General features: G+C 44.6%; 1 protein-coding gene across 1 annotated transcript; it reads left to right on the forward strand.

Moving 5' to 3' along the window:
- Nucleotides 1-18,902: 18,902 nt before the first annotated feature.
- On the forward strand, nt 18,903-33,773 carry LOC121005782 (gastrula zinc finger protein XlCGF26.1-like). Its single transcript, XM_040438547.1, has 4 exons — nt 18,903-18,911; nt 19,104-19,206; nt 31,767-33,311; nt 33,748-33,773. The coding sequence occupies exons 1-4, from the start codon at nt 18,903-18,905 to the stop codon at nt 33,771-33,773; spliced, it is 1,683 nt and encodes a 560-aa protein (XP_040294481.1).
- Nucleotides 33,774-72,089: the final 38,316 nt, after the last annotated feature.

Consider the following 72,089-nt stretch of genomic DNA (forward strand, 5'->3'; position numbering starts at 1 on the left):
AACCAAAAGTAAACAGAGTAGTGAGAACTCCTCCCAGCTCTAGTAGTGACATCATCACAGGGGTGGAGAAACAGAGCTGTGAGAACGTCCCAAAGCTCTGGTAGTGACAGTACCCCCCCCCTCTACGGGTGGACTCCGGACACCCAGGACCCACCTTCTCAGGATGAGCCCTAAGAAATGCCCTGATGAGGCGAGTGGCTTTAATGTCCGACACCGGAACCCACATCCTCTCCTCAGGACCATAACCCTTCCAATGAACGAGGTACTGAAGAGAACCGCGGACCATGCGAGAGTCCACAATTCTGGAAACCTCAAACTCCAGATTGCCATCAACCAAAATCGGAGGAGGAGGCAAAGAGGAGGGTACCGTGGGCTGGACATATGGTTTTAAGAGAGATCTGTGAAATACATTATGTATCTTCCAAACCCGTGGAAGATCAAGACGGAAGGCAACAGGATTGATGACTGACAAGATTTTATAAGGCCCAATAAACTTGGGACCCAATTTCCAGGAGGGAACCTTCAACTTAATGTTTCTAGTAGACAACCACACCAGATCACCCACATTCAGGTCCGGACCAGGCACACGTCTCTTATCAGCCACACGCTTATACCTCTCACTCATCTTTTTAAGATTACCCTGAATCTTTTGCCAAATGGTAGACAAAGACGAGGAAAATCTCTCCTCCTCAGGTAAACCAGAAAGAGCCCCTCCCGAGAATGTCCCAAACTGTGGATGGAACCCATATGCACCAAAGAATGGTGACTTATCAGAAGATTCCTGACGACGGTTGTTCAGAGCAAACTCAGCAAGAGGGAGAAATGAACACCAATCCTCCTGGTTCTCTGAAACAAAACAGCGCAAATATGTCTCCAGATTCTGATTGAGGCGCTCAGTCTGACCATTCGACTGCGGATGAAAAGCAGAAGAGAAGGACAGCCGAACCCCCAGGCGAGAACAGAAAGCCTTCCAGAACCTGGACACAAACTGCGTGCCTCTATCGGAAACAATATCAGAGGGAATGCCGTGCAATTTAACAATATGGTCGACAAAAGCTTGCGCCAACGTTTTAGCATTAGGTAAACCAGGGAAAGGTACGAAATGAGCCATCTTGCTAAAACGGTCCACCACCACCAGGATCACCGACTTCCCCGAGGAACGAGGAAGATCCGTGATAAAGTCCATGGACAGGTGTGTCCAAGGACGGGAAGGAATGGGTAACGGGAGAAGGGAACCTGAAGGCCGTGAACGAGGGACCTTAGCGCGAGCGCACGTCTCACAAGCAGCCACAAAACCCTCCACCGACTTACGAAGAGCCGGCCACCAAAATCTCCGAGCAATGAGATCCACCGTGGCTCTACTCCCGGGGTGACCAGCAAGAACCGTATCATAATGCTCCTTAAAGAGTTTGTGACGTAGCTCAGGAGGCACGAACAACTTCCCAGAAGGACAACGGGCAGGTGTCTCAGTCTGGGCAGCCTGGACCTCGACCTCCAAATCAGAATATAGAGCAGAAACAACTACCCCCTCCGCCAAAATGGGACCCGGGTCCTCGGAGTTTCCTCCTCCCGGAAAACAGCGAGAGAGAGCATCAGCCTTCACATTTTTTATCCCAGGTCGGAATGTAACAACAAAATTGAATCTGGAGAAGAACAGAGACCATCTGGCCTGTCTCGGATTCATACGCCTGGCCGACTCCAAGTATGCCAGATTCTTATGGTCGGTAAAAACGGTGATAGGGTGCCTGGCCCCCTCCAACCAATGGCGCCATTCCTCGAAAGCCAACTTGATGGCCAACAACTCCCTATCGCCCACATCATAGTTTCTCTCTGCCGGGGAGAGTTTTTTAGAGAAAAAGGCACAGGGTCGCCACTTGGCAGGGGAAGGGCCCTGGGACAAAACCGCACCCACACCCACCTCGGAAGCATCCACCTCAACAATAAAAGGTAAGGAAACATCGGGATGCACCAAGACGGGAGCAGACGCAAAATTCTCTTTAATCTTAGAAAAGGCTGCAAGCGCCTCCTCCGACCAAGAGGAAAAATCCGCCCCCTTTTTTGTCATGTCAGTGAGGGGTTTGACAACAGAGGAATAATTCAAAATGAACTTTCTGTAATAGTTCGCAAAACCCAGAAAGCGCATCAATGCCTTCTGATTCTCAGGAAGCTCCCACTCAAGTACAGCACGGACCTTCTCGGGATCCATGCGAAAACCAGAAGCAGAGAGGAGAAAACCCAGAAATTGAATCTCCGATACCATAAAAAGACATTTCTCCAGCTTGGCGTACAATTTATTTTCCCGCAGAATCTGCAGAACCTGAAAAAGATGATCCTGATGGGTCTGAACATCAGGGGAAAAAATCAAAATATCATCAAGATACACCAATACAAATTTCCCCATTAAATGATAGAAAATACTATTAACAAAATGCTGAAAGACGGCCGGAGCATTCATCAGGCCGAAAGGCATAACGAGATTCTCGAAATGCCCGTCAGGGGTATTAAAGGCCGTTTTCCATTCATCCCCCTCTCTGACCCTGACCAGGTTGTACGCGCCTCTCAAATCCAATTTGGAAAACACCTTGGCCCCAACAATTTGATTGAAGAGGTCCGGGATCAGAGGAAGGGGATAGGGATCGCGAATCGTGATACGGTTCAGCTCCCTAAAATCTAGGCAAGGTCTCAGAGAGCCATCTTTCTTTTTAACAAAAAAAAAACCCGCGGCCACAGGTGACTTTGAGGGACGAATATGCCCCTTTTCGAGACTCTCGGAGATGTAAGTTCGCATAGCGATTCTTTCCGGTTGTGAGAGATTGTAGAGGCGTGCTTTTGGCAGCTTGGCGCCGGGAATGAGGTTAATGGGACAGTCAAACTCCCGGTGAGGAGGTAGCTCCTGAACACCGCTCTCGGAAAACACGTCCGAGAAATCAGAGAGAAATGATGGCACCGTTTTAGTAGACACCTCTGCAAAAGTCGCTGTGAGACAATTCTCTCTACAAAAGTCACTCCACTCATTTATTTGCCTTCCTTGCCAATCAATAGTTGGGTTATGTCTAGTGAGCCAGGGTAACCCCAAAACTAGAGGAGACGGCAATCCGTTAAGGACAAAACAAGATATATCCTCCACATGAGTGTCACCTACAGCTAGCCGGATATTGTGAACAATGCCTTTCAGAGATCTCTGTGAGAGTGGAGCAGAGTCAATAGCAAAAACAGGTATATCTTTATCTAATGTGCAAACCTGAAAACCATGCATGGCTACAAATTGAGTGTCAATAAGATTGACGGCCGCTCCACTATCGACAAAAATCTCACAAGAAATGACTTTGCTCTCTAGCGCCACCCTGGCAGACAGGAGAAAACGGGAACTGCAGGTCAGAGGAAAAGCATCAAATCCTACATCAACTTTGCCCAAAGTAGCAGATGAAGCAGAACTTGATGATTTACCTTTTGAGATTTTTCTCTTATTATCGCTCTTAGTACGGTTCAAGAATCTCCTAGATGGACAAACATTTGCCAAATGACCTATGCCCCCACAACAAAAACAGACCATACTCTGAGGACTAAATCCTCTTTTATCAGGGGCAAGTCGAGCTAGCTGCATGGGCTCCTCCTCAGAGGGGAGCGAGACAGGATGAGGCCCCTGCACACTGAATGAGTCCGCACCACTTCCCCTAGACTGACAATGGCTGGACAGAGAGGTCTCGTTTCTTTCTCTTAGACGCCTGTCAAGGCGTACCGCCAATGACATGGCAGACTCTAAGGACGTTGGTCTCTCATGGAAAGCAAACGCATCTTTTAATCTCTCCGAGAGACCATGACAGAACTGACTCCGGAGTGCAGCATCATTCCAACCCGAATCAGCTGCCCATCTCCGAAATTCAGAACAATAAAGCTCCGCAGACCGTTTGTTCTGGCATAAAACACGTAGGTTAGATTCGGCCAGAGCAACACGATCCGGGTCATCATAAATCTGCCCCAGGGCCACAAAAAATCCCTCCACGGATCGAAGGGAGGGATCCCCTGATGGCAGCGAAAAAGCCCAAGTCTGAGCATTACCCCTGAGCAGGGAGATGACAATCCTCACCCTCTGCTCTTGATTACCAGAAGAGTGAGGACACAAGCAAAAATGGAGTTTGCATGCCTCTCTGAAACGAACAAAATTCTCACTGCCCCCAGAGAACGTCTCCGGAAGTGAGACCTTTGGCTCGCAACAGACTCCATGAGCCGGAGCAGGGCCCAATGCTTGAAGCTGAGTCATAGATTGACGGAGATCCGCTACTTCCAAACAAAGACCCTGCATGCGGTCAACCAGGCCAGAAAGCAGATCCATGTCAAAAAAGGACGGTTTTGGTGGATTATAATGTCACGGCTGTATGTGGGCAACAATAGTAATACACAGTACAGAGCTACTGACTGGACCCAGAACTAGGGAGGATAACGGGTGACCCCTGTCCGACCCTCAAAGCTCTCCCTATTCTGCTAAAGCACATGCCCGGATCCAAATGGCGGAAAGAGGCATGCCCACGTGCCTAAGACTAATGACCACTGTAACCCCTACAATAGTGGAAGGGGCACGGCCACCAGTGCCCTACTCAGTATATGGAGGGAACCGTGGCCACCTCAGATCCAGTCAGAAAATAAACAGGAACACAACAATGTCTGCACACTTAGCTGACGGTGTTGCAGCCGCAGAGAAGACGGATCCAAGGACAGGCTGGCAATATCCGGAGTGCTAGCTGCAGCAGAACACAGGTCCAGTGAACTGATAGCTACAAGTGAAGAAACTAAAGCCAGAGCTACAACTGAAGTGAGAACTATAATCCACATCCTATCATAGGAGGAGGGGTGATATAAAGAGAGGAAAATCAAACACATGAAGGACAGCTGTGGTGAAAGAAACCAAAAGTAAACAGAGTAGTGAGAACTCCTCCCAGCTCTAGTAGTGACATCATCACAGGGGTGGAGAAACAGAGCTGTGAGAACGTCCCAAAGCTCTGGTAGTGACACCTACCCTTACTGACATAGTGAAAATAATTAACCACACTGCGCTCTCCACTCCGCTGGTCTTCTCCCTCATCCGGAGGTGAGATGTAGACATGGCAGAACATTCCTCAGACAACCATTAATAACCTCACTGATAGCGGCCGAGGTGTGTAAGTGCGGGGATTTCTCCGCCTGGAGCTCCTACTCCATACTGAATACATCCAGAGGTTTTGAATGTTTAGGTGGAGATTTACTGGTGTAAAGTAGAACTGGCTTTGTTGCCCATAGCAACCAATCAGAATTCACCTTTCTTTTTTCACAGCTCCTTTGGAAAATGAAATGTGGAATCTGATTGGTTGCTATGGGCAACAAAGCCAGTTCTACTTTACACCAGTTTGATACACCCCTGTATGTTTAATAGCCTCAAGACGATCTGTATTTGGGGTAAATCTTGAGATCCTAGCTGATAGGACGAGGGTAGTCTGAGCTCTGGATCAGTGATGTCATCTACCAGATTACAGCTTTATGCTAACATCACCGCTGCTACCTGTAATTGTCTATATCGTCATATGAAGGGGGACATGCTTTGTCCTGAAATCTGGAGGAGCTGCCTTCACTAGATATTCAGCATCTACACTTTATTATCTCCTCCGACGTCTCCTCCTCTTCTCCATTAATTGTATTTTACATGGGATTTTGTAGGATTTTACATAGTTTCATCTTCTTTCCATTCAGGTTCCTACAATATAGGATCTGCTCAGTGGAGATCTTCAATATAAGATCCTTCTCCTGACTGACCCGTCAAGGATGGATAGAGACAGAGACAAGATGGCGGAGAGTATAATAAATCTCACCCTAGAGATCCTCTTCCGGCTTACTGGAGAGGTGAGAGATTCTGATGATGTCACATTACATCATCTTATCTATGTTACTAACAGATGGACATGACTGGAGAGGTGAGGGACTCTGGAGATGTATGGAGTGATATTTATTACTGTGTCTCTCCATAACCAGGACTACACAGTAGTGAAGAAGGCCTCTAGTGGGCGCTGTCAGGACCCTGTGTCTGAAGGATGGAGAAGAACCCTGAGCCCAATCCTGGGGCCTCCACCTCACCCCCTGATACATGAGGAAATCAATAGAGAGAAGATCCTAGAACTCACCAAGAAGATGATTGAGCTGCTGACTGGAGAGGTGACACTGCTGGGAATGCTGGGACATTATACAGGAATGCTATGAAGGGATCTGGGTGATGACTGTATCATTGTGTTGTCAGGTTACCATAAGATGTCAGGATGTCACCGTCTATTTCTCCATGGAGGAGTGGGAGTATTTAGAAGGGCACAAGGATCTGTACAAGGTCGTCATGGTGGAGGATCACTGGCCCCTCACATCACCAGGTAATAGACATGACTAAATACACACGTCCTCTCATTATCTGTATGTAAGGAATGAATTCAGTCACTGGATGTGTTTCCTACAGTTAAGGAAGAGAGAAGAACACCGGAGAGATGTCCCAGTCCTCTTCTTCCTCAGGATGGTTCAGAAGAACATCACAATGTCCCACAGGATGATCAGGTAGATGGAGATAAGGTCTCATGAAATGTCCCCTACGATCTGTAGCAGGCTGTGAAGATCTTGTGTTCAGTCTTGTTTTATCCACCAGTATTATATGTTTTGTCCTTATATAATGAGAAAGGTGGAGATGGCATGTTGAATCAAATAATGAAACTGATATGGATCCCCTGTGTCTTGAACAGATTTAACTATGGTGATGGTCAATTCATTAGAAGAGTTCAATAGGGGCCTGGATGCATTTCTGGAGTGTAATAATATTACAGATTATAGTTATTAGATATCCAGAGAGATCAGGGATCCAAGAAGGCTCCCCCCCCCCCCTAAAATGAGCAAAATTGGCTTCTACCTGACAGAATAAATTTTGCCTCCCTTTTGATGAACTTGCAGGATAACAGGCTGAACTGGATGGATAGATGTCTTTTCAGCCTTATAAACTATGGGGGAGATTTATCAAACTGGTGTAAAGTAGAAATAGCTTAGTTGCCTATAGGAACCTGAAGAGCTGTGAAAAATGAAAGCTGGAATCTGGTTGCTATGGGCAACTAAGCCAGTTCTACATTACACCAGTTTGGTAAATCCCCCACTATGTTACTATACAGGTATCTAGACACTGCTGCAGGGGAACCACCAGTCTGCTACCACTTTAAGTAGTTTCTGTATAAGTGACTGCTGATTCATTGGGGGGTCAAGAGACGGTGGAGCAGCAAGAGATCAGGCACAACCATAGTCAGGGGCTAGCCAAGGTAAAATATGTGCAATGTTAGCCCAGCGGTCCATGCCAGCACTGCTGCCCCTACTCACGGGCGCCAGACTCCCTCCTTCCCTCCTTCTGCCAAGCACCATATGAAAAAAGGGTAGATAAATCTAAAATGTCCAGAGCGTTCTTAAAATTTGTAGCAATTAGAAGGTCCCTAGAAAATTAGAGTGAGTTAAAGGGGTATTCCCATCTCATTGATCCTATTTTAATTTGTTATAGAAGTGTCTATGAGCATTTTAGTAATTATGTTCCTTTAGCAAATCCCTACCTATCTTGGAAAAAATCTTTCAATCCTACCCCAGTGTTGTCTTCTGGTATCCACTAGATACGGCCACCACTTGTGTGCCGCATCAGTGGAAGAACACATTTTATTCCCCCGGCCGGGCCGCACATCGCTGTCTTGAACGTGCACGCCGCCGCACACGCGCACTGGTGACTTCTTCTTGGCTGAGTATAGTGCAGAGACGCGCATGCTCTGTATGCAGCGCAGCTCTGTACTATGCTCGGTCAGGAAGAACTCACCATTGCGCATGCGCGGCGGCGTGCGCGTTCGCGGCTCTGTACTATACTGGCCAGGAAGAAGTCACCATGGCGCATGCGCGGCGGCGTGCACATTCAAGACAGTGATGCCCTGCCGGGACAAGCCTTCAATAAAGCTCACTAAGTCCGCCCAGCCTCTCAAGCCGGAAACCAGGAAGTGAACAGCGCAGCTCGCAGCAGGTGAGTATGAAATTGCTAGATGGGACAACTCCTTTAATTACATGAGTAAGGATGTAGAGAGAATAAGTTACATTAAAAGAAGATAATTTTTTTTTTATAATGCAATAAAGTATATTCATAAAATTAAACAATGCTGTGTTAAATAATTACTATATTCAAGTGCCTCATTTACCCCAAACGGGGCTAGAGTGTTGAAACAGAAGATCCAAAACATCTTCTTCCTACAGAGCTGTGAATATGAGTGAGGTATCCAGTCAATGGGTGTGAGTCTCAGGAGGCTAGTGTTGCCCGCATGGACATTGGAGAAGTCCTAATTACTAGAGCTGCAATTCTTGTGGTGTTTCAGTTTGATGGTTTCTCCTGTGTTACTAATTGTTACCTCATCAATTTCGTGGGGAATGGTGTCACAGCATTCGCAGCGTCTGGAACCACATTGAAATGAGCTCTTTTTATCTAGATGATCTTCCCTTCTCCCACGACAATGGCCGGACGAGGGGGTAACTCTCTTAGAGCCATCAAGAATTTTTGTACATGATGGTGCTAGAAGGTTTTTAAGGGTATGTGCTCCGCGAAAGGTGATGCTGGGCTGGTTTGGAACGTCTCCGCCTATAATTGGGTCATTGCGTAAAATAGACCAATGTTTCTGTTAGACTCGTTCTGAGTTATATCTAGTGATAAAACTAAAACCATATAATCCTGTATCTTTTACGGGGGCTTGGGGTTTTAGGCAGTCTATTTGACTTTCCTTCATAATTTTATCTACTGAACCTGAAAGACCAGATGGATAACTCCTTCTTTTTTTTTTTTGGGAATCTTTTCTGCATAACCTTTTAACTGTTCTTTTCAAGTATTGTCCTCTGAGCAGTTCCTCCTTACTCGCTTCATCTGACCGTAGGGAATGTTCCGTTTCCATTTATGGAAATGACAAGTATTTAAATCGAAATAACTATTCGCATCAATGTTCTTAAAATGTGTGCTCGTAATGATACGATTTTCTTGTTAGTTGATAGGTTGAGATCTAAAAACACAGCTGACGTAGAATCAATGTGAGCTGTACACGTCAGATTCCATTTATGTGAATTTAGTTTCTTAATAAGTACTTCAAGGGATTTTCTATTTCCTTGCCAGATGAAAATGATCTCATCTATGTATCGTTTATAAAACTTAATGTTTGGGTTTTCAAGGAGACCTTCATCTCTTCCAAAGGCTCCCATAAACAGATTGGCATAAGATGGGGCAAATTTAGTCCCCATAGCTGTTCCACATTTTTGCAAATAGAATTCGCCCCTATATTGAAAGTAATTGTGATTAACACCTTCCTGACTGCTCACTGGCTATATAAGTCCTATCAGCACATTCCCCATGCAGATAGCACATATATGAACGGGTCAGGCAGCCCTTTAATCTCAGCGTTGATCATCGCTAGGATTAAAGCTCCTGCTTCTTCAATCTAGCAGGAGCAGGTCGGGTGCTGGCTGACAGACACAGCGGGGACCCTGAGGAGAAGACTGGAGCGATTAATTACCGCTTCTGCCTTCTCCTGTGCCGGCAGGAGAGCGCTGCACGAGTGCAGGGGGAGAGCAGGAAGCGGCAAGCCTCTTCCTCTGTTAGTCACGTGACCGCCGTGGGTGTCTGGGACAGGGGCAGGAGCAGAGCTGCAGGGTCTGAAGAGACCCTGATCAGCTCTGCCTGTGTGTAATGCCCCCAGAGGGGGCTGTTTTCACCTGTAACTGGAGCTCCTCTGTGTCCTCCAGAGGTCTATTAATTACCTCCTGGGGGACATATTATATAATATGTAACAAAAATAGCCTCAAGATGATCTGTATTTGGGGTAAATCTTGAGATCCCAGCTGATAAGAGGATGGTAGTCTGAGCTCTGGATCTATGACATCATCTACCAAATTACAGCTTTAAACGGACATCACCGATGCTTCCTGTAATTGTGTATCACGTCATGTGAAGGGGGACATGCTTTGTCCTCAAACCTGGAGGAGCTGCCTTGACTAGATATTCAGCATCTACACTTTATTATCTCCTCTGATGTCTCCTCCTCTTCTCCATTAATTGTATCTTACATGGGATTTTGTAGGATTTTACATAGTCTCCTCTTATTTCTATTCAGGTTCCTACAATACAGGATCCGCTCAGTGGATATCTTCTATATAAGATCCTTCTCCTGACTGATCCGTCAAGGATGGATAGAGACAAGATGGCAGAGAGTATAATAAATCTCACCCTAGAGATCCTCTTCCGGCTTACTGGAGAGGTGAGAGATTCTGATGATGTCACATTACATCATCTTATCTATGTTACTAACAGATGGACATGACTGGAGAGGTGAGAGACTCTGGAAATGTATGGAATGGTATTTATTACTGTGTCTCTCCATTACCAGGACTACACAGTAGTGAAGAAGACCTCTAGTGGTCGCTGTCAGGACCCTGTTTCTGAAGGATGGGGAAGAACCCTGAGCCCAATCACAGGGTCTCCACCTCACCCCCTGATACATGAGGAGATCAATAGAGAGAAGATCCTAGAACTCACCAAGAAGATGATTGAGCTGCTGACTGGAGAGGTGACACTGCTGGGAATGCTGGGACATTATACAGCAGGGCTGGCCAACCTGTGGCTCTCCAGCTGTTGTAAAACTACAACTACCACTATTCCCTGCTGCAGGCTGATAGCTGTAAGCAGTCTTTGCATGCTGGGAGTTGTAGTTTTGCAACAGCTGGAGAGCCGCAGGTTGGCCAGCCCTGTTATACAGGAACGCTATGAAGGGATCTGGGTGATGACTGTATCATTGTGTTGTCAGGTTCCTATAAGGTATCAGGATGTCGGCGTCTATTTCTCCATGGAGGAGTGGGAGTATTTAGAAGGACACAAAAATCTGTACAAGGACGTCATGATGAATGATCACCGGCCCCTCACATCACCAGGTAATAGACATGACTAAATACACACGTCCTCTCATTATCTGTATGTAAGGAATGAACTCAGTCACTGGATGTGTTTCCTACAGTTAAGGAAAAGAGAAGAACACCGGAGAGATGTCCCAGTCCTCTTCTTCCACAGGATGGTTCAGAGGAACATCACAGTGTCCTACAGGATGATCAGGTAGATGGAGATAAGGTCTCATGAAATGTCCCCTATGATCTGTAGAAGGCTGTGAAGATCTTGTGTTCAGTATTGTTTTACCCACCAGTATTATGTTTTGTCGTTGTATAATGAGAAAGGTGGAGAATGGAGAATTATGCAACGGGCCCACTTGCCACGCCTGTGGTATCCCTTGCCCCTTGGGAGGTTTCTACGAAATATGTCCCCTAATCGTGACGCCAGTTGCAGTTAAGCAACGAGGACTTGAAGTCCCATTTGTGGATGGTAGTGTTAGTACCCAGGCTAGGATTGCCAGAGTGGTGCAGGGATGGCCTATGGTCTTTGTAATGTTATATACAGGTGTTACTGTGCTCCTACCTGGATATCTTTGGATCCCAGACGTGATGTGGTCAGAAGCAGTGCAAAAAGGGGTAGGTGAACTTGGATGATAAATAGGTAGAATAAATGGAGTCCAGACTTGTAGTAACGTTGAACAGTTGGTTTTACTTGGCATAAATGGTGATCCAAACAGTTTCCAAACGGTATCTTGGTCATCAGCAGGTATTGGCATAATCTGGCAGGCAATTACTTCTCTGCAACTATCTCAGCTCTGCTATGCTAGTTGGTGTAAATAGAAACTCTCCCTCTTCTGCTGGAACTTAGTTTAGCTGTCTGTGGTCTGTCTCTTACTGTAATCCTAGGAACTTCTTGTCCTGGCTTTGGAGTACCTCAAGCTCACTTATGGGTGTGCACAACCTCCATTGATAAGACTGGTGTAGGACTAACAGAACCTGTCCAGACAGGACCAGGCCTGCTGCCTTCCCCTAGCAGGAGTTAAGTCAGACGAACTCCTCACACAACCTCTCCCATGATGGGGTAGGGTAGACTGACTTGCTCACTAACTAAACTCCTCCTTCTCTAGAGAGGTGTCACGGAACCATGAACCAGACGTACAACAAGAGATAAGTGAAAATAAGAAGGCTTTATTGAAAATAAAGCTGTAAAGCAAAAGTCCAAACGGATGGTGAAACCGAGCAGAGTCTTTGCGAAGCCAGAGGTCAGGAACCAGAAGGGTAGTCAGACGAAGCCAGGATCAGGAACCAGCAGCAGCAGTCTTAGAAGCATGTGAACACAAGAGGACCAAGCAAGGAACTGAAGCCACAGACCTCCTATATATATGAGCTAGGCATCTAGCTCCTCCCAGTGGGAAGGAGGAGCCGCAGGGTGGAAGGCTACAAGAAACCCAGAAACCAAGATGGCCGCCAGCACATGTCAAACGAAGGAGAACAGCAAGAAGGTAAGACCATGACAGTACCTCCCCCTCAAGGGCCCCTCCTCCGCGGAGCACAAAACGGTTTCTGAGGGAAGCGTGCGTGGAAGGCTCGGAGCAAGGCAGGAGCATGGACATCTGCGGAGGGAACCCAGGAACGCTCCTCTGGACAATAACCACGCCAATGGACCAAAAACTGCAACCGACCGCGGACCAGGCGTGAGTCCAGGATATTGCTCACCTTATATTCCTCACGATTGCCCACTTGGACCGGACAAGGCCGAGGAACCGAGGAAGTGAAACGATTACACACCAGTGGCTTCAACAGGGAGACATGAAACACGTTGGAGATCCGCATGCCAGGAGGAAGCGCAAGGGCATAGGCTACCGGGTTTACCCTGCGAAGCACTCGGAAGGGACCAACAAAGCGAGGCGCCAGCTTGGGAGTGGGCACTCGAAGGTTGAGGTTGCGGGTGGACAACCATACACGGTCTCCGACCTGGTAGGAAGGAGCAGGCGCTCGTCTGCGATCAGCCTGGAGTCTCTGGCGCTGCGCAGAGACCTCAAGGGACTTCTGGATCTGTACCCAAGAAGCACGTAGGACGGAAAGGTGATCCTCCACAGCCGGAATATCCTGGGGAGAGAATACCTCCGGTAACACGGGAGGTTGGAACCCATAATTGGCCATGAAGGGAGACGTCCCAGAGGAAGAGTTCACCGCCGTGTTCCTGGCAAACTCAGCCCAAGGCAGGAGGTCAACCCAATTGTCTTGGTGATCGGAGACATAGCAACGAAGGAATTGCTCCAAGGCCTGATTGGATCGTTCTGCGGCCCCATTGGACTGAGGGTGGTAGGCCGAGGAGAAGGAGAGATGAATCCCCAACTGGGAGCAAAAGGCGCGCCAGAACCTGGACACAAACTGACTCCCCCGATCCGACACAATCTCCTTGGGCAAACCGTGCAACCGGAAGACCTCCCTGGCAAAAATCGTGGCTAACTCTTGTGCAGAGGGTAACTTCTTGAGAGGAACACAGTGGCACATTTTGGAAAACCGATCCACAATCATGAGAATGACCGTATGGCCTCGGGATGCAGGGAGGTCCACAATGAAATCCATCCCCAGGTGTGACCATGGGCGCTCCCCGGTGGCTATGAGTTGCAGAAGGCCCAACGGAAGGTGCCGAGGGGACTTACTCTGGGCACAAACGGAGCATGCCGCTACATATGCGGCGATGTCGGAACGTAGGGAAGGCCACCAGAACAGACGTGAAACAGCCCAGGACAGCTGATTCTTTCCAGGATGCCCCGCGGTCTTGGAGTTATGGTAGGTTCGCAACAACCGAGTGCGCAACTCCTCAGGCACAAAACATCTGCCGTTGGGTCTCCCAGAGGGAGCACCAGATTGAGCCGCCAAAATCTGCTCACCCAGGGGAGAGGTCAGGCTGGTGCGAATGGCGGCCAGGATCTGATTCGGAGGTATGACCGAAGTCGGAATCGACTCCTCCCTGGACAGCTCGGAGTACTGCCGTGATAAGGCATCCGCCCTGATGTTCTTGGAACCGGGTAGGTAGGAGACCACGTAATTAAAACGTGACAAGAACAGAGCCCATCTGGCCTGACGTGGAGTCAATCTCTTGGCCTCAGAAAGGTAGGTCAGATTCTTGTGGTCCGTCAGGATGAGAACCGGAACCACCGAACCCTCGAGCAAGTGCCTCCATTCTTTAAGGGCCTGCACGATGGCCAATAACTCCCTGTCACCAATCTGATAGTTGCACTCCGCGGAAGACAGTTTCCGGGAGTAAAACCCACAAGGAAGCAGAGAACCCTCTGGTGTTCTACGCTGAGACAGAAGGGCGCCTACTCCCGTCTCAGACGCGTCCACCTCGAGGACAAAGGGCAACCCAGGGTTGGGATGCGACAGAATCGGAGCCGACACAAAGGCGGACTCTAGGGCCTCAAAAGCTCGGATGGCCTCGAGCGGCCAGACCTGGGAATTACTGCCCTTCCTGGTCAGATCCGTGAGAGGCTTGGCCAGCATGGAAAAGTCCCTGATGAACTTCCGATAATAATTGGCGAAGCCCAAAAAGCGCTGCAGGGAACGAAGACCACTGGGCTGGGGCCACTGTAAGACAGCCGAAACCTTCTCAGGATCCATGGAGAACCCCTCAGCGGAAATGATGTAACCTAAGAAGGTTACCTGGGATCGGTGAAATTCGCATTTCTCAAGCTTACCGAACAGCTTGTTCTCTCGTAACCGTTGCAACACTCGTCTGACATCCAGAATGTGGGCCTTCATGGATTCAGAATATACCAAGATGTCATCCAAATAGACCACCACACACTGCTGCAACAGGTCACGGAAAACATCGTTGATGAATTCCTGAAAGACTGCGGGCGCATTGCACAACCCAAAGGGCATAACCAAGGATTCGTAATGACCGGTCCTGGTGTTAAACGCGGTCTTCCACTCATCGCCCGCCTTGATCCTTACCAGGTTATATGCCGCCCTCAGGTCGAGTTTGGTAAAGACCGTGGCCCCTTTAAGGCGATCGAACAGCTCGGAAATCAAGGGTATCGGGTAAGCGTTCTTGATCGTGATGCGATTGAGACCCCTGTAATCGATGCAAGGCCTCAACTCACCGCCCTTCTTTTTCACAAAGAAAAATCCAGCCCCTGCCGGGGACGAAGATTTGCGAATGTGTCCGCGTGAAAGCGCCTCCCTCACGTACTCCTCCATGGCCTCATTCTCCGCTACCGACAGTGGATAGACTTTGCCACGAGGAGGAACGGCACCAGATTGTAACTCTATGGCACAATCGTATGGGCGGTGCGGAGGTAGGGCAACCGCGCGCACCTTATCGAATACATCCCGGTACTCCTCGTATTCAGGAGGCAACAGAGAGTCCGAGGAAGTACACAGCAACTTGACAGACCCATGGATGCAACTAGCCCCACACTGCGGTGACCACGAGAGGATCTCGACCGATCTCCAATCGAAAGTCGGATTATGCTTCAGGAGCCAGGGGTACCCCAAGACCACCGAGTAGTGTGGAGACGAAATAACCTGGAGGCAGACCGACTCTCTGTGAACGGCACCAATGGCTATCCCCACTGGAAGGGTCTCATGAGTCACGTGTGGCGGCAGAAGGGGTCTGCCGTCTATCGCCTCAAGAGCCAGTGGGGAACCTCGAGCCTGCAGAGGAATGGAATTGGCGGCAGCGAACACACTATCAATGAACAAACCACCAGCACCAGAGTCCACCAACGCCTGGGTCGTCACCGAGCCCCCGACCCAGGAGAGGACAACAGTGATCAGTGGTTTGTCAACACGGGAAACCGGGGACGAGGAGACTCCACCCAAGATCTGCCCCCGACAGGATCTCAGGTACGAGCGTTCTCCCGGACGGTTCGGACATGCCAACCGAAAATGCCCACCGAGACCACAGTACATGCATCGGCCCTCGCGTCTCCGGAGTGCCCTCTCCCCCTCGGACAGGCGAGCAAACCCCAGCTGCATGGGTTCACCCCCAGACAAGTCATCCCCAGGAGGCGTGGGAGGAGAGGGAGGCACGGGTGGGACAGCAAATGTAGGCACCAATCTGTTAGAAGACCTCCGCAGGTTCTCCTTAAAGGAAGGTCTCTCCCTGAGTCTGGTGTCAATCAAAATCAGGAAAGAAATAAGAGACTCGAGCTCCACTGGTAGGTCCTTAGCTGCAACCTCATCCTTCAAGGCATCCGAGAGACCATGAGAGAAAGCAGCGACCAGAGCCTCATTATTCCAGCCCACCTCTGCTGCCAGGGTACGAAACTCAATGGCGTATTCAGCTACGGATCGTGAACCCTGTCTGATGGACATAAGGAGCTTCGCAGCAGAGGCAGCACGAGCCGGCACATCGAATACCTTCCGAAGAGAAGCAACAAAACCGGAAAACTCGGCAACCACCGGATTGTTGTTCTCCCATAAAGGGCTGGCCCAGGCCAAGGCCTTGTCCGAGAGCAGCGAGATCAAGAAGCCCACCTTTGATCTCTCAGTGGGAAAGGCATGTGGCAGCAACTCGAAATAAATGCCCACCTGGTTAAGGAAACCTCGGCACTGAGTTGGCTCTCCCCCAAAGCGCTGTGGAAGAGGGGCAGAACCGGTCATACCCCGAAACACTGCAGGCGCAACAACAGGTGTCGGGGTAGACTCTGGCGCAACAACCGGAGCGGCAGTAGGAGCGAGCCCAGGAGCGACAACCGACCCATCGGCAACGGGAGCAAAATGAGCCGTGCGTTCAAGCAGGGTTTGCAACGCCACAGCGAACCGACCCAACAGGTGATCCTGCTGATCAAGTCTGGCAACCAGCGTGGGTAGCGAGGATGGCCCTGTACCGTCAGAATTCATGGCTTGGTCCTAATGTCACGGAACCATGAACCAGACGTACAACAAGAGATAAGTGAAAATAAGAAGGCTTTATTGAAAATAAAGCTGTAAAGCAAAAGTCCAAACGGATGGTGAAACCGAGCAGAGTCTTTGCGAAGCCAGAGGTCAGGAACCAGAAGGGTAGTCAGACGAAGCCAGGATCAGGAACCAGCAGCAGCAGCAGTCTTAGAAGCATGTGAACACAAGAGGACCAAGCAAGGAACTGAAGCCACAGACCTCCTATATATATGAGCTAGGCATCTAGCTCCTCCCAGTGGGAAGGAGGAGCCGCAGGGTGGAAGGCTACAAGAAACCCAGAAACCAAGATGGCCGCCAGCACATGTCAAACGAAGGAGAACAGCAAGAAGGTAAGACCATGACAAGAGGGCTGGAATGGAACTAGGAGGTTCCTCTACAGGGAAAGTAACCTTGCCAATGTTGCATCTGCTGGTAGACCAGGCAATAACATGAAGATAAGATAAATATGCACATTATGAGAAGATGACATGAAGCACATTAGGTGATATAAATTAACACATAGGAGAAAGTAGCAAGGCGCCAAAAGGCATGGTAATGGCACTCCGGGACATTACAATTATAGCTGACCATAAACATTTTATGTTGTCTGAATCTTCATAATTTTCTGGCTGTGGAGACTGCTAGTTGGAATAAAGAACCAACATGTTGGATCAAATAATGAAACAAAGTGGATGTAAATCCCCTGTGTCTTGAACAGATTTAACTTGGGGCCATTCCTAAGGGGTCATGTAAGTAAACCCCCCCCCCCCCCCTCGGTCTTCACTCTTCAACCTCCATGGGGATGGTGAACTCATTAGAAGAGTTCAATAGGGGCCTGGGTGCATTTCTGGAGTGTAATAACATTACAGGTTATAGTTATTAGATTTCCAGACAGTTCGTTGATCCAGTGATCTGGGAAGGTTTTTTTTCCCCCCTAAAATGAGGAAAATTGGCTTCTACCTTACAGAATTTATTTTGCCTCCCTCTGAATGAACTTGCAGGATAACAATTTGAACTGGATGGACAGATGTCTTTTCAGCCTTATAAACTATTGATTAGATTTGTTAAACTGGTGTACAGTAGAACTGACTTAGTTGCCCATACCAATTAGATTCCACCTTTCATTTTCCAAAGTAGCTGTGAAAAATGAAAGCTGGATAACCCAGCTGTCCGTGCCGGTGCTGCTGCCCCTACCTGCGGGCACAGGCGCCGGGCTCTCTCCTGCTGCCATGCGCCGTGCTGACAAGCGCGGGCAGCAGGTAGCTTAACTGTTCTATCTGCGCTCCATGCCAGAGCTTACTTCTGGCTTTGTTTGTTAGGTGCATGCATGGGCGTTTCTCTCCTTCCTTGTGAGGCAGCACGTACACTCCCTCTATCTCCCCAGCCTATTACTGGGTTGCAGGAAGTATTTTAAGGCACTTCCTGCCCCAGGAAGGCGCCTGAGCAATCTTGGTCACTAGCGTGTCTAGTTCCTTGTTTGAAGGTGTTTTGAAGTTCTGCTTTTCTGTGCACCAGACCTTGATTCATCTGACTTTTCTTGTTTGCCTCATGCCTCTGACCTTGGACTTCGATTACGGATTGCTTGATCGCTGCCTGCCCTGACTACAGACTTCCTTACTACGTCATTCCCCTCGGTGCTTCGCACTGGTATCTCTGACGCCCAGGTCAGCTGCTACTGACTCGGGGACTGTTCTGAAGTTGTACATGGTGAATACTCTAACAGCCCAAGCCTATCCTCACCTTCAGAGGCTCTAGTGAAGACCACTTGTCAATTAGTCATGCCCCTCCAGGGTATAGTTGCTCAGTGGCACAGTGGGTCCACACCCACTGTCATAACATGCAATCCGATAAACTGTCCAAAGTCAAGGCAGGCAGCTCAGGGTCAGAATGAGATCAGGCAAGACTCAGACCCAGCAGGAAAGGGTCAAATCCAGACGTCGGTACACAGGACAACAGATCAGACAAACAAGCTAATGGCACAACTTTGCAGGAAACTATTGTACTAGAACCTATTGCTCAGGTACCTTCCCATTGGTGCGAGAGATTAGGGTGAGAGATGGCACTGGAGCCCTGAACCAATGAAGAGGGTGAGCAGGGCAGCAGGTGTTCCCACCAGCAGGAGAGGGGCAGCTGTAAGCATGGACTGCCGCCATAACAGATAGCTGCTGTCATTTCATCGCTGGTTGTCTACAAAATTAATGATTTTTTTTCTGGTCACGTAAAACATTCCACACGACTTTTCCATCCGTCTGATGACTTTTACAATATTTCTTTCACAGCTTGTAAATCCGGGTGAAGATCTGAACAGTATTAAGGCTACAGAGACATATGTGAGGGATGATGAGCAGAGTAGAGAGGACATTCCTACAGATAACCACCCAGGTGAGTAGTGACCACTAAATAAAGCAGAGAAGACTCACAGATTCTACTCAGTCACTGGATACTGATTCCTCATTCCACTGTCAGGTACTTGGGGCAGTTTTTGGGAGCACATACTGTATGACAGGTTCCCTTTACTAGCACACAGTTCTTACTACTACATGGGGTCCTGCAGTGTTGATCAGAACTTTGGGTTTATCACCTATTCTTCTAACTTCTATGAACCTTCCTCCGGCAGTACTTAGAGGCTTCACTTACACTTCTGAATTTTTGGGAATAGGGAAGAGCCTTATGGCAGAGCCATCACCGGGGCAGGTAAAACAAGGGGAATAAAGATCCACCTCTGATTATTAGCAGCTGCCTGTCTGTCAGTAAAGATCTCACATGTCCTGGTGTAATCACAGAAAACAATCCCCAGTGGTCTGTGACACTTGCTGTGCTGTTCTGCTCCCTCCATCCCCTTGCTAAAGACTGCCACGCCATTTGACATGCAGTGCTGGGTTGACGTGACAACATATAGAATTATTGTATGTACAGAGCAGTTTATAGCTGAGCTTTTCTATATTTGCCGTACACCATGTGCTACTGAAATCCTAGACATAAATTCGAAACCCAGTGATGTCCTCGGTTTCTCACCCAAACAGCCACATATAGACTACATCTAGTAGACCAAATAATAATTCTTGTATATTGCATTGCATGAAAACTTAAAGGGCTTGTGACACTGCACAGGCTCGGACTGGAGCACATGGGATCAGGTAAATCCCCCAGTGGTCCCCTGACAAAGATTGGACCCCAGTTCCCCAACACAGCTTCTCAACCAGCCTATGTCCATAAAAAATGGGGTTGATTATTAAACAGACTTCCCAGTTTATTATTATGGATACATCAGGTGCTAAGATGACTTCTACGTACAAATGCAGGCCGGCCAGCATCCTCTTTCTCCAGACACCCACCTTCTCATTGGTGGAAGTTGCTGCATGGACCCCTATAATCATATTGAATGTCCTACTGCTATTTGCCGCTATGTGAGCAAGTAGTATTTGCATGTGGCTGTACAGTGGGCCCCTAGAATTAATTTTACTGGTGGGCCCTAATCACCCCAGTCCGACATTGACACTGCATAGCGCTAGCTGATAGCTGGAGGTCCAACCACTGGGACCCTACTTAAAAGAACGTGGGTCGTACTTGTGCACTGCCTCTCCATTCATGAGAATGCTGGAGATGGCGCTCAGCTGTCTCTGAAGCTCCCATAGAGAATTAGTGGAGTTGAGGTGCCACTCCATCAGAATGGTGGAATAGGGCCCCATTCTCGTGATTGGCGGAGGTCTCAGCAATCGGACACCCAGAAGTATTTGCTGCGAGAAAATCAAGTTTTTCAAGTATTGTGAGACTGTATAAGGCGCCAAGTACAGAAGCTTTCCGGATGAAATAGGGAGGTTAAGCTCTATCAAGAGAGAAATGGCATCACATTGGGTAAATGTCCTTGCCTTGTGTGCTAGAATGTGACTAGTCTTGAGCGAATCTAAGTCCACGAATTTGATCCGAATTTCAGGAAAATTTAGATTTGCTGCGAAGCCAAATTTTCTCATGCTTCGGTAGTGAATCGATTTTTTTTTTCTGGAATAGTATAAAAAAATAAAATAAAATCATACTTGCCTCAACTTGCCTTTGTTTGAAGATCTTGCCATATTGATTGAAGATCTTGCAGAAAATCCAGTGCGCGGTGACGTATGATGTCACCACGGCAGCCGATGTGGTGACGTCATCAAAGGCCGCACAAGATTTTGCGTTAGATCTCGTGTCGCAAGCAAATGGATGAGGCAAGTATGATTTTACTTACTTTTATTTTATACCTGATTATTGTTATGCGATCATGTATGAATGTCGCATCTGAGGGCTACAATGATGTCTATGCACCCACTACTTACGTAGAAGTGCACTGTGTGACAAAGTAATTTTGTCACAAGCAAATTTTTTTTGTAAAAATCAGCGAAGCAGCCAAATCGAATTTTTGAATACTCATCTCTAAATGTGACCACAGGGTTAGACAACCTGACAAGAAGCTATTTTTCCCTGGTCTTCTCCGCAGTGGCACCCCTGAGATTAGCTCCACCAGGGACAGCTCCTCTGTCAGGGAGGTAAAATTGTATTACCCTCCTCCTTCTCCTCAGTATTTTTTCTGTCCCTGTGCCAGACAGACGCATGAAGAGGTTAGGGTTGGGCTTGCTCTGCCTTATGTAAAGAGGCCCTTTCACCACTCCTGTCATGCCTGTTTTAATATCTTCATGCGTTCCCCATGTAATAATAATTCGTGAACATCTATTCTTATACCTCCTATGTTATGCCATTCCTTTATTATTTCTACTATAAGTTATGAATGAATTGCTGTTAGCGTTCAGTAAGGGTACGGAGGGGTAGTAACAAGTTTGGGGTGTTACCTGCACAGACTAACTCTATCCAATCAGTGCTGCCATTTTTAGACTGCAGGTACACCCCCGTCCCCTTTCCAACTAGTTACCACCCCTCTAAAGGCTAATGGCAATTAATTCATAACTTCTAGTAGAAATAATAAAGGAATGGCACCATGGAAACTGAGGGTGATTCTAGATCGGTTCAGGATACCATGTTTGGTGGTGTGAGCGAATTAATGGAGTAACTGTCACGGGGTGAGTATTACAGAGCACACCGGGATGGAGAATGGGACACAGATCCAGAAGACTTCATTTTATCACAGGTAAATCACTCCACAGAATACAGACGAGCACCAACTCACGCGGCTTACTCCGAAACAACCGTGAATAAATCCGGGGGCGCCACCCGGTACTCTGACTCCAGCAATTCAACCCCCCAATCGTCCTGGTTACTCTGTTACTTGAAGGATGGCTCCTCTTGGCCAAGGATGGATGGCAGACGATCCCCAGTCTCTACTCTCTTCTTGTGGCACCAAGTCTTGGCCTCAGCTTTAGGTCCTCGTCCATCCAAAGCTCCCTGTACACTACAACAACCCCCAACCTCCTCTTCTCATAATTCCCCCCTTGCTAATGAGCCTAGGGCAGGCAAGGGGCGTGAATAATTACCAGCCCCCAACCTCCACTCTGCTGACCAGTCCAGCACCTTACAGTAGATTCATAGGCAAGAGGTGAAGAGCCCATGCTTCCCCACCTCCTCTGCATTCCAAGGGTCCCATCTCCCGACCCGTCTGTCCAATATTTATTTATTATTATGGAGGCACGAGGCCAGGAAAGTAAGAAGGAGGTAATACATTGTCACATTATGTAGAGAATTGAGGGGGCACTCACAAAAGGGATCACTAGATGGATATAGTACAGATATTTATTAATAATATTAAGAACATCCCCTAAAAATCACTAAAACATATATAAAATAAATATGCACTGACAATATTCACTGACAATATTCCTGACACCAAAACTCTAAGGATAAATTAGGAATTGCCGACAATGTGATGTAATAACACGGTAATTGTCCCAATATGAGTTCTGTTCCACCCAGGTGCAGGGATAGAGTCAATGGTAATGCAATTGATGCCGGCCTGTTGGTGCGGTGATAGTGCTAATGTCCCTTTATCCGTTGAGGACATACAGATGTAAGTGGCAGATTTGGAGACTGAACTCCAGTACTTACAGTCTCTTTGTCGCTTGCAATACTCCGGTCTAACCCTTCCTGGCTGGCTCTGTGCAGCGCTGATATCCCAGGCGGCCGTACACTCACCGCGTCCTGTGTGGTGCACTCGGCCAAGACGTGGCGTCCCACGTGACCTGGTTCTCTAGGGTGCCGGCTGGACGCTGCGCTGACGTCACTAGTATGCGACTTAACCTCCGATACTGTGCTGGAGAGAAATCACCTATACCAATATCTTTATGGTGAAGAGCTTGATTGTTCTTTTCCGGAATCCACGCTCACTCTGTCTGTGGCATAGACAGAGTGAGCGTGGATTCCGGAAAAGAACAATCAAGCTCTTCACCATAAAGATATTGGTATAGGTGATTTCTCTCCAGCACAGTATCGGAGGTTAAGTCGCATACTAGTGACGTCAGCGCAGCGTCCAGCCGGCACCCTAGAGAACCAGGTCACGTGGGACGCCACGTCTTGGCCGAGTGCACCACACAGGACGCGGTGAGTGTACGGCCGCCTGGGATATCAGCGCTGCACAGAGCCAGCCAGGAAGGGTTAGACCGGAGTATTGCAAGCGACAAAGAGACTGTAAGTACTGGAGTTCAGTCTCCAAATCTGCCACTTACATCTGTATGTCCTCAACGGATAAAGGGACATTAGCACTATCACCGCACCAACAGGCCGGCATCAATTGCATTACCATTGACTCTATCCCTGCACCTGGGTGGAACAGAACTCATATTGGGACAATTACCGTGTTATTACATCACATTGTCGGCAATTCCTAATTTATCCTTAGAGTTTTGGTGTCAGGAATATTGTCAGTGAATATTGTCAGTGCATATTTATTTTATATATGTTTTAGTGATTTTTAGGGGATGTTCTTAATATTATTAATAAATATCTGTACTATATCCATCTAGTGATCCCTTTTGTGAGTGCCCCCTCAATTCTCTACATAATTCTTTACCCTTTGAGTCCTGAGGGTAGGACTAGAGGGTGAGCACCTACCCATACGTAGCGAGGGTGAGCCGCTGTACGTTATACACATTGTCACATTAACCCACACTGGAGAACAGTGCTTCCCAGAGGTTGAGTGGCATCAAGGTTTTAAGCAGATTCAGCCGAATTTGTTTAAAAAGGCAGAAAGAAACTCAGGCCTAATGAATTTAGTTAAGAGGGTTCTCTGGCTAAAATTGTGGAAGAGGGGTTTGATCTGTTCTGTTACGTTCCATGGTAAATATGTATTTGGCCCAGATTTACTTTCTATTCTTGAAAAAGCATCAGATAAGATACAGGGCTTTCAAGAGGAAAAAAGGCAAAAAAAAAAGTAAACTTTCATATAGATCAAGATATCAATTCCAGTCCAGATAAAAAAAAAAAAAAGGCAAATCTGGAATATGCAGCTACAGGAAATTAGGGGAAAATAAGTCCTTACACCTTAATCTGAACCAGCCCTTTTCATCTAAATGATGCCAGAAAAGTGGGGAGAAGATTGATTGGGTTTCATCAGGCAATGGGAAAAGATCAGACAGTAGATGGATTCTAAATATTTTCCAAGAAGGATACAAAATAAAATTCCAATCAAACCCACCAGAGAGATTCAGACTAACCTCACTCTCCTTTCCACAGCTTCAAAAAAGACTAATGGCGCTATTCAAGAGGTCCCTACAAGCAAACACTAAAAGGGACACTACTCATCCCTAATCCTAGTAAAAATAAATTAATAAATGGGAAATATCGCATGATAATAAGTCTAAAGTATCTAAACAGGTTCATTGTTTACAGACGTTTCAAGATAGTGTCTATAAAGACAGCCGTATTCCTGATGGTGTCAGGAGAAAGCATGGTAACTATAGACCTGAAAGACGCATACTTTCACATTCCCATACATCAAGATTACTGGAGATTTCAGAAGTTTGCAATACAGGAGGGCATGGAGATAATGCATTCCAGTTGGGATATTATGAACACCCTAATTACTTACAAAAAATAATGGCAGTAAAATCCAGGAAGAAAAATTTCCAGTCACAAATTCAACTAGTGTTGTCAATGCTAAAAGAGCTTGGATGGTTAGTAAATACACAGAAATCTGTACTATCAAAGAGCAAAACATTTCTGAGACTAGTATTAGATTCATCAGTACAAAGAACTTTTTTTTACCTCCAGAAAAGGTAGAAAACTTGAACATGGATATGAAAATTTCAGGAAAAAAAAGGATTTCAACAGTAAGGTAAGCAATGAAATTATTGGGTAATGTGACTGCGTGTATACCTGCGGTTCCCTGGGCACAGTACTTCAAGACCATTGGGACAAGAACTTGACACATCTAGATTGGATAATTTCTATTCCCCAGGAGGTGAAAACATTTAAAGAGAGAGAACTTGGAGGTAGGAATTCCTTGGAACCAGTGATAGCAATAACTACACATTCCAGTGTAAAGGGATGGGGAGCATATGTAGGATTAGTTTCCTTTCAGGGAACCTGGAGCAGGGCAATGAAGTTGGTATTGTCAAACTGCAAAGAACTCAAGGCAATATGGAAGTCTTTGACGGTAGCAGCTCAGCTTGAAAGAAAGGTCACATGTCAGAAAATATTCAGACAACATGACAGTAGTATCATACATCCAACAACTGGGAGGAACAAGGAAGGAGCATCTTCTCAAATTGGCAAACAAAATATTTCTCTGGGCAGTCCCTGAACAGTCCCTGAACCTGTGATCCAATCACAGTATCTGTATTACTATCCTTTTTTGTATTTTATTATTATTTTTGCAATTTTGTATTTTTTATATTGATATTTTTATATATTTTCTTTTTATATTGTCATTCTTTTTAAACTCATGATCTATGAATTATTTATTTATTATGTATTTGAAGCTTTGGTATTGTTAGGGAAATAGATTGGGTGAGTGTAATTTGCAAATCAATTGCGGCTGCACGATCCATAATCCAGACCAGACATTATACCAAGCCCAACAAGGGTATATAAAGACATGTCCAGCAGGTCATTATTCAGCATTTCACATTTTTCTACTGAGGAAGGAACTGTTGTTCCGAAACGCGTCTAGTGTGAACCTGACCCAACTATTGGTGCGTTATTTTCTATTCTGCAAAAAAAAGGACTCTTTCGATTACCACATTGAATCGATCCCGAAAAGGGAGAATTTGATACCAGCTCTAAGTGGTGCCAGCTGCAAACTAACATCACAGCGGATCAACCTATGGTGACTGGTTCAACATAGTGCAATAATCCGGCTAAACAAAACTGAATCTAACATCGACCGAACTCTGCTTCACCAACTTCCGCCATCCCGACTAACCCAAGTAAATGACATCATCAACTAACAACCATCTTCCCGGCTGATCACGTGAGACGCCACGGTGAATGAGTCGAGAGACTACTCCGCAAGAGGAGGTAGTAAATCAACAGGTGTTGAAGGCGGCGAACCATCATTGGCAAGCAGTGTTCGTGTGTAAAGGTTTTACTCACCAACGACCACAGCGAGGACATCTCTTGAACCATCCAGGTTCCAACTACTGGTAAAACAGTATATAACCATATGAACCATCTGAGTGGTTTAATCGAACGATTTTTTGCAAATAGACGCCCATATTAGTAAAATAAGAGGTCTCATTTATCTGGAGTACTCCTATTATATAGATATATGCGTGAGCTCCGCATTGTATTTATCTATATATTTATGCTGATAATATGACATGTAACTAGGTTATGTCTAAATATTTTAATATTTTAGTGGGGAAATAAATTATATGTATGCAAAAATACTGTGAGCCAGCCTGATTGATTCACATTTCTAAAAACTGATTGCTTGGGGTGAGCCAAGGTGCAGAGTCCCCAGCCATTACTACATAATCTACTGGTACTGATGCTCCTCTCCTCGTCACATGTTTCACCAGCAATCAATTACTGAGGCGATTGCAAAGAGACAAAAGTATATGTGCACTCATCCAATGGCACAGAAGCTGAATGTGCTCCTGGCCAAGTTGCTGATACTACAGTCCATGTGGTTGACTCTGCACATTTCTAAAAACTGATTGCTTGGGGTGAGCCAAGGAGCAGAGTCCCCAGCCATTACTACTTTTCTAAAAAAAAAAAAAAGCTGTACCAGCCCTTCATACGTACGTACAGCAAAAGGTGGGCCAGTCCTTCAGCCTATCAGTGTCCAGGACAATTTATGTCCATTGGAATATAACTATTGGGTAAATGTGGTTGCTGCCCAGCCAGACCAGCAACTTGGTAAGGTGATGGCAACGCTGCCTCCATGTTCTCATGCTGTGATTCTGGCGCAAATGTCCTCCTCTGCCTCCACTGTAGGTACAGTTCTGAGTGGTCCTTTAGCATACCACCTATGCAGAGCACGGCGGTATTACTCTGTTCTGCACCTGGCCATCCTGGGCGAATGTTGTCACACCAGGGAGGAACTTCTTTGCATCCTTCATCAAGAAATTGAATCCTGGATGTCTCCTTGCCAACTGAAGATCGGAACCATGGTCACCGATAATGGCAAGAATATTCTGTTAGCGCTGTGTAATTGAGTGCTGACCCATGCGCCCTGCATGGCGTGTGACTTAAATCTGGTTGTAACCCAGTTCCTGAAGTCTTCCACCCGACTGCAAGAAGTCTTGAAAATGGCAAGGAAACTGTCCATGCACTTCAGCCGCTCTTAATGTGCAAAACACGCCCTCTTTAAGCTGCAAAAGCAGAATGGTGTTCCGCAGCATATGTGACGTTTCCACATGTTGGAATTCTACCTTACACATGTTGGACCAACTATATGAGCAGAGGAAGGCTGTGAACGATTTCTTGATGATGCAGGTGGACTGTGGTTCTCCGCTGTGTAACTTTGACGTTGGCAAATGGCAGCTCATGCGTGACACCTGTCGTTTGCTTAAGCCCTTTGAGGAGGCCACTTTATTTGTCAGTCGCCAGGACTACAGGATGAATGATGTCATTCCACTCCTTCATCTCTTGGAGCAAATGCTGAAAATCTGGCTGGCCAGGGGAAAGGAGACGTTGCGCTTACATCTTACGGCCAGACTGAATTATGTCCCTATAGGGCCTTTAGGATGCTGAACAAAACCTTAACATATGGTCAATTGACCAAAAATTCCTTTTAGGGGTCCTATAAAACTACAAACTTTATTATTGAATAATTAAAATACTACTTGCAGAAAACAATACTATTGAGTGGTTTAAAACTATTAGGCGACAGCTGAGCGCTAGGATATGTTCACTGTCTATCTGAAGTGGTCTCTGTTACTAGGCTATACACTCTGTTTAAAGGGTAGGTGGTCTACCAAATACTAGATACTGTGGATCTACTAGAAAGATTATGGCACTACTCCTCAAATAGGTTGTGTAATAGCGCCGCAGCTTACTATGTGTCAGACTTTATGGTATGGCCCCTGATGGTGAATCAGTGATGTCCTGCTGGACACTTGTAAATGGAAAATTCCTATTATTGATGGGTTGGATATGCTCCTAATTCCCTATATTTCAAGCATCCATCATTCATTCACACCGTCTAACACACAGTGCTGCTATTCCACTAGACACACACTATCTAGATAGCCGAACAGTGTTCGCGACTCTACAAGGTATAATTTGTAGCCCTATTGCGGTATCCTGCCTAAAACGCAATAACTATCACTACCCCACCCAACATGTTTTGCCGCGATGCGGCTTCTTCAGTGTAGTTGGGGTAAATCTGGGTAAAGGAGACGTTGCACTTACGTTTTACGGCCATCTGAGTCCTGCAGGGGCTAAACTGGTGGAGGAGGAGGATGAGGACATTAACACCCAGGAATTGTATACAGAAATGGATGGTTTATCTGCCCAAGTGACAGGAGAGGAAGAGGAGGAGCTATGAGGAGCTAAGAGCGATGAGGAAGACCAGGCCGGTGACCCCGTCAGATCGTGGCAGTATGCAGTAGAGATGGAGGCAGGAAGTCCCTCCGATTCCCTTGTGCAAATGATCAGATGCATGCTGAGTTGCTTGCGTAATGACAGCCGCATTATCACTATTCGGCAGAGGGATGATCACTGGCTTTCCAGTAGTCTTGCTACCAGGCTAAAATGGGGGCCTTTCTTCCACCTTCTGAGAAGGATGATAAACTCAACTACTATCAAGTCGCTGTCTAGGTGCGCCATCATGCATCCTCACAAAGGTCTGACCAGGGTACCCTCTGCGCTCATGCTCCACTGCCATGATTGCTGAAGGAAGGGTGAGGGCGGGGGGGCAGGACCAAAAACATAGGTAAAAAGGCAACCAAAAGCTCAATTTCCAGGAGGATTAAGTAAACTATTGCCCTGGCTTTATCAATGGATAAAGAAATACTGCAGGAATTGAGTGTACACTCCACCAGTCATGGCAGCTTCTTGGGCAGAGAACTGCCTCAGTGGAACAAATATGCAAAGCAGCATCCTTGAAAAAGACCTGCAGTAGTCAGTCTCTAATCTTAGTATATTTTGGTATTTCTCAGGGTTGCTGTCCTGGAGATGACTAGGAAAAAGTGTTTTTTCATTAACTGGTAATTGTTTTTTCTGAAAATCGCCAAAATGACAACCATAATTTTCCTTCCCAAGAGAAAAAAAAAAATTAAGATAAATGTATATTTCTATTGATATAAATTATAGATTAATATATATTTTTGCTAGTGATTTTGTTATACATTTGCTTGAGTATTTATGAATAAAATATATGCAATGTGTTGCTTTATAATTTTTTTATAATCCTGCTTTGGTTCTTAGTAAATCACTGAGGAGAAAGAGGAGGGAAAAATGAATCTCTGTTTCCAGCCCCTGGCAGAGGCAGAGCTAATATCAGGGGTGCCTTCATGGAGACTTCCTGGAAAACCAGTTACCAGGAAGTACAATTACACTTTTAACTGCACGCTTTGTCATGGTAAAGGAAACCTTGAATGGACTGCGAAAAGTGTCCTTTTTATTTTTTATAAAACTCACTGTAAAGTTCAACGGCATAGATCAAACTTCATTTGAACTTCAACCTGACTACATTCAAGAAGCCTAAAAAAACCAATAGTAATGTTTTGGGAGTGCTTTACAGCTGCTGAACCAGAGATAGTCTGGGGAATACCTGACTATCTCTGGTTCAGCAGCTGTAAAGCACTCCCAAAACATTACTATTGTTTTTTTTAGGCTTCTTGAATGTAGTCAGGTTGAAGTTCAAATGAAGTTTGATCTATGCCGTTGAACTTTACAGTGAGTTTTATAAAAATAATAAAATAAAAAGGACACTTTTCGCTCAACCTGCGGCCCTCCAGCTGTTGCAAAACTACAACTCCCAGCATGCCCGAACAGCCGACAGGTATCGGCCTACAGCAGGGCATTCTGGGAGTTGTAGTTTTACAACAGCTGGAGGGCCGCAGGTTGAGCATACCTGTTGTAAAGATCCATGAATCCAAGTTATAATTGTTGTCCTATGAAGTGAGTAGAAGAAAAGCCCTCATTCTGGCCTCCTGGACTCAATGTACCCAGTTGATCTATGGTGCTGGCATAGGTCATTAACACTTGAAAACCCAATTCTGCAGCCTTGGTATAAAAATATTTCACTGTTCAACATGTCCTCGGGGGGGGGGGGGGGGGGGCGCTATATGAGATGCGACCCAGGTGTAGGAAATGCTGGGTGGTATAGTGCGGCCTAAAATGTTTGTGTGTCACGGTGCTCCTACCTGGATACAGCTGGACCCAGGCTTTGAATCAGAAGCAATAAAAAAGGGGGGAATAGTTGGGGGATTTGAAAGAAAGATTGAGTACAGAGCTTGTATGTAGTTGAACAGCAGCTTTACTTTAATAAACGTTCATCAGAAACAGTCTTCAAACTTTATCTTTGTCCCAGCAGGCTTTAGCATTAAAACTGGCAGGCAAACTCAACTCTGCTATATCTGCTTCTCTCTGGCTCTGCTGTACTGACAGGCTGACTGTATAACTCAGCTTCTTCTGTCTGCTGCACTTTCCTTTCTGTGGTCTGTCTCTAAATTAGACCAGGGCACTTTCCTCCTGGCTCCTGAGGCTTCAAGCTTTGGCCTCCATGGCCAGCAGAGCTTGAGGTACTGTGGCTGGCATGGGCATGTCCAACAGAGACGTGCCCTCCACACCTTTCCCCTAGCAGGGGGTAAGCTAGACTGGAACTAACTGGTCCCCACCCTTCCTTCAGGAAGTGAGACTCGCCCACTCTTCTCAAGAAGCGGGGTTAGAATGGAAGGTTCCATTCTATCTAACTATAGCTCTGCCATGTTTGCTACCACTGGCTGGTGAACCAGGCACATCACATGTCATAAACAGTTGCAAAGAAATATTATGATTGCATCATATAAAGGACCTGGAACAAAATACATAAGATGACACTGTGTTAGCCCATTAAAGACAGTAGCAAGGTGCAGAAGTGGTAACACCACACTGGGGTGTTACAGATGATGCAGTATAAAGTACATCTCCTGAAGAAATACATGAACACGTAAAAAAATAAATAATAATAATCTAAAACTGATAATCTATTGTTACACTTGTTCCTAAGCTTTGAGCTATTTGTACTCTCCTCTGCTCTGTTCTAAAATGCATGTAAGTGTTGGTGAGATGGAGACCACCTAATAGCACCGTCTCACAGGTCTCTATTTGATTCTCTACTGAGCATTTCACTGTTAAACTGTGGTGATAGGCACATTGAAACATAAACCTGTGAAAATGCTTCAACATAAACCTGTGAAAATGCTTCAACACAAGAGTGGAAAATACCAAAGAATAATGTTTTCCCACCACTGTCAGTTTATAGAATCTTGTAAATTGGATGGATTTTTCTATAGGAACTGTTATATAGATATCAATATACTGTTAAGGTTATATTATTAAAAAATAATAAAAATCTGTTTTATTTTTGGCAGATGACTGTACCAGGAGCTCAGTGGAACATCTGATATCTTCAGATTTTAAGACAGATAATTATGGTATAAAGCAAGATATATATGAAGCGCTTGCTATTATCCCAGATGAATCCCCGGCCTTTCATAGGAAAGATCTATCATCTGATCCTTTGGTTGAAGTCCACTCTAATGATTCATTACAGACCATTAGGCAAAATAACAGTCACAGAAGTAGTGTTCAACATCAAAGAACTCACACAGGAAGGAAGCAATTTGCATGTTCAGAATGTGGGAAAAGTTTCAAAACAAAATCTGATTTTGTTAATCATGAGAGAAGACACACAGGGGTAAAGCCATTTTTATGTTTAGAATGTGGGAAAAGTTTTAAGTACAAATCCAAACTTGTTATACATGGAAGAATTCACACAGGGGAGAAGCCATTTTCTTGTTCAGAATGTGGAAAGGGTTTTAAAAATAAATCTGAACTTGTTATACATGAAAGAATTCACACAGGTGAGAAACCATTTTCATGTTCAGAATGTGGAAAATCTTTCAACCAGAAAGCAAATCTTGTTACACATCAGAAAATTCACACAGGGGAGAAGCAATTGTCATGTTCAGAATGTGGAAAGGGTTTTAACTATAAAAGTCATCTTATTATACATGAAGCAAAGCACACAGGGGTAAAGCTTTTTTCATGTTCCAAATGTGGAAAGGGTTTTAACAATAAATACAGTTTTGCTATACATGAGAGAATTCACAAAGGGGTGAAGCCATTTTCATGTTCAAAATGTGGGAAATATTTTACAGATAAATCACTACTTGTTAGACATCAAAGAATTCACACAGGGGAGAAACCATTTTCATGCCCAGAATGTGGGAAATGTTTTACAGAGAAATCATATCTTGTTAGACATCAGAGAATTCACACAGGGGAGAAGACATTGTCATGCCCAGAATGTGGGATTTTTTTTACATATAAATCAGATCTCGTTATACATGAGACAATTCACACAGGGGTCAAGCGATTTTCATGTTCAAAATGTGGAAAAGGTTTGAAATCTAAATATGATCTTGTCAATCATGAGAGGATACATACAGGGGAAAAGCCATTTTCATGTTCAGAATGTGGAAAATGTTTTACCAGTAATTCACATCTTTTTAGACATCAGAGAATTCACACAGGAGTAAAGCCATTTTTATGTTTAGAATGTGGGAAAAGTTTTAATGATAAATCTGATCTTGTTAAACATGAGAGAGGTCACACAGGGGAAAAGCCATTTTCATGTTCAGAATGTGGGAAATGTTTTATAGATAAATCAAAACTTAATACACATCATAAAATTCACACAGGGGAAAAGCCATTTTCATGTTCAGAATGTGGGAAATGTTTTATAGATAAATCAAAACTTAATACACATCATAAAATTCACACAGGGGGGAAGCCATTTTCATGTTCAGAATGTGGGAAATCTTTCAACCGTAACTCAAATCTTGTTACACATCAAAGACTTCACACAGGGGTAAAGCCATTTTCATGTTCAGAATGTGGGAAATCTTTCAACCGTAAATCATGTCTTGTTACACATCAGAGATTTCACACAGGGGCGAAGCCATTTTCATGTTCAGAAAGTGAAAATTGTTTTACAGATAAATCAGAACTTGTTAAACATCAGAGAATTCACGCATGGGAGAAGCCATTTTCATGTTCAGAATGTGGCAAATCTTTCAACCGTAACTCAAATCTGGTTACACATCTGAGAATTCACACAGGGGAGAAGCCATTTTCATGTTCAGAATGTGGCAAATCTTTCAACCGTAACTCAAATCTTATTAAACATCAGAGAATTCACACAGGGAAGAAGCCATTTTCATGTTCAGAAAGTGAAAAATGTTTAATAGGTAAATCTGATCTTGTCAATCATGAGAGTCATACGGGGGAAAAGCCATTTTCATGTTCAGAATGTGGAAAGTGTTTTAACTATAAATCACATCTTTTTAGACATCAAAGAATACACACAGGGATGAAGCCATTTTTATGTTTAGAATGTGGGAAAAATTTTAGTGATAAATCACATCTTTTTAGGCATCAAAGAGTTCACACAGGGGAAAAGCCATTTTCATGTTCAGAATGTGGGAAATGTTTTATAGATAAATCAAAACTTAATACACATCATAAAATTCACACAGGGGAAAAGCCATTTTCATGTTCAGAATGTGGGAAATCTTTCAACCGTAACTCAAATCTTGTTACACATCAGAGAATTCACACAGGGGAGAAGCCATATTCATGTACAGAATGTGGGAAATCGTTCAACCGTAAATCATTTCTTGTTACACATCAGAGAATTCACACAGGGGCAGCACGTATCCGACAGTGTAGTCACCCGCCGGCACAGCCTGCCGGAGATCCTTGCCTTACTCATAAAGCAACTCTTGTTCACCATGAAATAATTCACAGAGAGGAGAAGCCATTATGATATGCAGTATGTGGAAACTAAAAGTCGGCTGAACATCAAAGAACCTGCACCGAAAAACATTATTTTTCCATAGCTTTTTGTCAGTATGATTCCATTACAAAAAGGTCCCACAGAGGCACACAGCATTATCAGTCATGATATTCCACCACTTCCTATATCCAGGATGCACGATCTTTCTCTCACACGGAGCGTGATTCCAGCAAGGGACATGCTTATGTTAATAAGAGCCCTTAAGGCCTCTTTCAGACGAATGATTTAGATTGTGTCCAGATCTGTACCGGAAAAAAATGATGATTTTGCACACAAGTGCAGTCAGTTAGGTCTGCGATTGTGTTCAGTGGTTAATTAATTTATTTTTTTAATACGGATGCTATCAGTTTTGTGTGGAAAAAAAAAAAGAATAACAATCGACATCTCCTAGCAACCATCTGTGAAAGGGACCTAAAGGGAATCTGTCAGCTAATCTAACTATATATAACCCAAGCTCAGGTTATATAGTGCTGCCTAACGCAATGAAAAACATACCATTGTTCGTTTTATGTGTACTTTTGAAGTGCAGAAAAGGACACATTTTGGAAATCTAGTATGTTTGTAGTAACTGTTTTGTGCAGTAATATTTACACTTTTTTAACCACTACCCGACTGCCCATTGACTATAAACGTTCCGGCTTAATCTCTGAATGGATGCTCTGGAACGTCCATTCAGAGATTGCAGCTGCTCAGCTGGGGGCCCGCTGTCAGTGACATCAGGGCTCCCCAGAGAGAAGCCAGGGACCGTTCCTGTGTGTCCCTGCCTTCTAGATCGCTGCATACACAGCGCTAAATGAGCATTGTGTATACAGATCAGGAAGCACGATGCGCTTCTTGCTCCGGCCTGGGCGGTCATGTGGCCGTGGAAGTGCAGGAGTTACCGGGTCTTCCATAGACCATGATCAGCCCGGCAGTGAGGCTGTACAGCATAGTATACTGCTGTAAAGCTTCTCTGGGGGGTTGTATTCCCCCTATGTCAGCCCCAGTTACAGGAGAAATCAATAGTAAAAAAAAAAAAAAAACGAATGCTAAATGTCCCCCAAAAGTCTTGTATGACCAAAGTGAAAAATAAAAAAGTTTTATAAAAAAAAAAATACATGTAAATTTTTTTCCCTTTTCCCCAATTAAGTAATTAAAAAATTGTTAAAAATAGAAAACAAATATACATATTTGGAATCTCCAGGTCTGTAACAACCAATTCTATAAAAATATCACGTGATCTTTACCATCAGGTGAACAGTGTAAAAAAATAAAAAAATAAATAATAAGTAAAAATGATGCCCAAAACAGCTATAAAGGACATATGGTGAATGTTAATTAATAAGTATAATATAATAAGGTATTACTATCTTTCTTAAAGGGTTTGTCTGAGTTATTTTATTCTGTGTAAGTTTCTAACTGATCAAATGTAAAGGATTTTCAATTCACTTCCGTCATCTGTAGATCATGTGATATTTTTATAGAGCTAGTTGTTAAGAATGCAGCGTTACCTAATATGTTTGTTATTTTGTTTATTTCAGTTTTACACAATAAAAAGCATTTTTGAAAAAAAAATTGTTTTTGTGTCTCCTTTTTCTGAAAGCCATGTTTTTTTTTTTTTTACTTTTCTGCCAATCGTCTTGCTTAGGGTCTCGTTTTTTTTGTGGGAAGAGTTGACATTTGTATTGGTACCATATGGTACATATGATTTTTTTGATCGTTCAGTACTACACTTTTTTTGGTGCAAGGTGACCAAAGAATTGCTGTTTTTATTTTATCGTATTTTTTTTTTACTATGGCATCCCTATTCACTTTTATGGGACAGCTCCTTCCTGTGCACTTGAACAGACAGAGCTGTCTCACAGAAGTGAATGGGGACACCATATTTGTAATTACACCTGCTCACCATTGCAATTGCTCCGTCCAGTAGGTAAACAAAGCAGAGACGGCTGCTTTCTGTTCAAACAACTGACTCTGACTCGCGCCACCCCCGCCTGATCTGATATTGATGACCTATCCTGAGGATATGTTATTAATAGTAAAAAGCTGACAACCCCTTTAACCCTTTAAAGTGAAATAAAGTAAGGGATTGATGACTTTGTGTAGGGGAAAAGGAAAATGTCCACAAATATCCAGACTCTAAAGTACCCCTGCTCCACGGTATTACATACAGTGTATGTCATTCTGTCCTTAATCCCAGGCCCAGCCATCACTGGCTCGTGTATTTTTGACTATATCATTTAGCATGCAAATGCACAGTGCATCTGAAACTCATTCTGACTTTGACCGGTGAGGAACATCTGTCGTTAAAATCAAACATCATTGGAGTTTGTCATCCACTTAGCTTAGGCTACTTTAACACTAGTGTTTTGGCTTTCCGTTTGTGAGATCCATCTAGGGCTCTCACAAGCGGTCCAAAACGGATCAGTTTTGCCCTAACGCATTCTGAATGGAAAAGGATCCGCTCAGAATGCATCAGTTTGCCTCCGATCAGTCACCATTCCGCTCTTGAGGTGGACACCAAAACGCTGCCTGCAGCGTTTTGCTGTCCGCCTGACGAAGCGGAGCCAAACGGATCCGTCCTGGCACACAATGTAAGTCAATGGGGACGATTCCACTTTCTCTGGCACAATAGAAAACGGATCCGTCCCTTATTGACTTTCAATGGTCTTCAAGACGGGTCCGTCATGGCTATAGAAGACTTAATACAACCGGATCTGTTCATGACAGATGCATGCGGTTGTATTATTGGAACGGAAGTCTGTTTGCAAATCCATGATGGATACGCAAAAAACGCTGGTGTGAATGTAGCCTTATTTTTTTTTTATATCACTCCTTGTTTGTCTGCTAACAGGTCTTGAACCCAGAAGTGTAAGACAAAGAACTTACTATTGAGCCAAATGCTCTTGCACGAAAACATTTTTTTTCCATTGACTTTCCGTTTTTTGCGTTTCGTTTACGGAACCATTCATTTTAATAGATCCTCAAAAAAACTGAAGGTACTCCGTTTGCCTTCCAATTCCATATTTCAGTTTTTCCTTTCCGTTCAAAGATAGAACATGTCCTATTATTGTCCGCATTACGGACAAGGATAGTACTGTTCTATCAGGGGCCAGCTGTTCAGTTCCACAAAAAACGGAATGCACACGGACGTCATCCGTATTTTTTGCGGATTCGTCTTTTGCGGACCGCAAAATACTGAAAAAGCCATACGGTCGTGTGCGAGAAACCGTAATGAGAGGTGATTGTCTACGTTATTTAATTAGTATGTAGCTAGTAAACTTGTTCTCACCTTTTTACAAAGCAATACCAAAATGACCCTCTTAGTGGGTGATGAGCGTATTTACACAAATATATCCTATTTATACATAGTCATAGTAGACTGAATATCACCCTATTTTCCACTCACTAACTAAATATAAAACTTAGCTTTTATTTTATCACATTTATTAGAATCTCACTTGAGGTATGAGTGTAACATTTTAAATATTGCAGTGGGGCTCTCAGTATTATCGGCATGTAGATTAGGGAAGTATATGTCTACTGGCTATGAGCTCAGCAGTGACATTATCAGTCTCTCTTAGTTGGGTAACTACCAGTATATAATCAACAATCTTCCTGCCTAACTGTGCTCCTACTGCGTTCTCTAAAAACACAACTTAAACCCTGCCCCCCAACATGTTTTACCGAAAAACCGACGTCCTCAGGGGAACCGGGCAGGAGAACGGAAAGGCTGAACGCTGATGTGAACTCAGCCTTACCGCACCTGTGTTTTTTGTTTAACCTCAAACATCCATATGGATACATAGTTGATATTTTGAGATGCTTCATCTCAATAAGGGTACTTTCACACTTGCGGCAAGGGAATCCGGCAGTCAGTTCCGTAGCCGGAACTGCCTGCAGGATCGGTCAAAAGTATGCAAACTGATGGTATTTGTCAGACGGATCAGGATCCTGGTCCACCTGACAAATGCATTGAAATGCTGGATCCGTCTCTCCGGTGTCATCTGGAAAAACAGATCCGGCATTATTTTTTTTTCGCATTTTTGCTGGAACAATGCATTTCAATGGGAATAAATGCCGGCATTGTGGCAAGTGTTCCAGAATTTCGTCTGGAGATAAAACTGCAGCATGCTGCGGTATTATCTCTGTCCTGAAAAGGCAAAAAGACTGAACTGAAGACATCCTGATGCATCCTAAACAGATTGCTCTCCATTCAGAATGCATTAGGATAATTCTGATCAGTTCTTTTCCGGTATTGAGCCCCTAGGACAGAACTCAATGCCGGAAAAGAATACCGCTAGTGTGAAAGTACCCTTAGATGGCACTAATTTACCACTTTGCAATATTATTCCTCTTGATATATGGCGATCTATTTTGGGTATTAGTCGGGGAGGTTTGGGAAAGAGAGAAGGAGGCATCTAAGAGGATGCCAGAGCTACCCTATGTTTTTCTGTACATCGAATATAGGTCAACAGGATCAGTTTGTGCTTATTGTCAATTCACTATACTCTTCTCACCTATACTGGCTCTGCTATCCTGTTATGAGATATTAACTATCTCTTGTGTTATTCCATATTATTTTCTTTTTGATTTCCTTCATTAGTGGGCCCATAGATAGCTTTTCTCCATTGTCTTAGTGAATAGTAATCTTTAGGACATCTTTTGATATATCCATCTAATACTAGTTTTTTGTTATGTGCTTTTATTATCATTCCCACGTTCTATGCTTTTCTTTCACTTTTATATGTTTTAATTTAGAGCTCTCAGATATCTCTGTCACCAGGCCAGCATGATTCAGGGGTCCCAGATACCTCTATCATCAAACCGGCATAATTTCATAATAGCACAAAACAACAAAGTTCAGGCTTCACACAGCCTAGTGGTCAGCCAGTCACCAAGCTCTAACCACACAGATCAGCTCTCAAGGCATAACTCCTCCAGACTGACAGCCTGGAATTTCTTTTACTCCCCACTTATGATCCCAGCATCCTACAGCTGGCAACCCCTAGGCCAGGGAATACCTGTAATGAAAGGGTGTGGACTGGGAGTTCTCTTTGCCAATCCTACCTCTCAGTCCAAAGAAAATCCAGCCCATGACATCTAAATAAAACAATTCCAGCAAACTAGCTTTGCTGAAATAAGTGCAGCTTTCTGGATTCCATCTACCTCACCCAGCTGAGGAACCTGAGTGAGATATACACACCTTCCACCACTTTACTGTTGGTCTAACATATGGAGGGTGGAGTTCCAACGGGTGGAAACGTTGCATACCAGCTAATGTTGGGGAACCCTATTCTGCCTTTGCAGCTCAAGGAGGGTGTGCTTTGCAGTGTAAGAGTGGCTGAAGTGCATGCATAGTTTCCTGGCCATTTTTAGGATGTCTTGCAGATGGGTGGAAGACTTCAGGAACTGCTTTATAACCAGATTAAACACGTTCGCCATGTAGGGCGAATGGCTCAGCCCTCCTTGATGCAGCGCCAACACATCGTTCTTCCCGTTGTTAGTGACCATGGTTCTGATTTTCAGTTGGTGAGAAAACAGCCAGGATTCGATTTCTTGATGAAGGACAGGGAGCAGTTCCTCCTTTGTGTGACTCCGTTCACCCAGGCAAACCAGTTGCAGAACAGCGTGACAACGCCGCGCTCTGTACCAGTGGTATGCTGCAGGAGCACTCAGAATTGTGCCTGCAGTGGAGGCTAAGGACAAGGTGGATGTCACACTCTAGTGTAGGAGGGAAACCCCCACACCAAACATAGGAGGGAAAGGGAAAAGGAAATAAGGCCTGAGAACTAGGGAAGGAAAATGGACACCTCCTAGTGAAAAACCTAATCAAAGCCCTGACTGACTACCAGTATGAACAGACCCCAGAGGTAGGTGAATTCATACACAGAAATACCTAAAGTCCTATCTAAGCCTAAAGGACCCTGGTACTAATGACAGGAATGAGACATCCTGTTCTTTCAAAAGGAAGGATGAATGGGAGTGGGAGGGAAAGGTAACACTTAACTTCCAAGAAGCTATAGGAGCACCAGGAACTCAGCCGAGATCCAAACATCAGCTATCCATAGGTCCAACTGAAGCTATAAACTGCACAGCATTGTGGGAGACATCTATAAATAGGGAAGCTTAAATGACCACAATAGCAACACCTGGAAGTTAAGGGTGTGGCCAGTACCAGAGACCACACAGACGCCTATTGATTCACAAGGTAAACATGTCAAACAAAACCATGTGTTGCCAGTCTCAAAGATCTCCTGCCGCTCACTGTCACGGGTACGTCCGTATGTCTCAGAATGTCCGTGACAGTAGCCCCCCCTACCTTCGATGAGTGACCTCCGGGCACCCAGGACCGACCTTATCCGGGTGAGATCTGTGAAAAGCTTTCGCTAAACAACTAGCATTCATGTCAGATGCCGGTACCCACATCCTCTCCTCAGGTCCATAACCCTTCCAGTGAACAAGATACTGAAGAGACCTACGGAGAGCTCGAGAGTCAATTATTTGGGCGATCTTGGGCCAAACTACCGTACACCATGACAGGAGCGGGTGGCAAGGAAGACGGCTACAAAGGTTCACAAAGATTTATGAAACACATTATGTATTTTCAAAACCTGAGGAAGTTTAAGACGAAAAGCTACAGGATTAATAATGGCCGTGATCTTATATGGACCAATAAACCTTGGACCCAACTTTCAAGGAGGTACCTTCAGCTTAAAGGGGTTCTGCACTTTCATTTAACTGATGATCTATCCTCTGGATAGATCATCAGCTTCTGATCGGCCGGGGTCCGACACCCAGGACCCCCGCCGATCAGCTGTTTGAGAAGGCAGCGGCGCTCCAGCAGCGCCGCGGCCTTCTCACTGTTTACCGCCGGGCCGCCGGCCCACTGATGTCACGACTAGTATCAACTAGCGTGGGCGCGGCTAAGCTCCATTCAAGTGAACAGAGCTTAGCTCCGCCCACGCTAGTTGATACTAGTCGTGACGTCAGTGGGCCGGCGGCCCGGCGGTAAACAGTGAGAAGGCCGCGGCGCTGCTGGAGCGCTGCTGCCTTCTCAAACAGCTGATCGGCGGGGGTCCTGGGTGTCTGACCCCCGCCGATCAGAAGCTGATGATCTATCCAGAGGATAGATCATCAGTTAAATGAAAGTGCAGAACCCCTTTAATGTTTCTTGTGGACAGCCACACCAAATCACCCACTCTTAGATCTGGACTCTTCATACGTTTCCTGTCAGCCACACGTTTATACGTTCCTCCTCAGGAATACCAGAAGTATCTGAACCAGAAAAAAGTGCCAAACTGTGGGTGAAACCCATATGCCCCAAAAAACTGCGACTTACAGTGCTGCCCATAATTATGCATACCCCTGGCAAATTTTGACTTAAAGTTACTTTTATTCAACCAGCTAGTAATTTTTTGACGGGAAATGACATAGGTGTCTCCCAAAAGTCGATGTACAAGAGGCATTATTGTGAAAAAGAAACATTTCTCAGCTTTTATTTACATTTGAGCAAAGAGTGTCCAGTCCAAATTTATTCATACCCTTCACAAACTATCACAGTCTGTGGGAAAATCAAAAGTTCTATACCATTCCAAATAGTCCAAGCTGTTCTAAAGCATCCTAATTACCCTGATTAATTGGGAACAGCTGTTTTAATCAACTCAACAGGTGAAACACAGCAGCTCTCTGCAGTTGGTTTGTGGACAGTCATGGCTAAGACAAAGGAGCTCAGTGAGGACCTGCTGCTGCGCATTGTGGCTGCTCACAAGTCAGGAAAGGGCTACAAGGCCATTTCTAAATGTTTTCAAGTTCCAGTGGCTACAGTGCAAAGTATTATTAAAAAATACAAGATGTACCGCACTGTGGAAAATCTCAGAGGACGTGGTCGGAAGCCAAAAGTGACACCTGTGATAGCCAGGAGGATAGTTAGAGAGGGGAAAAAGAATCCAAGGATCACCACCAAGGCCATCCTGGTGAATCTGGGCTCTGCTGGTGGCAATGTCTCAAGGCAGACAATCCGATGGACACTGCACACTGCTGGGTTCCAAGGATGCCGACCAAGGAGGACGCACCTTTTCCAGATAAGGCACACAAAAGCTTGCTTGGCATTTGCAAAAGCTCATCTGGACAAAGAAGAAGACTTCTGGTCTTCTGTGTTATGGTCAGATGAAACAAATATTTAATTGTTTGGTCACAATGATGTTTCCTTCATTTGGCGTAAACAAGGAGAAGCCTTCAACCCAAAGAACACCATCCCCCACTGTCAAACATGGTGGTGGGAACCTAATGCTTTGGGGGTGTTTTTCAGCCAATGGACCAGGGAACCTAATCACAGTAAACAGCACCATGAAAAAAGAGCAATACATGAGGATTCTCAACTACATCAGGCAGTCTGCAGAGAAACTTGGCCTTGGGCACCAGTGGACATTTCAGCATGACCCAAAACACACAGCAAAAGTGGTGAATAAATGGTTATCAGACATCAACATTAATGTTTTGGAGTGGCCCAGCCTCTTGAATCCAATTGAGAATCTGTGGAGGGAGCTAAAGATCAGGGTGGTGGCAAGAAGACCCTCCAACCTGAAAGATTTGGAGCTCATTGCTAAAGATGAATGGGCAAAAATACCTGTGGAGACATGCAAAAAGCTGGTCTGCAATTATAGGAAGCGTTTGATTGCTGTAATAGCCAATAAAGGCTTTTCTATTGATTATTGAGAAGGGTATGAATAATTTTGGACTGGACACTTTTTGTTAAAATGTAAATAAAAGCTGAGAAATGTTTTTTTTCCCACAATAATGCCTGTTGTACATCGTCTTGTTATCTTTTGGGAGACACCTATGTCATTTCCCGTTACTTGCTGGTTGAATAAAAGTAACTTTATGTCAAAATTTGCCTGGGGTATGAATAAATATTGGCAGCACTGTACCAGTGGACTCCTATCTACGATTATTTATGGCAAACTCTGCCAAAGACAAAAACGAGGACAACTGCTCCTGGTTCTCAGAGACAAAACATCTTAAGTAAGTCTCTAGGCTCTGATTAGTGCACTCCGTCCCCAGCCGAGTACGGAACACCTTCCAGAATCTGGACACAAACTGAGTCCCACGATCCGAAACCACATCAGAGGGAATGCCATGGAGTTTCACAATGTTATCAACAAACACTTGAGCAAGTGTTTTAGCATTAGGTAGGCCAGACAACGCTATAAAGTGCACCATTTTACTGAAACGATCAACCACCACCAAAATAACTGTCTTTCCTAACAAATTAGGCAGATCAGTGATAAAATTCATAGATAAATGAGTCCATGGTCTGGATGGGATAGGCAACAAAAGAAGGGATCCAGAAGGCCGAGTATGTGTGCACAGACACTACAGGCCGACACATAGTCCTCAACACACTTATGCAACTCCGGCCACCAGAATCTACAAGAGATGAGGTTGGCAGTAGATCTCCTCCCAGGGTGTCTTGTAAGCACCGTACAGTGATGTTCCTCAAACACCTTGTAGCGCAATTCCGATGGCACAAACAATTTCCCAGAGGGGCAAGGATCCGGTGCGTCTCCCTGGGCCTCTAACACCTTCACCTCTCGGTCAGGGTATAGGGCGGATATCACTACCCTGTCCGATAGAATAGGACTCGGATTTTCAAAATCACCACCTCCAGGAAAACTGCGTGGCAAGGAATCTGCCTTGACGTTCTTAACCCCAGGACAATAACTGACAGTGAAATTGAATCTGGTGAAAAACAAAAACCATCTGGCCTGCCTTGTGTTCAATTGTTTAGCTGACTTCAGGTAAGCTAGGTTTTTGTGATCTGTGAACACCGTGATCGGATGAATCGCCCCTTCCAAACAATGACACCATTCCTCGAAAGCCAACTTAATAGCCAGTAACTTTCTGTTACCCACATCGTAATTTCTCTCTGCGGAAGAGAGTTTTTAGAGAAAAAGGCACATGGACGCCATTTACCAAGTGACAGGCCTTGCGATAAAACTGCTCCTACTCCCACCTCGGACACGTCCACTTCCACAATGAAAGTTTGTGATACATCACATTATTATGATACATGATACATCATTGGCTGCACCAATATAGGGGCAGAAGAGAAGCACTCCTTAACCGCAGAAAAAGCTTGCAACGCTGATTCAGACCACACTGAGAAATCCGTCCCTTTCTTAGTCATGTCAGTGAAGGGTTTTACTATTGTCGAATAGTTCTGAATACATTTTCGGTAATAATTGGTGAACCCCAAAAACCGCATAAGAGCCTTCAGATTTTCAGGTCGATTCCAGTCTAATACAGCATGGACTTTTTCCGGATCCATTTGAAAACTCGAAGACGACAACAGGTATCCCAAAAATTGCACCTCATGTACAGCAAAAACACACTTCTCTAATTTTGCGTACAATTTATTATCTCTTCGGATCTGTAACACCTGTCTAACGTTATCCTGATGTATCTCCTGGAGAATAAACTAGTATGTCATCGAAATACAATTCTACAAACCTCACCACCAGGTAATGAAAAATGTTCACAAGATGCTGGAAAACCGCAGGAGCATTGGTCAACCCAATCTCAATTGGTCAACTCATCTCTAGCTTGTAGTGTAACTTCATTCAATTTTTTTTTTACTTGTAGGGGAAGTGTTGTGATTATTTTTACAATATACTTTATTTGGTGATTTTATATCTTCTCTTTACAAAACTGCCTCTACATTTGTCCCTAAAGTGTTCTGCACAGCATAGTACTGAACACTGAAGACGCTCCCTCTTATACATCGTTATAAGTGATCTTATATACAATATATTTATTGGTCTGTCTCCCTAATATCTCCACACTGCTCGATCTGCTCGATATTCCCCAATCAGTGGCTCATTAGTTAGTGAGCGCGCCAGTGATACAGAACACACATACACTGTCAGCGGTCGGTCTAATTTTCTGTTGCAGAAATTTTCTCCCAAAAAATCTGCCGTATAGTCCCAGAAATCTGGTGATAAAATGTATTGGGCAGGGGCATTGCTAGGCTCTAAAAAGATCCGTGGCCCAAGCCCCAATGAATATGGCCCAATTCGACCCTCCCCCCCACACACACATTTTACTGTATTTGCTATACAGCAGCACATACCTTTCACATCCAGGGCCTCCCAGGTGACGTTTTCTCTGATGTAGAACTTATCATCTTCTCCATTCGGTCCGGACAACTTCTTTCAGCCGCGCCTCGTCTCTGCAGAGTTTGACACACAGATATATTAGGTTCCTCACTTTTCTATCATCATCCCCCAACCTGGAGTCACAACAGTGTTATCCTGCTGCTTGCTGTGCTCCCCAATACCTCCAAATAATATCTTGAAGAAAAATGAGTGGCATACAGATAGTTCCCCCCATAGTAATAGTGCTCCTCAAATTCCCACCAATAGTAATTCCCTTCTAGAATGCTCTCATTAACCCCTTTACGCCCAGCGCCATACATATACGGCGCTGGGCGGGTGTTTAAAGATAGCGCCCACTCCTGCCCACTGCGGACGCCATAGCAGTCTTTTAGCAGACACCCGCGGCTCATGTCCGCAACTGGCAGTAATGCCGATCGCAGACATTTAACCCCTCTGATGACGTGGTCAATCCTGGCCACGGCATCTGAGTGCGCTGAAACCGAAAGTGCGGACTTTCGGTGGTGCTCCGGCTCCCCTGTGTGGCGATCGGAGGAGCCGGAGCATGTATGAATGACACAAGGCTGCTGCATAGTATTTCCTATAATAGGGCTCCATAGGAAACTAGTAAAATCATCATAGATTCCAATACAGGTGCATTGGAATATATGATAATAGCAATTAGATGATTGATTGTTATAGTTCCCTATGGGAACTATAAAAAAGTGTAAAAAAATTAAAAATCACATCATGGGTGTCGGGATGTGCGAAAACTCCCATAGTATAAAAATATATTGCCCATACGGCAAACAGCAAAACGGAAAAAAACATTTAAATGGCTGATTCTCCGTTTTTGGTCTCTTCATTTTCTACAAAAAATTAAATGAGAAGTGATCAAAAAGTCATACACACCCCAATGGTATCAATGAAAAGTTCAGATCGCCCCGCAAAAAATGAGCCCCTAAAATTATAGGGATCAATATATGGCGACAAAAAAATAAAACAGATTTTTTTCCCACTTTATAATTCATCAATTTATCACTCTTAAACGCAAGAAAAACTATACATATAAGGTATCGCCAGATTCGTACTGACCTGTAGAATAAAAGTAACTGGTCAGTTTTATCGCACATTGAACGTCGTAAATAAAAAAAAACGTAAAACTGTGGTGGAATTGCTTTTTTATTAGAAATTTCACCCCATTTGGAATTTTTTTCTCTCTTCCCACTACATCATATGCAATATTAAATGGTGGCGTTGGAAAGCCCAACTTGTCCTGAAAAAAACAAGCCCCATATTTCTATGTGAAAACTCAGGGTTTGAAAGGGTTAATAATACTGCCCCCTACAGTGCCCCCAACAGTGATAATGCTCTACAAGAGTGCCTCCATTAGAAGAGCCCTCCAGTATTAATAATGCCCTTACAGAGCCCCCAGTAGAAATAAGGCCCCCTTATTGTTCCCCTAATGGTAAGAAAGCTCTCTACAGACCCCTCAGTAGTAATAAGGCCCCCCATAGTGCTCTTAGTAGAAATAAGGCAGATCTATAAGTCACTCCTATAGAGTGCCCAGTAGTAATAAGATACTATACGCCTATAATGTCCCCTGGATTTAAAATGCCCCTACAGTGCCCCCGGTTTATAAATATATTGCCCCTGTTATAATGCTCACCCTGAAGTGCCCATAGTATTTATATTGCCCCCTACTGTTATAATGCTTTCCCTGAAGTGCCCCCAGTATTTATATTCCTCCCTTTAGTGCCCTCAGAAATTATAATTCCTCAGCCCCTCCACGATACATGTAAATAACACTATTTTTCTCCCTCCGCCGTAGAGTCCCATGTAAATAACATCACTTCCCTCCCTTTAGCCCCTCCAATATACAGTCCCATGTAAATAACATCAACCCCTCCCCAGTCGCCTTCAACATACAGTCCAATGTAAATAATATCACCCCTTCCCTAGCCGCCTCCAATATGCAATCCCATGTGAACAACATCACCACCTCAACATTCAGTCCCATTTAAATAACATCACTCCCTCCCATAGTCGCTATCAACATACAGTCCCATGTAAATAACATTACTCTCTCCCCCAGCTGCCTTCAACATTTAGTCCCATGTAAATAACATCGCCCCCTCAACATTTAGTCCCATGTAAATAACATCACTCCCTCCAACAGGCGCCATCAACATACAGTCCCATGGAAATAATATCACTCCCTCCCCAGCCGCCTTCAACATGGAGTCCCATGTAAATAACATCGCTCACTCACCATTCAGTCCCAAGTAAATAACATCACTCCCTTCCACAGCTGCCTTCAACATACAGTCCCATGTAAATAACATCACCCCCTCAACATACAGTCCCATGTAAATAACATCCCTCCCTTCTGCCCTAACCTACAGTCCCAGTTAAATAACTCCCCGAATTTCTCTGCCTCTCACACTGAGAATCTCTCCCTTCACTTACCTCTCCTCATGTAGCAGAACTCACCACAGCTTCTTCCTCAGGGCTTCTCTTCACTGATGAGCTGCAGTCCTCTCCTGCACTGGTCACATGATGGTGACATCATCGCAGGTCCTCAACAACTGCCTTCAGCACTGATCACATGACTATGATGTCATCACAGGTCCTTCAGCTATTCCAGTGCATTAACCCCTTAGTGACCAAGCCTTTTTGTTTTTCTTCCTCTTTCATCGTCGCGTTCCAAGAGCTATAACCTTTTTATTGTTCCATCTACATAGCTTTATGAAGGCTTGTTTCTTGTGGGACAAGTTGTAGATTTTAATGGCGCCATTTTGTGGTGCACATAACTTTCTGATTAACTTTTATTATTTTATTGTGAGAGGGCTTGATTTTTGCGGGACGACTTGTATTTTTCATTGGCATAATTTTGGAGTAAATGGCGCTTTTTGATTGCTTGTTATTAAGTTTTTTCCGTGGCAACCAAGAATAAATTAGCAATTCTGTCTTTTTTTTTTTTTTTTACGGCGTTCACCATAGGGGATAATTTATGTGATATTCATGTAGTCCGGGTCGTTACGGACACGGCAATACCAAACATATGAGGAATATTTTTTTTATGCAATTTTTTTCATTGAAAAGCGTATTTTTTATTTATGGAATTTTTTATTTATTTAATAAATGTGTTTTTTTTCCCCTTTTTTTACCACTTAATAGTCCCACAAGGGGACTATAACAGACAGTATTTTGATTGCTTTTAAAATGCAGTGCATTATCCCTATAATGCATTACATTTTAATAGCAATGCTATTCTAACATTGACCAGCAGGCTGCGACAGAGAGACGCAGCCTGCTGGAAAATTACTACATCGGAAGCCAGGTAGGCTTCACACACATCACCACCCCGCGATCGCATTTGCGGGATGCTGATGGGATACAGAGGGAGTCCACTCCCTCTGTCAGCACTTTACATGCGGCGTGCGCCATTGCGCGCGGCATGTAAAGTCTTAAACAGCCCGGATCGGCACTCCTGCAGGGCCCCGACACTCATGTGAGAGCAAGATCTGCGCTCCCTGTGCAGCGCTTAGACTGGGCTATCGTAAAAAAGCGGCGGCCCAACCTAAGGCCCCTTAGTGACCACCGTGAAAACACGTATGGGTGATCACTAAGGGGTAAAAGGGGTTGTCTCACTTCAGCAAATAGCATTTATTATGTAGAGGAAGTTAATACAATAATGTATAATGTATTGGTATTATCCATATTGCTTCCTTTGCTTGCCAGATTCATTTTTCCATCACATTATACACTGCTCGTTTCCATGGTTACGACCACCCTGCAATCCATTAGTGGTGGTTATGATTGCACACCATCAAAAAAAACACTAGCCTATGTGCGCTACCAAGGTCCCGGACACTAAATAGACTGATGCTTTTTCCTATAGTGTGCAAGCACGGCCATCACTGATGGATTTAAGGGTGGTAATAACCATGGAAACGTGCAGTGTATAATGTGATGGAAAAATTAATCCAGCTAGTAAAGGACGCAATATGGATAATAACAATACATTAGTAAGTGGCTTGTATTTACTTCCTCTAGATAATAAATGCTATTTGCTGAAGTGAGACAAACCCTTTAAAGAGGACCTTTTGTCAGTTTTAGTTATATAAGTTAAATATCTCTACTTGCTGAGGCTGCCAACCTGTTTTTTTTCCCTTAAAACAGCGCTCGTACGCCGCGCTGTGCTCCTGGTATTTTCCCTGCTTAGTATGCTAATATTGAGCATCGGAACAGGGAGGAGGAGACGCTGTGATTGGATCGCGCAAAGCCAGGGAGAAGGAGACGCCCATTGAGAAACCCTGAGGCCCAGGCCCCGAATGTTTTAACCCAGCAATGCCCCTGGTATTGGGGTCACAGGAGAAGTGGAGGGGGGACGGTACTGGTGACAGTTATACAAGCAGTGAGGTGGTCAGGGGGCGCCTCAGGGCCAATGTATGAGGTGGATTGGTGTCACTGAGGGGGGACAGTCACAATGAAGGGGGCACCTTAGGGGCACTGGGACAGCGAGGGGTTAATCTTACAGAGGAGCAGCAGCGGTCCTATTCACCACAGGGACAGATGTCCATTCTCCAGCTCTGATCTCACACTTCTGAGGTGATTACAGTCACTGACTGGAGTGTGTTCCTGGGTTTAACGCTACAAATGCTGTGATTGGTCAGTCTGTATTCACCAGCCAATCACAGTGATTAGTCTCCTGCCCTGAAACAAAATGGTCAGCTGTCATCACTGTGCGATCAGACATGACTACCGTCTCCGTGAGGTAATAGTTAGGGATGAGCGAAACGACTTTAGATGAAACATCCGAAGTCAATTCGCATAAAACTTTGTTCTAATACTGTACAGAGCATGAGCTCCGTACAGTATTAGAATGTATTGGCTCTGATGAGCCGAAGTTATTGCTTCGCGAAGTCTATTGAGACTTTGCGTAATAACTTCATAAATTAATTTGTACTGTAAAAAAACATTTCACGAAGAGTTCTTGTGAGACTTCACAAAGCAATAACTTCGGCTCATCGGAGCCAATACATTGTAATACTGCTGGATGTGAGCGCCGAAATATTACATCCCAGGTCCTTAAGGGGTTAAAGGGAAATCACATTTATGGCAGAAAGATGTGACTTTTTGTCAAAAAGTCGCATTTACGAAAAGAAAAACAACTTGTCTTGGGAACAAGTGATAGGTAAGTATTAAAACAGGAGGCGTTTATTTCTATCTAATATAAATGAGCTAAACAACAGGGTTCATCACATCCCAAGTCTGAGACAAAAGTCGCAATTTACCAGTGGAAATGTCGCTAATATACGTCTTGATTTTTAATAGTATCTGTTTATTAAATTTTAAAAGAGAAAAACAAACCTTTCAAGATATAGCAGTACACAGATAATCATAATGCATAAGTAATCTAGTGGTTTCCACTGAGCAAAGACCATGTCCTTATTCAGAATTAAATGTACAGGTAGTTTCTGTCCGAAAAGAAATTAGTGGTGAAACCTCAAAAGCAAATGCACAATGTTCCATCACAGTCACACGGACACACATTCAAACCAAACAGTCAGTCACTCCCCCACGGGACCAACTCAATCAAGGTGTTACTGTTTGTGCATTAATCCAAGGATCCCATATTTTAAGGAAACGGTCAGGGGTTCCCCTATGTTCGTAAACAAGCTTGTAGAGCCCTAGATCAGAATTGATTAATTGTATCCAGTATTGTTTGGTGGTTATTTTAGGGTTCTTCCAGTTCAGAAGGATAGCTTTCCTTGCATAGTATAGTTTCCTACCATATTTTGTGGGGATAGCATCATTGACTATTCCCAACGGGCTCGTCTTTGGCGTGTAAATCTCAGGAAATCCTAGTTTTGTGTTTATGTAGGCATGTATCTCTACCCAAAAGTTCTGGATAATCGGACATTGCCACACCATGTGAAAGAATTAACCATCATCACATCCGCAGCGTGTGCACTGAGGGCTAGCCAGTCTGCACATCTTAAATAATCTACCAGGTGTATAGTACACTCTATGTAACCATTTCAACTGTATAAGTTGATCCACCACATCTCGTCTCCATTTGCCAAAAGATTTATCCATCGGAGAATCTTGCTCAACCATTAGTGCTACATACAAAGTGGATACTGGTTTATCTAATTGAGCCCTTCTTATTACCGCCTCTACCGAGTTACATTCCAACCTCAGTGGACCGTTACCGAACTGTGCACTATAGGCCTGCCTGAGCTGGAGGTATCTGTACAGAGAGTGCTGGGGTAATTTGAATTCTTGCTTCAGACTATTGAAGGATCTGAATAAACCATTATCATAGAGTTGTGTGAGATACCGCAAACCTCTCTGAGGCCAAAATTCTAAATCTGTCAGAGAAAATAGTTCAGGCAGAACCTTGTTCCTCCATAACGGCACATACGGTGACCATCTCTCTCCACCATCTTGAACTGTGTGCACACTGACCCACTTAACCCAGATTGCCATCGTGGCAGCCATAGTAGAAGTAAAATGATGTGCTGCATAAGTCCCTTTCCTATATAATAAGTTTGTGAGAGCTTCATATGACCCAACTAGAGCAGCTTCCAATACTAACGCGGGGTTGCTTGTATCTGCTCTGATCCACCATGCCACATAACTCAGCTGTACCGCCTCATAATAGAGAGATTCGGCAGCGCCAAGCCCCCTTGCCCATAAGGTTCCTGAAGGGTTTGTCTCGCCATCCTAGGACACATTTTTCTGCCACAGAAATAGGGTAAACATCCTGTCCATAAGAACAAAATGTCTCTTTGGCAGTGCCAATGGTGCCGCCCTATATAGATATACAATTTTTGGTAAAAGGATCATTTTTATGATATATTATTAACCCGACCAATCAGGGTCAGTGTTAGGTTTTCCCATGCCTCAATTTTCCTAGTGATATATGTCATTGTGGGGACTACTTTTGGTTGGTAGAACTTTGCGGCTTTTCTATGTAGAAAAATCCCCAAATACTTGAACTGTTTTACTACTTTGAGCTTAGACTGCAATGAAATATGAATGGGATCGAAATCATCTATAAAGCAGAGGCTCGACTTAGCCTAATTTACCCGTAAACCAGAGAAATTTCACCAAATATACCAGCATATCGTCTGCAAATAGGGAGAGTTTCTAAGTTATTCCCGCCACTTCCCAATCTTCTATAGCTAAGTTGGACGAGATAAGTAGTGACAAAGGCTCCATTATCAATGCAAAAAGTAGGGGGGAAAGAGGGCAACCCTGCCTGGTGCCCCTTCCATGGGGAAAGGGATCAGAGACATACCCATTTACCTTGACCCTGGCTGTTGGAGTTTTATAGAGTATTTGCAACCATCGTAGGAAACTCTGCGGGAAACACATTCATTTAAGCGTAGCCCACATAAAGTCCCACTCCACTGAGTCAAACGCTTTTTCATTATCTAATGACGCCAGGACTCTCATGCCCCTATTATCATGTTGAACCTGAAGATTGGTATATAGGTGTCTCGAGTTTATATCCGTGGTTCTCCCTGGCATAAACCCTGACTGGTCTACTCCCACTACTGAGAAGATCACCTCCCTCAGTCTCAGTGCCAGTACCTTAGCTAAAATTTTAGCATCTCGGTTCAGGAGTGAGATAGGCCTGTAAGAGCTACACTGATCCGGCAGTCTCCCCGGCTTGTGTATCACCACAATAGTAGCCTCATAGAAGGAAGGGGGTAAAGCTTCTTATTCAAAAGCATGGTCAAAAAGCTTCTGAAGTCTGCTGCTATGTACCTTTGAATGAAGTTTATACCATTCAGCCAGGAAGCCATCCGGACCAGGAGCTTTCCTTGCTATCAGGGATTTGATAGCTAGTTCAATCTCCATATTCGTGATTCGTGCTGCCAAGGCCTCTCCATCCTCCCGTGCAAGAGTGGGGATTGGAATTCTAGCCAGAAATTTGGTTATATCTGTTGTAGTATAAGTAGTTTTAGAGGCATATAAGGAAGAGTAGTAGGAGTAAAATTGACGACACACGTCTCAGGGCTCAATCACAAGTTTATCTTGCTCAGACATAACACCTGTGACCACTGTTTGGGGGGTTTCTGAGCGAGCTAAGTAGGCCAAAGCCCTACCATTCTTATCCCCATCCGAAAAAAATTGTCTGTTTCTGGGCTAAGAGTTTCTTCTGAGTATAATCTGTGAGGTGTAAACAAAAAAGACGCTGCGCCTCCAACCAGTACCCCCTCTTCTCACTACTCGGATCTTTTAGAAATTCTTGCTCCTTATTGGAGACCTCTATCTTCAACCTAGTCTATGTTATGCGCAATTCCCTCATCGCTATTGCTGTACGTCGCTATTGCTTGGATTAATGTTCCCCTCATCACAGATTTGAAGGCATCCATTCCACCAAAGGATCTGAGGACCCCTCATTTTCTGCCCAGTATTGCGTTACATTCTCAGAGTTACTACTCGCCACCGGAAGGACATCCAGCCACATCAGGTTTAGACGTCATCTAGTGGGGGGGGGGGGGGCAAAGGCTGTGATAGAATCAGAAGAAGGGGGGCATGATCCGAAATACCTCTAGGTAAGTACTCACTGGTTCTAATATAGGGTAGTAGATCTCTGCTGACAAAAGCCAAATCTATGCGAGACATAGATCCAGTGGAGTAGCATGAGAACTGTGAGAGGGTAGGAGGAAGTCGTCTCCAAGCTTTTATAAGTCCATGTGCGTCCGCCGAATATGAGAGAGCTCTGTTGTGTGTAGCCTGAGAATGTAGCCTATCTTTGATGGGATCCAGGGTGGCATTATAGTCACCCATAATAATAAGGGGGGTTGCTACAAACATCGCAACTTTACTCATGAGATCTAAGATTTCCCTACAGAATGGATGTGGTATATATAAACCTATAATCAGATATTGCAGCCCTCTAATATTGGCCTGCAATAGTACATATCTGCTGGAGATATCTATTTGGACTGATAATAACTGAAAGGTAAGGCTTTTAGCAATTAAAATTGAGACTCCCCTCGCATAGTTAGAGTAAACCGCATGGTAAATGGACCCCACCCATGGTCGTTTAAGAGCCCAAATTTTCTGACCTCGTAGATGCGTTTCCTGCAGTACCACTATATCAGGGCTATATCCCTTCAAATAGTTGAAGATTAGTGAACGCTTGACCTTGTCATTAAGACCTCTGACATTCCAGGACAGCAACTTAACTGACGCCATACAGCCACCAGATAAATGCAACTGCATCCTTAAGTCCTTCGGAGGAGTCAACATGCATACTCACACACACCGACGCAGACAAACAGAAGCCAAAAACCCATGTCCTCCCCACCCACCCACCCCGCCCAATCCTTCCCAACATGGTTGAGCCTTAGACCCATAACATGAAACAATTAGGTGTCTCACTACCCCGAGCACACTAAGCACGTATCTACTGTACACACCCCTTGTATACACAGTGGTGAATGGAACTATAGAACAACAAGAGAGAAAGAGAAATAGAAAAAACAAAGGAAACTCAACTTCTCCACAAGTATTTCTCCTCTCCCTCAGAATATCATCACCCAGCAACTTTTGTATGAACTTCTCCTCTGTTAGGAAATTAGAGCATAGAGGAATATAGGCACTTAGGAGATATAGGAGAAATTAGAGATTCAAAAAGTCCCCATATAGCTACTGATGAATCCGTATCGAATCCGCGGCGAGGCCTCACATCTGGACGCCTGTCAATCCACTCTGCCGCTGCCTCGGGAGTTTCAAAGAAGTGTACAGTCTCACCATCTTGCATTTGAAGTCTGGAAGGATACATCATGGCGTATTTTATATTTAGATCTCGTAAACGTGCCCAGACCGAATTGTGGAAGTGCGTCCAGGGAGAGCCGAAAACACATCCGTGTTCTGACTAATAAACTCCCTGGCCTCCTGAGCCTGCTTAGAGGAGAGGCTGTGAGCAATTCTTACTGTGGCAGCAGCTTCCCTTGCTTCAGACAGAGGGGCCGAAACCGCTTCCCCTAGAAAACCGGGCTGTCTTCTGTACAGGTTTCCTTATCTTTCCACGAGTAGATTCACATGATACACCTGCTCCGGCTTTCGCCTCCCTGGCTGGTGTACCTTGTAATTTACCTCTCCAATTTTTTCAAGTACCTCGTAGGGCCCCTGCCACCTGGCCAGGAACTTACTGTCCACGGTCGGCACCGGAACCAAAACCCGATAACCCGGGTTAAAGATCCGGACCCGAGCCTGCCGATTATAGATCCGACTCTGGGCTCGCTGAGCGGCCTCCATATACTCCCTGACAAGAGGTAAAACGGTCTCTATCTGCTGTTGCATCTTGGTAACATACTCAAGGACACTTCTATGTGGAGTGGGTTGCTGTTCCCACGTCTCTTTGGCTACATCCGCGAGGTTGTCTGCCATATAGCAATTCGAAGGGTGAGAACTCAGTAGAGGCCTGGGGCACCTCTCACACAGCAAACATTAGATAGGGCAGAAGAAGGTCCCAGTCCTTCCCATCTTTGGACACCACCCTTTTTAACATGGTTTTTAATGTTTTATTAAACCTTTCAACCAGACCGTCTGTTTGCGGATGGTAAATGGACGTCCATAACTGTTTGATATGCAGCAACTTACAGAGCTCCCTCATGACCTTAGACATAAAATGGGTCCCCTGGGCCTACGAGGTCCATCGCGACCCACTCAAACGGTTCCTCGATGATCGGTAGAGGTACCAAGGGACTGCAGAAAAGGTGCTGGGGGCAGGTTGCTTGGCAGGTCGGGCACGACTTACAGAATTTGTCCACCTCTCTAAACACACTGGGCCAGTAAAACCGTTGTAGTATCCAGTCCTGTGTTTTCTGCATTCCCAGATGCCCCCCGAGAACATGTTAGTGGGCTAACTCTAACACGAGTTTGCGATAAGCCTGGGGCACCACTAACTGTTCAATATGTTCACCTCGCAGTTGGTTTACCCGATACAACATATCCTGATGAACCACAAAACGGGGAAACACTGACTCTGCCCCTGGTTGTTGTGGTTCACCATCTACTATTAATACATTTCCCCAAGCTCGGGATAGGGTTGGGTCTCGGTGTTGTGCAGTACCAAAATTATCCCCAGAGACATTCAGGTCGGCCAGCTCAGGCCCCGGCGACAAGTCCTCTACATCTCCCACCATTACATTCAGTGGGGTTGTCCCACCATCTTCCACCGAAGTGGCGGTCACCCCTACCGCTGGCACTTCGGCCTCGGGTTTCCAGGGTTCTGGCCTCCCACTGAAGCCAGGCCACTCTGATGGGGTTACCCCTGTCTCATAGTCACTCTCGTAGCAGGCCATAGTGCCGGGAAGCCCGGGAAGTCTCTCCCTATTATAAGTTCGTAGTGTTAGAGACACCAGGATAGTGGGATAGTCTTTTAAGTCTCCATAGATTAACATGACCACGACTTTCCGGCCAGTATACTCCGTGGACCGTACTAGGGGAGCCCTTACTAGGGACACCAGACTCCCTGAGTCCAGCAGAGCCTCCGCTGGAGTGTCTCCCACTTCCACCCGGCACAAGTGGTTTAGAGTTTCTGGGGTACCTGCTGCACACAGCTTCCTGGCATATAACGACTGATGGTAGCCATAGTTAGTATCCATGGGTTCCACCTGATGTGGACAGTCAGCTCTTACATGGCCAGGCTCCTGAAACCGCCAGCAGACTATTGGAGCCAGGTTCGTAGGGAGTACAGCCAGGGTGGGTTTGGTTGGTACAGGTCGCCGAGTCTGGGATGAAGATTTACAGGACTGCCCTCCTCCAAAAAGAACCCCCTCATAAGATTCTTAGTAGCCTCGTAGCGCTCCACCATTTCCAGGGCATTGCCAGGAGACACTTGGCCGATCCAGTGCTGGAGAGGGGGTGGCAGAGCCCTCCAGAACATATCAGCCAATAGTCTATCCAGCATAGCCGTGGGACTCAGCACATCAGGCTCTAGCCACTTTTGCAAGAGGTGGAATAAGTCATAATACTGGGGTCTCGCAGGCTACGCCGGCTTAAACCCACACTGATGTACCCGCTGGGCCCGGACCAACACATTCACCCCCAGTCTTGCCAAAATCTCACCCTTTACTTTTTGGTAGTCAGCCGCTTGATCGTCCGGCAAGTCGAAATCGGATGCCAGGAACTACCTCAGCCCACTAGTCTCGAGGTAGCTTCTCCCTAATGGCCACTTTCTTGTACATCGCCAGCAGGTGCGTAGCTATAGGGGGTGCAGAGGTAGCAGTCGCTACCGGGCCCAGGATCCTGAGGGGCCCAAAGACCCTTGTGCCACATAAGACACTGGCATTATAGAAAGTGCATACTGGTCAATTTACACCTCTGGCTGGAAGGAAGGGGTTAGGTTAAGAATTTGGCATGAGGGGGTGCCCTTTCAATGTTTGCCTCAGGTAGCAGGAAGGCTATGTGCTCCCCTGCCCCTTGCCAACAAGCACTGAGGGACGGGGGCCCAAGCTGAACTCTTGCACCAGGGCCCATGAGCTTTTAGCTACGCCCCTGATCGCCAGGTAGGTTTCGATGTCGTCTGCGGGGGTCATCTTAGGAATCGCGGCATGGACTGCTTTCCGTGCATTGTGGATGTTCGGTGTTGCTCCTGCTGTCTGCAAAGCCATCACATATTGCAGCAGCAACTGGTTGGTCTCCTGCTGTTGCTTATTAGCTTCACGTTGGTGCAGGTTTGTCTCTCGCTGCTGCAGATTAGCCTTCATTAGGGCCTTCACAACAGTCTCCATTTTGTCGTGGGGCACTGGTTATAATACAGCTGGTTTAATATACGACATGCAACCGTGCCTGGAAAAATGCAGAACCCAAAAATATCAGCGTTCACACCAGCCTCACTGCTCTTGCCCGCATCCTCCACTAATTGTGGGGATTTGCTCTGGTAGACAGAGTGTACGGATGCAGTACAGAGGCAATTTACCAGTTCTTAAATCAAACGTCCATGTTTATTCACACATAAAACAAAAGGTCACTTTGCAGTCTTGGTGTTAGTTTACACACAATGGAAAGTCCACATATCAAACATCACCTTGTTGGCAGTTCTGCCTCCAGCAGTCAATAGCAGGCTTTTAGGGGGCCCGTTTCCCTTACAGACATGTCTCAGCCCTCCAGCACGGCACAAGCCTCAGATCCCAGCACACACACCTCCTGAGCTCCACTGTCAGACTGAGGTAATCCCCCTCACCTGGCAGTGGTGGCTGGTTTTTAGGCCTGGCAAAACCGAGCCTGGAACATGGAGAGTAGTCACCCACCCAGCACTTTGACTACTCCCAGTAAGAGCCGCCCTGGATCAGCTATACAGCCAAACTAAGTATTAAGGTGTCAAACAGCAACTTCTGCTGACACATAGAAACCGTCTCTTAGGAACCTTGATGGCACGTACCTATCATCCACAATGATTCCTTGTACCTTCTTACAATATATAAATGTGGTATTTCTGTAATCATACTGACCCAGAGAATGAAAGGAATGGCTCAGTTTTCCGCACAGGAAGTTCTGTCAGAATTGCATTTTATTTTTCAATTTCACCCCATTTAGATATTTTTTTCAGTTCCAGCATAAAATGGCGCCATTAGAAAGTGCAAAAACAAGTCGGCTATGTGAACGGAATAATAATAATAAAAAGGTCAAAAGGCCTGCAAAAAATGTTGATGGTGCATGGAAGGTATCCATATCTTGCAGATTTGTGGTTTGTGTACCAAAAAAGGCATATGGTTGAGGCCCTACCGTCAGTGTGGTCCATCAGGTGACGTTCATTTCCATCAATTGATGGAGATGTCTCTTCCATTATTTTAATTATTGTTCTCCTTCTATAATGGACAGTTTTGTGATTATTGTAATTTATTTTGTGTCATTAAATTATAAAAAAAAAAACATAATACATGGGAAAAATACTACTGATCTTCTAGCCATAGAAAATACTCCAATTACTAGCAATGAGCTCTACGGCTGTGGTTAGCGCCTTTGACTTCAAAGTTGTAAGTTTGACACCATTGGGGCCAAATAACACCCTGTGTTAAGCACATCCACTTTTATCTGTGTAAACTTAACGGTATTTTTTGTTGGGAAAGCTGGTAACCCTAGTTCCTCTTCCTCCCAGTACCATACAAGATCTGCTACTGGCTGTGGCTCCTGGTATCTCCTGGGTTTGTGTTCCTGCTTCTTATCTGTCCTCCTGTGCTCCATGTTTAGTCCCTGCTCCACAATTACAAATTCAGCTCTGGTACTATACATCTACAGACTTTGCTGTGCTGAGGCTTCTGGCAACTTCCTGGATGGCCTGGTGATGTCACTTCCTGTCCCGCTCTCACACTCCTTGTTTCTGCTGTCTCTGCTGCATCCACCTAAGAATCCCCATTCTCATACCTCCCAACTTTTGAAAAAAGGAAGAGGGACAGTAGATTTTTTCCGCACTAGGCCACGCCTCTAACTTCGCCCAAAACATAACTAAACACCTAATCTCACCCAGTCCCCTAAATCCCCCCACATAGTAATTATTCCCCCTTTATACCACCATACAGTAGTTATGCCAGCATTGTGCCTCCTTCACAGTACTTATGCCTAGATATGTGCCCCCTCATAGTAAATTGACTGAAAGTAAGTTGCAGTTCCAGCTCACCTTGTGCATGAATACTCCACGTACACGGAAGGACCAGGGAATCCAAGACGTAATAATGAAAAACAAATCCGGCACAATGGATAAAATCTGCCGTTTATTTCAGCAACATAACTCCACGTACAGACAGTGCAGACACAAGAAGTATGCCAGTTGACGCGTTTAGGACAGAGCCCTTAGTCGTAACACAGGTGGATGCGGAACTGAGACAATATATACGCTTCTTATAGAAGCTCCGCCCCCTTGTAGTGGGTGTGGAAGAGAAATTGACTCGGCCAGCATCAGACGCCTGGAGGCAATCCTATGCGGGTGTGGCACTGACTAGCATACCAAGGAACAAATTCTGCAATGGCAAATGGCATGGGGTGAACAGACACATAATAAGACAATATATAAATTACATATTAAAATCAAAAGTGAGTCTATTGACAAACAATTACAAGAAAATTTAGACTGGCATATTTCTTTTCATAGTCATAGGTGCATATCCATAAAGCAAACATAATTAATAAAAAAATAATGGCTGCACACACATAAGCAGTAAAGCTGAGAAATGGGGATCATTCTAAATTCAAGTGGTACTATACCTACTATTTGGATCAATGGAAGCTCTTAGCGCACATTTTGATCAAACTTGTGTCGGGCCCATCTACCAGGCGTCAAGGTGGCTTCCGCAGACGGGTCACTATCACTAATATACCGCCTCTCTTGGACTTATCCAAGTCCACATTATCAGGGCAGTGAAGAAACCAGCTACATTTGTACTTTGCTCAGAAGCCCCAGGCAGATAGGCGTGTGCTCAGTCTAAAAGAGGCGCTACCCTCAGATAAATATTACATAAAGCAAACATAATTAATAAAAAAATAATGGCTGCACACACATAAGCAGTAAAATCTGCAATGGCAAATGGCTAGGTCAGTGCAGCAAAAACCGCATGGTGTGAACAGACACATAATAAGACAATATATAAATTACATATTTAAATCAAAAGTAAGTCTACAGAAAATAATGTATTCCATGAAGATAATAAACATGTCTAGAAAACAAATCATTGATAAAGGTACATACGTTCTCTTTTTACTTTGAGACCTGAAGGAATTCTGGTGTTCAGTCTAAATATCCAAAAGGCTTCCCTTAGCAGAATCGCATTTTTGAGATCGCCTCCCCTGGGATGAGAGAAGACTTTCTCAAAAGCGAAAGCACAAAAATAATTCACTTTATGATCATGTTTAGTGATAAAATGCTTGGCAGCACTGGAAATATTTAATGTAGTGGGATTGGATATGTAGTTTAAATGCTCCAAAATCCTGTTTTTAACCACCTCCGGACCGCTGTACGCACAGACGCGTCCTGGAGGTGGTTGATTCATTCCGCCTGGACGCATATACGCGTCATCTCGCGAGACGCGAGATTTCCTGTGAACGCGCGCACACAGGCGCGCGCGCTCACAGGAACGGAAGGTAAGAGAGTTGATCTCCAGCCTGCCAGCGGCGATCGTTCGCTGGCAGGCTGGAGATGTGTTTTTTTTAACCCCTAACAGGTATATTAGACGCTGTTTTGATAACAGCGTCTAATATACCTGCTACCTGGTCCTCTGGTGGTCCCCTTTGTTTGGATTGACCACCAGAGGACACAGGTAGCTCAGTAAAGTAGCACCAAGCACCACTACACTACACTACACCCCCCCCCCGTCACTTATTAACCCCTTATTAGCCCCTGATCACCCCATATAGACTCCCTGATCACCCCCCTGTCATTGATTTCCCCCCTGTCATTGATCACCCCCCTGTCATTGATCACCCCCCTGTAAAGCTCCATTCAGACGTCCGCATGATTTTTACGGATCCACTGATAGATGGATCGGATCCGCAAAACGCATCCGGACGTCTGAATGAAGCCTTACAGGGGCGTGATCAATGACTGTGGTGATCACCCCATATAGACTCCCTGATCACCCCCCTGTCATTGATTACCCCCCTGTCATTGATTACCCCCCTGTAAAGCTCCATTCAGACGTCCGCATGATTTTTACGGATCCACTGATAGATGGATCGGATCCGCAAAACGCATCCGGACGTCTGAATGAAGCCTTACAGGGGCGTGATCAATGACTGTGGGGATCACCCCATACAGACTCCCTGATCACCCCCCTGTCATTGATTACACCCCTGTCATTGATCACCCCCCTGTAAAGCTCCATTCAGATGTCCGCATGATTTTTACGGATGCACTGATAGATGGATCGGATCCGCAAAACGCATCCGGACGTCTGAATGAAGCCTTACAGGGGCGTGATCAATGACTGTGGTGATCACCCCATATAGACTCCCTGATCACGCCCCTGTCATTGATTACACCCCTGTCATTGATCACCCCCCTGTAAAGCTCCATTCAGATGTCTGCATGATTTTTACGTATGCACTGATCGATGGATCGGATCCGCAAAACGCATCCGGACGTCTGAATGAAGCCTTACAGGGGCGTGATCAATGACTGTGGTTATCACCCCATATAGACTCCCTGATCACCCCCCTGTCATTGATTACCCCCCTGTAAAGCTCCATTCAGATGTCCGCATGATTTTTACGGATGCACTGATAGATGGATCGGATCCGCAAAACGCATCCGGACGTCTGAATGAAGCCTTACAGGGGCGTGATCAATGACTGTGGTGATCACCCCATATAGACTCCCTGATCACCCCCCTGTCATTGATTACCCCCCTGTCATTGATTACCCCCCTGTAAAGCTCCATTCAGATGTCCGCATGATTTTTACGGATGCACTGATAGATGGATCGGATCCGCAAAACGCATCCGGACGTCTGAATGAAGCCTTACAGGGGCATGATCAATGACTGTGGTGATCACCCCATATAGACTCCCTGATCACCCCCCTGTCATTGATCACCCCCCTGTCATTGATCACCCCCCTGTCATTGATCACCCCCCTGTCATTGATCACCCCTCTGTAAGGCTCCATTCAGACATTTTTTTGGCCCAAGTTAGCGGAATTTTTTTTTTTTTTTCTTACAAAGTCTCATATTCCACTAACTTGTGTCAAAAAATAAAATCTCACATGAACTCCCCATACCCCTCACGGAATCCAAATGCGTAAAATTTTTTAGACATTTATATTCCAGACTTCTTCTCACGCTTTAGGGCCCCTAGAATGCCAGGGCAGTATAAATACCCCACATGTGACCCCATTTCGGAAAGAAGACACCCCCAGGTATTCCGTGAGGGGCATATTGAGTCCATGAAAGATTGAAATTTTTGTCCCAAGTTAGCGGAACGGGAGACTTTGTGAGAAAAAAATTAAAAATATCAATTTCCGCTAACTTGTGCCAAAAAAAAAAAAATTCTATGAACTCGCCATGCCCCTCATTGAATACCTTGGGGTGTCTTCTTTCCAAAATGGGGTCACATGTGGGGTATTTATACTGCCCTGGCATTCTAGGGGCCCCAAAGCGTGAGAAGAAGTCTGGTATCCAAATGTCTAAAAATGCCCTCCTAAAAGGAATTTGGGCACCTTTGCGCATCTAGGCTGCAAAAAAGTGTCACACATCTGGTATCGCCGTACTCAGGAGAAGTTGGGGAATGTGTTTTGGGGTGTCATTTTACATATACCCATGCTGGGTGAGAGAAATAAATATCTTGGTCAAATGCCAACTTTGTATAAAAAAATGGGAAAAGTTGTCTTTTGTCAAGATATTTCTCTCACCCAGCATGGGTATATGTAAAATGACACCCCAAAACACATTCCCCAACTTCTCCTGAGTACGCAAAGAGCACCTTTCGGATTTCACAGGTCATTTTTTACAGAATTTGATTTCAAACTCCTTACCACACATTTGGGCCCCTAGAATGCCAGGGCAGTATAACTACCCCACAAGTGACCCCATTTTGGAAAGAAGAGACCCCAAGGTATTCGCTGATGGGCATAGTGAGTTCATGGAAGTTTTTATTTTTTGTCACAAGTTAGTGGAATATGAGACTTTGTATGAAAAAAAAAATAAAAAAATCATCATTTTCCACTAACTTGTGACAAAAAATAAAAAATTCTAGGAACTTGCCATGCCCCTCACGGAATACCTTGGGGTGTCTTCTTTCCAAAATGGGGTCACTTGTGGGGTAGTTATACTGCCCTGGCATTCTAGGGGCCCAAATGTGTGGTAAGGAGTTTGAAATCAAATTCTGTAAAAAATGACCTGTGAAATCCGAAAGGTGCTCTTTGGAATATGGGCCCCTTTGCCCACCTAGGCTGCAAAAAAGTGTCACACATCTGGTATCTCCGTACTCAGGAGAAGTTGGGGAATGTGTTTTGGGGTGTCATTTTACATATACCCATGCTGGGTGAGAGAAATATCTTGGCAAAAGACAACTTTTCCCATTTTTTTATACAAAGTTGGCATTTGTCCAAGATATTTCTCTCACCCAGCATGGGTATATATAAAATGACACCCCAAAACACATTCCCCACCTTCTCCTAAGTACGGAGATACCAGATGTGTGACACTTTTTTGCAGCCTAGGTGGGCAAAGGGGCCCATATTCCAAAGAGCACCTTTAGGATTTCACAGGTCATTTTTTACAGAATTTGATTTCAAACTCCTTACCACACATTTGGGCCCCTAGAATGCCAGGGCAGTATAACCACCCCACAAGTGACCCCATTTTGGAAAGAAGAGACCCCAAGGTATTTCGTGATGGGCATAGTGAGTTCATAGAAGTTTTTATTTTTTGTCACAAGTTAGTGGAATATGAGACTTTGTAAGAAAAAAAAAAAAAAAAAAATCATAATTTTCCGCTAACTTGTGACAAAAAATAAAAAGTTCTATGAACTCACTATGCCCATCAGCGAATACCTTAGGGTGTGTACTTTCCGAAATGGGGTCATTTGTGGGGTGTTTGTACTGTCTGGGCATTGTAGAACCTCAGGAAACATGACAGGTGCTCAGACAGTCAGAGCTGCTTCAAAAAGCGGAAATTCACATTTTTGTACCATAGTTTGTAAACGCTATAACTTTTACCCAAACCATTTTTTTTTTATCCAAACATTTTTTTTGTATCAAAGACATGTAGAACAATAAATTTAGAGCAAAATTTATATATGGATGTCGTTTTTTTTGCAAAATTTTACAACTGAAAGTGAAAAATGTCATTTTTTTGCAAAAAAATCGTTAAATTTTGATTAATAACAAAAAAAGTAAAAATGTCAGCAGCAATGAAATACCACCAAATGAAAGCTCTATTAGTGAGAAGAAAAGGAGGTAAAATTCATTTGGGTGGTAAGTTGCATGACTGAGCAATAAACGGTGAAAGTAGTGTAGGTCAGAAGTGTAAAAAGTGGCCTGGTCTTTCAGGGTGTTTAAGCACTGGGGGCTGAGGTGGTTAAACATGCGTGACGTGCTGCCTACATACATTAAATCGCAAAGTGTGCACTGGATCACATAAATGACACCTGTGCTGTTGCAATTAATGTATGATTTGATCAAAAGAGTGAGAGAATGGTCTGCATTATGGAATGACTTAGTATTATTAACAAAATTGCAAGTTTTACAAGGGTGAGAACCGCATTTAGTGAAGCCTTTGTATTGTAACCAAGAGCCTGGTTTAGTTTCAGAAGATCGATACAATGAAGGTGATAACTGGTTTGCAAAGGTAGGAGCCCTTCTAGAGACTATACTACAACCATCCTTCAAAATACCATAGAGAACAGTCTAGTACCACCACTGCGCCCCCTTTGTCAGACATTTTGATGACAATTTGATCTAGATTGGCTAACTCTTCCTTGGCCATCCTCAGGGGATGACTCAAGTTACCATGTTGTTTTGTATTGGCACTATGAAGGTGTAATAAGGAAAGTTCTTTCTCCAATGTCTCCTTGAACGTGTCCATGCTAGGAGTACAGGAGACTGTGGGATAGAACTTAGGATTAGGTGTTTAAAATTTAGTGCCAATACTGCCATGATGAATAGGTTCTGACTCAGATTGGAGATCAGCAAGACACAAAAGAGACATCTGTTCTTTAAATGTTTTGTTGTCATACATATTAATATTAATTGTCTCTGTGTTGCTAGCAATTTCAGTCAGAGCTGGAACATCATGGAAGTAGTATAGTCTCTAGAAGGGCTCCTACCTTTGCAAACCAGTTATCACCTTTATTGTATCGATCTTCTGAAACTAAACCAGGCTCTTGGTTACAATACAAGGGCTTCACTAAATGCGGTTCTCACCCTTGCAAAACTTGCAATTTTGTTAATAATAATGCGTCTTAAATTGACTGAACTCCACGGCACTTCCAAAATTGAATGTGTGTTTTATTCACCAAGTGACAGCGGTGTTTCGGTCCACTCAATGGAACCTTTCTCAAGCAGTGATGAGTTATGTAGTTATGACAGAGCCCCCCTCACAGTAGCAATGCCCAGATATGTGCCCCTCACAGTGGTTATGCCAGTATTGTGCTTCCTTCACAGTAGTGATGCCCAGATATGTGACCCCTCACAGTAGCAATGCCCAGATATGTGCCCCCTCACAGTAGTATGCCCAGCTGTGTTTCCCAGCAGCAGCAGGACACACGGAGCTCCCGGTCAGCTTGCCCCCTACCCAGACCTGCAGTGTGGAGCACAGACAGGGGGAGGAATGATGGAGCAGAGATTGGACGAACGGCTCTCTGCTTCATCATTACAGGCAGGGACAGCTGCCAGAAAGGGGGACATACCTCCCCCGGGACCGCAGGACAGCCACCCGGGACTGTCCTTCAGAATCCAGGATGGTTGGGAGGTATGCATTCTTGTGGCCTTTAAGATGAAACCCATAAAACTGTCATAATTTCTTTTGTTTTTGTTTTTTTTCTACTTCCCGCTACATCCTATGCAATATTAAATGGTGGCGTTGGAAAGTACAACTTGTCCCAAAAAAAACAAGCCCTCATTAAAGAGAATAGGTCCCAGTTCTCACTACCATAAAATGAAATTTTACTGGATCCGCGCCACAGGAAATTCCTTAGAGAAATAGAATGGAAAAGTGTGTTCTTCTCAACACAAGCTGCACAGCCCAAGGCTTCTCCAGACTCCTCTTTGGCCTCCACTCGCTTTCCTTTTTCTCTTAACGTGCACCAGTCATCCATTTCCTTGGTCTTAATCCTCCCCCGATGTATCTCGGTCAGAAAGATGCAATATAGTGATGTACCAACTACAGGGATACAAGACACTATTTACTTACAGGATTCCAACTTGTAAGTAGTACATAAAATGCAAAAGGTCTCCTTGAAAATCGCCTGACCCAGGTTTCTCACCACTTGCTTCATCAGGGAAGGAAACATACAAGCAATAATTAAGGGAGCGAGCTAATGTTTCTCACCCCATGCATGAAGCTGTTGTGGAGCTGGAGAGCACCTTCAGTGACAGACTGCTGCATCCTAGGTGCACGAAGGAGCGTTATCAGAGGTCCTTCCTCCCAGCAGCGGTTAGGATTTATAACCACCACTGTTCTTAAAAACGCAGTAGTGAATTTTTAAAGTAAATTCTGTGTTATGTTTTTCTTGTACAGTCCTGATCAAAAGTTTAAGACATAATCATATTTAGCATGGCTGGATCTTAACAAAGTTCCAAGTAGAGCTTCAACATGCAACAAGAAGAAATGGGAGTGAGACAAAACATTTTTTGAGCATTTAATTTAATGAAAACAACAAATAAACTGAAACAGGCTGTTTTTCAGCTGATCAAAAGTTTAGGACCACACCTCCAAAAAAAAAACTAAACCCCCCCAAAACAGAAATCCAACTTCCAAACATGAACTCAGTAATGAGTAGCTCCGCCGTTATTGTTTATCACTTCAAAAATTCGTTTCGGCATGCTTGATGCAAGCGTTTCTATGAGGTGAGTGGGAACATTTCTCCAAGTGGCCGCACGAAGGCCATCTACTGTCTGGAACTGTTGTCCATTTTTGTAAACTTCCCTTGCCATCCATCCCCAAAGGTTCTCAATTGGATTTAGATCAGGGGAACAAGCAGGATGGGCCAAAAGAGTGATGTTATTCTCCTGGAAGAAGTCCCTTGTCCTGCGGGCATTGTGTACTGTAGCGTTGTCCTGTTGAAAAACCCAGTCGTTACCACACAGACGAGGGCCCTCAGTCATGAGGAATGCTCTCTGCAACATCTGGACATAGCCAGCGGCCGTTTGATGCCCCTGCACTTCCCGAAGCTCCATTGTTCCACTGAAGGAAAAAGCACCCCAGACCATTATGGCGCCCCCTCCGCTGTGGCGCGTAGAAACATCTCAGGTGGGATCTGCTTGTCATGCCAGTAATGTTGGAAACCATCAGGACCATCAAGGTAAAAAAAATTCTCATCAGAGAATAAAACTTTCTTCCACCTTTGAATGTCCCATGTTTGGTGCTCTCTTGCGAAGTCCAAATGAGCAGTTCTGTGGCGTTCAAGGAGGCGAGGTCTTTGAAGACGTTTTTTTTGTTTTTGAAGTCCTTCAGTCTCAGATGCCGTCTGATGGTTATGGGGCTACAGTCAGCACCAGTAAGGGCCTTAATTTGGGTCGAGGATCGTCCAGTGTCTTGACGGACAGCCAATTGGATCCTCTGGCTCAGTGCGGATTAATTTTTTTGGGGTCTTCCACTTGACTTTTTTGTTCCATAACCCTCAGGATCATTTAAGAAATTCCAAATGACTGTCTTACTGCATCCCACCTCAGCAGCGATGGCGTGCTGAGAGAGACCCTGCTTATGCAGTTCAACAACCTGACCACGTTCAAAAAGGGAGAGTTTTTTTGCCTTTGCCATCACAACGTGTGACTACCTGACAGAAAATGACAATGGATCCACATCTTTGCACAGATTTGGCCTTTTAAAGGCATGTGGTCCAAAAATTTGGATTAGCTAAAAAACTGCCTGTTTCAGTTTAATCGTTATTTTCAACTAATTGAATGCTCAAAAAATGTTTTGTCTCACTCTCATTTCTTCTTGTTGCATGTTGAAGCTCTACTTGGAACCTTGTTAAGATCCAGCCATGCTAAATATGATTTTTCTGCAATTTTTCAAGTGGTCTTAAACTTTTGATCAGGACTGTATTTTTACCCTTTAATTTCTAATTACTCTTATTTTTGCTCCTGTTGTGAATGTAATTGCTGCTGTTATGCCAAAATTTCCCCACTGAGGGACAATAAAGGGATTTTCTTCTTCTATTATCCGCCTCTACTCTTTTCATACTCATGTCATTAAAAACATATGGGGTCATTTATCAAACTGGTGTAAAGTAGAACTGGCTTAGCTGCCCATAACAACCAATCAGATTCCACCTTTCATTTTCGATAGCTCCTTTGGAAAATGGAAGGTGGAGTCTGATTGGTTGCTATGGGCAACTAAGCCAGTTCTACTTTACACCAGTTTGATAAATGACCTCAATAATACATATAAAAATACAAAACCATGACATAGATATTTGCTACTATATCACAAGTGGTTATCGAGTGAATAACCTTATGTTTTCATTATAAAACTACGTTAAAATCTTAATTGATCTATCTCCTAGGTCACATGGCTACTACAGCCAATCGGTACTGGAGTTTCACCATGACGTATAGTTGTGATGAGATCTATAGCCAGTCTGGTTTTAAACCCTTGTTCCGTTTATCTTGTAACCACATGACTCTTCTGACCAAAACCAGTTGGAACTTAAGCTGGTTTTCCATTTTAAAAATCAACTACCGAAATTATTCATCGATGTCTCGCGTGACTTTGCGACTAACGTACTTCAGCTCATCGGAGCCTATACATTTTAATGCTGTATAGAGACGGATCTCTGTACAGTATCATTCCGAAGTTTTGAGTGAATTGACTTCGGATGTAGCATCTAAAGCTTACTTTGCTCATCACTAGCCTGGAGCCTGACTCCTCCCACACATGCGAAAATGTCGGGCGGCACTGCGTTGCATGTGGGTGCTCGGTCAGCGGGTGTCATCCCAAATAAGTAGATGAAGGAGATTTGAAGATTCCATCAAGTGAATTTAGAAGCCGGGACCTTGAGGAAGAGTCTAAACATTTCATCTCCCTGGAATTGCATGCGGCCACCCTCGCAGAATACCATCGCACACAACGTATACCGCGTGGTTTGCAGGTGAATCTTAGGCCGACATTGTTCTGTGACAATGTGGATTATTGTACCCATTTTGCTAACATATTAAATAAGTGCTCTTTGGACTTAATCACTTTGACCGTGGATCATTTATCTAAAGCTATTACGGATTGCAAACAGAGCATTATATCCATTGAGAACCAGCTGAAAGATTGTCTGCAATTAGAGGAACTACAAACATTAAAGGCAAAGATCGACAATGTGCAGATTTGAAAATCCAGATCCAGGCTACCAAGAGGGTGAAATACATTCGGGACTCAGAGGATTACTTGACAAATCGCGTATATCGATGGCAGGACAAGTCAGGTACCGCAATTCAAAACACCAGACGCCCTGGCCGCAGGGCAGGCAACATATCATCAGGCTCTGAGAGTGACTCTACCACTGGCCAGCAGACCTCTTTTTTAGGAAGACGTCGTCGTCCAAGAAGGCCAATACAAGGAGGGCAGGCCGCCGACATCATCGGAGAAGCAGATGCTCCGTGACTGACCCGCTCTCAGGTACACCAGACTCGCTTGTTTTAAATCTGTCATCTAAAAATCTGAGCCCGGCACAAATACAAGTATTACAGAAGGGACTGTCCTTCAGCCCGACCGCAACTTTTGATACTTTCGGCTTCGACATGGAGCTTCAGCGTTTCTTTTGCTCGATGCGGTTGAAAGAGTCCTCATTACAGGACATTAATCTCTCTGAAGGGACTGATGATTTCTTATCGTTACAACAATTTGGTCTGCGATTAAAGAGTCATTATATATATATAGTGAACATCCTGTCGAAACTTGCATTAGTTTAGTTAAAAGGGATATAGAGAGATTATTGTTACAGTTTAAAGGGGGCCAGTTTAATCTACATCATAACCTCTCTTCATCAGAAAGACAAACAATTAATTGTTTATTGGATGACGATACCCTTATTTTTAAACCTGCCGACACGGGGGGAGCCCTAGTGGTATTAGATAAGGAGTATTATGTGAGTGAAATTCTAGGTCAGTTATCAGATAGCAATACATATAAGGTTTTATTGAGGGATCCAGTTTTTGACATAAAACATGAATTGCAGATTCTCATACAGGAAAGCCAGGAGAAAGCTATTATAGATAAGAAACTTGGTGAGTTTTTAATAAAACAATACCCTATTACTCCTGTGCTTTATACCTTGCCTAAGGTACACAAATCTATAGAACGCCCACCTGGGCAACCCATAGTTTCTGCATCTGACTATATTACTGGAAAAAGTTCTGACCCCACTCACACAGAAAGCTCCATCTTACCTCAGGGATACACAGCACTTCTTAGAAGAACTCGGTCAAGTACTCATTGATGAGGGCTGTATTTTAGTGACCTTTGACATGTGCAGTCTGTACACCTCAATCACGCACACCAGGGGCTTATCTGCTGTTAAAGCCCTGTTAGATAACAGTGAATAATCACAAGGTCAAAAGGATTTTTTTCTTGCTCTCCTGACTATTTATTGTCCTGGAACGTAATTATTTTATTTTTCAGGACACGTATTAGTCTACTTTCACACTGGAGTTTTGAATTCCGTTTGTGAGATCCATTTCAGAGATCTTACAAACGGTTCAAAACGGATCAGTTCAGCCCCAATGCATTCTGAATGGATAAGGATCCGTTCAGAATGCATCTGTTTGGCTCCGTTCCGACTCCATTCCGCTCTGGGTGCGGACACCAAAACGTTTTGGTGTCCGCCTGGCGATGCGGTGCCAAACAGATCCGTCCTGACTCACAATGTAAGTCAATAGGGTCGGATCCGTTTTCACTGACACAATATGGTGCAGTTGAAAACGGATCCGTCCCCCATTGACTTTCAATGTAAGTCAGGACAGATCCATTTTGACTTAGACTTTTTTTTAAAAGAACAATGCAAACGGATCCGTTATAGGTGCG

The sequence above is a fragment of the Bufo bufo genome, chromosome 6 (assembly GCF_905171765.1).
Source record: "Bufo bufo chromosome 6, aBufBuf1.1, whole genome shotgun sequence".
In the NCBI taxonomy this organism is placed as follows: Eukaryota; Metazoa; Chordata; class Amphibia; order Anura; family Bufonidae; genus Bufo; species Bufo bufo.

Coding starts and splice junctions, on each gene's coding strand:
- LOC121005782 (XM_040438547.1), top strand. Junction 19,207..31,766: donor TCCTACAGATAACCACCCAG/GTGAGTAGTGAC, acceptor TATTTTTGGCAG/ATGACTGTACCAGGAGCTCA. Junction 33,312..33,747: donor ATGTGGGAAATCTTTCAACC/GTAAATCATGTC, acceptor ACATCTTTTTAG/ACATCAAAGAATACACACAG.